The sequence below is a fragment of the Lonchura striata genome, chromosome 17, assembly GCF_050655825.1.
Source record: "Lonchura striata isolate lonStrDom1 chromosome 17, ASM5065582v1, whole genome shotgun sequence".
In the NCBI taxonomy this organism is placed as follows: Eukaryota; Metazoa; Chordata; class Aves; order Passeriformes; family Estrildidae; genus Lonchura; species Lonchura striata.
In genome coordinates, this window is record NC_140719.1 from 5,885,137 (window position 1) to 5,956,128 (window position 70,992).

Consider the following 70,992-nt stretch of genomic DNA (forward strand, 5'->3'; position numbering starts at 1 on the left):
ACACACTGCAGGTACCAACCCAGGAACTCCGTGGTGTGACCTCCCTGTGCAGTGTGCCTGTGAGTTGTTCTCTCTGCTAACAGCCCATCAACCTCCCACCAAAAACAGGGAAATCTCTAAACCTGTGCCTGGGATGATTTTTGGACAGCTGATTCCCCACCACCACCTTGTGCTACTTTAAATTCTGGAAGCATCTGTGCCCTTTTACCTTCTGAGCCTCGAAGCGCACATCAGGTCCTGCGAGCTCTTCATCCCAAAGCTGTTCCCACCCAAATCCAGGGGACCTTTGCTTTTGGCCCTCAGGAGGCCAGGGGGCTGAGCTCAGCCCTCCAGCACGTCTCCCCTGCTGTGTCAGCTCAGCAAGGACGGCTGTGGGATCCTTCCACATGATAAGCACCCACTGGGGAGAACCTCAGCCAATGAGCCCAGGCTCTCAATGTGTTTGTGACAGTGTATTTGCATTTTGTAGAGAGATTTAAAAGCAAGGAATGCATTGGTGCATCCAGTTTTTGGACACCTACTCAGCCCTAGTCATGGTAACACTGGTATTCACTCTGTATTTGAAGGAATGGCAAAATTTGACAGATACAACCAGGGAGCATTCACATTTTCTCTAAAAAAGAAGTTATTCAATGACTGGAAGAAAAGCTTTAAGCAGTTGGTGTTTGCCAGAGGCCCAGCTCCAACAATATTGCCATCTCATTTACAGTATTTTAAACAATCCTCATGATTTTTTTCTTTTTTAAACAACGTCACTAACCGCTGTACAATTAAAACCTAGAGCATTAAAACATGACCTGGGAAGTGGGGGAGGTTGGGATGGGGCTCATGGTTTTGTTGTTGGGGATTTTTTGGTTGGTCAGTTGGTTGCTTGTTTTTTTTACAAATAATTACAAATACAATTCCAAGAAGATATATTACATTTTATATACAGAACACACCATTTCTATCAGGGTAGGGTATTAAGCCTGGCTTTTATTTTTACATGGCAACCCTGAGATGTCTTGTCGTCTTCCCTTGCACAGAAACTATACAAGTTCATTAACTCCTTCTAGAAAAAAATGGATTGCTATGTCTTAATAGCATCATCACCCTGTATAAATACTCAGAAAGGAAAAAGTTTAGTCTCTTCCCTAACTCAAATGTTCTTAGGATTTTTTTTCCCTGTTTCCCTGCTTAGTGGGAACAGATAATGGTGACTTTTTCAGTGTGCAACTCATTCCTCCTACTTGCCTTTTGGTAGAACAATTACTTCCCTTTTTTTTTTTTTTTTTGTTCTCCTTTTCAAATAAGTTTCTGTCAGGAATGAAGATGATGCCTTTTCAAAGATCTGTTTCCTGAAATTCCACTGTTAATTCATGAGCTACTTCTCAAACTAAAGGATGAAGACACAAGTGTTGGGTTGGCTGGAAACCAAGTAGCTTCTGACTCCTCATCCACTTCTGCTCTCTCCACCCCACCACCTCTTCATAAAAAAAGTTTCAATTCAGCATAATCCAGTTTCTAACAACAGTGAATTCTATGGATCTTTATGGAGAACACTGAATGCATTTCACCACACTACCTGAAATTCAGGTGTACTACACTGTCTTCTGCTCACCTGCAAGCTACAGCACGCCTTGCACCAGAGAGTATCTGAAGAGCAAATTCCTCTGCATGGAGCCTTGGCACGGATCCTGACACCCCTTCCACAAGCCCTGTAACTTTTTGAGAAGCAAACTTTGGAATAGCTGGATGACTTCTAAGCTTTATAATTATGCATGGGAGTCGTCAGCGTGAGTTGTCCATTCGGGGCCACCTCATTGCCATCATCCTCCAGCAGCCCCGACACGTCAGCGTTGGGAATGCTGTCGTGGTAGCTGCTGAAACTGATGTTGTCCTCTTTGAGTTCAATGGTCCAAAAGGGAGCATTAAGTTTTCTGTTCTGATACTCACGGTACATGTAGACAGCACCCACAAAGCCCATTAGTAGGACCACAACAATGATGATCACTGTCAAAATAATGATGTTAAACTGAGTCCATGAAACATCTGCGAAAGCAGAGGTGCTGTTGTCAGAGGAGCTTATAGGAAATATTGTCTGTAGAGTTGTTGGTGACAAAGTACTGTTTAGCACTGCCGTGGAAAAGAATGTGGCCTTGGTGGTATTTGGAGCAGAAGTTGTAAACTCCGTTGGTTCTGGGCCAAGAGTGGCTTCTACAAAACAAAAAATGATCAATAAAAAAATCTGCTGAGCTGAAAATCAAACACAAACGTAAGAGATTTGACATTCATATCACAGTTATTAGGGCAATTAAGGCTACACTGCTAAACTAGTATTTTTTCAATGCAGTTTAGAAGATGTCTGCCCAGGGTTGTGTGCCCAGGGGTTTTTTAATATAATTCTGTGTGCTAAGTGCCCATGAACTACAGGACTCCTCTGAAAAGTCTGGTGCTAAGGGACAGGTGCAGCAGTCATGATTCAGGGTTCAATACAGGAGCTCATGATGACAGCAAGTCCCAGTCCAGCTCCAGTTCAGACCAGGAAAATGGGGCTTTACCAAGCTCAGCAAGTTTAGACTCTGAACCAACGTGTCCCTTGGTGTCTGTGTGGGCTGCACACTCAGACACAGCAACTCCAGGAGCTTAAACCCTTCACAACCACTGCACCAGATGTAGGACTTTGTTCACGGTATTATTATTTCTACTTGTACAAACAAGAAGATCAAAACTGAAAAAATGAACCACAATTACTCAGCCATCGCAGCATTTTGCAGCAGGTTCAGTGTTTGCACCACTTTAGGTAAAAGGGCAAAGTAACCTCAGTTCTGCTTTTGAATTAAATCATACACAAGCCACATGGCGATCCCCAGTCTGCACAGCCAGAAGCAGGAGGTCACCAAATCACAATAAAGAAAGACTGCGGATGTTCTTCAGAAGCTTTTGAACACAGCAGAGGCCAGTTGGGATCCTGGTTTAGTTTCAGCTGCTGGCCTAGGTGCACACAGGAAGGATCAGAACATGGGAACTACCAGGCTGTTCTGTTTTTTCCTTGGCATTAAATAGCCAAAAACCTGCCTTGCTTCCAGCAGCCATGGATAACTCCCTTCTCAGTTCAGGAGTCAGGTTAACCTTGAGATCTCAGAAGTGGGATGTGAATTCATTACACCTGCATCAAACCTGCTGAGCTACAAACCTCAGAGAGCACCACAAATATGCAATATTAAGCTCATAAATGTAGCTAATAAAGCACTTCCTCACATGAATAACCTGATCTATTTTGGATTCTCAAGTCCAGGCAACAGGAACACTCCACAAGCTGAAGCCTCAATCAGCCAGAATGTTCTCTGCACCTATTGCTCCACAGGACTCTCTACATCCTCTTTCCCACTCTCTTCCTGCCAACAGAAAAGCAACTTCATTTTAAATCCACGTACAGCTGCAGCAATTACAGCTGATGGTGCCATGCTGTATAGATCCAGCTTCCAGCTCTCCTGAACATCTACTAATTATGATTGAGGAGGATAGTCACTTCCGAAGGACTAATTTTGCACTAAGTTGCATCTCCAATGGCAACAGGAGCTGGAAATATTCAGCACATGTCCTGCCACGGGCCCTCAGGGGAACTCCCACAAGTTAACTTTGGGCTGTCACATTCCCAGCTCAGGCAACCGAGAAAGAAATTCCTCTGGAAGGAGCATCACACACCTGACTGAGGTTCCTGCTCAGAGTCCCCTCCCTGCAGCAGCTCCTCTGCCTCAGGTTGATAAGGACACTCAGGATGCTGAATGCCAGAAGGCATTTCTCTATGGCATGACAGGCAAAATTTTGCAATAGGAAGCAACATGACAGAAGCAAGAAGTTCCTGGAAAACTTTGGCTTTGGGAAAAGGGCATGAGGAATTCACTCATCCTTTCCAAATTCCTTCACCAACACTTAATCCCTGGCAAAGCTGTAAGTAGGGAAAAAACAAAACCGAGACAATGGCTGATTCACCAGCAAGGAAACAGCACTTTTCTGGGCTTTATGTGTGAGTCAGCATCAGCTCAGGGCTGGCACGGAGGCCTGGGGTGAAGACATTTCCTGGCACTCCCAGGAACGTCCCGGTGAAGTGCCGGGCTCTGGCCCCGGCGCCGCTTCCGGGCCGTGACACGGCGCTGCCTGTTCCGCTCCCGGGGCCGTGCCAGCTCTCCAGATGTCCCAGAGCAGCTCCTTGAGAGCAGCAGCTGCTCCCTCAATGGGCTGCTTTGGCAGCTCTGACGGGAGCCTCAGATCCAGCTGCTTGACTGAAGCGCCGGCTCTGCAGAGCTGCTGCTGCCTCCTGCAGTGGAGGAGCTCTGGCAGGAGGCCCCGCGCCCGGTCCCGGCGAGGCCGCGGTGCTTGGCAGAGCCACACTGCGCCAGTGTGAGCCCCTGCTGTGCCTCCCCATGGCAGCAGGAGCACCACCTGCTCTGGGGCTGAAAACACTCGCTCTGCTCCGTTGAATATCCTCTCTATCTGCCTTGAAAGCACCAGAGTCCTGGTCAGGTTTAAGACCCTGGATGGCCCCAGTGGATACATGAGCTTTGCCCAGGCTGTACAGAACCTGCTGGCTCATTTCACCTGGGACCACTGAAACAGAGACTGGGTGATGATTTCACTCCAAGAGACACTCAAATGCAGAGGTGATTTATGAAAATCTTAACCTAAACCAAGTTAATGCTCAATAACCTCAGCATGTCAGTTTTTCGGCTTTTTTTTTTTTTTTGTTTAAGGAACTGGAAAAAAGCTGGACATCTTTTTAATTGCTTAATAAAAAAGGCAAAACATAAATGTCAGGGACTGAAAAAAACTCAAGGAGCATGTCCCAGCCCCCTTGAATGAGGAAAGGCTTTCCCCACATCAGGAACTGGAGAACTGGCTATAACAAAGTCATTAAAATAAAACTGAATGGTGAAAACTGCAAGTACCCAAGCAAAGCCACGTGTACAGATCTTAACGGAGCAAGGTCACGTGGATCCATGCACAAAGCCAGAGCTGTGCAGGGGGAGGTAATGGATGAGCTGATGTAAAAGTGCCATTTCCAGTCCTGTTACAGCTAATAAGCATCCAACTTTTTTGTACTGATCATGTCCCTGAGCAGGGAAGGACTCTGTGATTACACACCCAGTGAGCAGCACCAGAGTGAAAGCCACATTAGCTCCTGATGGAAGATCTGAATTGAATCTCTGTCTATGACAAGGACAAATTTGTCCCCAAATACTTCTCTGAACTATGGGTTTTTCATCTAATACATCACACTGGTAATGTTTCCATGCATGGTGTGGGACATCCACCATGAAATCCAACCTCCAGATAACCACTGAAGGAGCAACTCTACAAGCATTTCCTCTCATTCTACATTAAATACACTACAAATGGATTGAGTTTTTTCCAGCTTATTCACTAGCAGTGCCTGCCAGCATCTGGAATCAGGGTGGTTACAGAGGTAACTCTAAACCACCCTTCAAGGCCCGTAGGCACCAATGGCTGCATGCTGGAATCATCTGCCCAGGGAGGTAGTGGAGTCACTGTCCCTGGATGTGTTTAAAAAAGCCTGGATGTAGCACTCAGTGCCATGGTTTAATTGATGAGGAGGTGCTAGGTCATAGGCTGGACTAGATTATCTTACAGGTCTTTTCCAACCCAGTTCATTCCAGGATTCTGTTACAAAGATCTGGTTTTCTTCTCTGCACCAGAGGCCAGATGAACCTAAAGTAACATGAACAATTAACAGCATTCCCTCTCCAACCTTTTTCCAGCTGCACAGAGAGCCTTGCCAGTGACTTGAGCAGCATTTTTTACCTTTCCTGGTGCAGTTGGTGCCCTCGGAGTCCCTGGTGTAGCCCTCCTCACACAGCTCACAGTGGGTGCCCGTGGTGTGGTAGAGGCAGCCGATGCACTCGCCGCTGTCCGGCCGGCACACGCTGGGGGACAGCGCCGGGTCCACGTTCCCGTTGCACTCACACCTCACGCAGATGCTGTCCGAGTTGTAGTAGCCCTTGTCACACTGGTTGCAGTTGAGGCCAGTGTACCCTGGCTTGCACTTGTCACACCTCGGGACACTCTGGCCAGGCACTGGAGAACACAGAAAACAAAGCAGGGATGTGCCACGGTCCCTTGTAGAGACACCTGGGATTTGTTCTGTGGGGTTTGTTCTATGGGAACTGAACACAAGGCACCCTGACAAAAATCAGCAGCCACAAGTATTGACCAATCTCAAATTCTGAGCTGAAAACACAACTTTTGAACTGCAGCATTTTCTCTGTTAGTAAAGAAAAAACAGTTTTGGGGAGTTCTGATGCCTTGCACCAACCTCACAGAGCAAACTCAGCATGTTGCTAAGGAAATAGATTATTATTCCTGAACACTTCCATCTCAAACAGGCAATTTCAGAGAACAGCTGGAATTATATCAGGGATGCTTGCAATCCAAAGGAACTTTTGGGCCTATACAAAGCCAGAAGCAGCTTGCTTGCAAAATGGATTAGGGAAATATCAAAAAAAGTCTTACACATGACTATTACAACTCTAACTTCTCTCAGTTACCTTGGGGAATCTCTGCATGGAGTCCCATGGAGATGTTTGGAAGCAGACTCCGAAGTATGGAGGGCTACATGGCACTGCTGAGCTCCCCCTGCCCCCCTCCTGCCTGCCACGAGCTCAGCAGCTTTCTGCAAAATTTTGCAGGTTCTTCAGAGCAGACTGCAGCAACACACTGGGAGCTGGAAGTAGACTTTAAGATCCCTTCCAAGCCAAACCATTTTGTGATTCTGATCCCTCCCCTGCACAGCTGCTCTCACAAGAGGCAACATAAGCACCAGGGACCCATCACAGCAGGTGCTGCTTCCAGTGCCTACAAACAGGAGCTCCACAGGCTATAAAACACCTTGCTGGGCTGAGACACTCTGAGGGGCAATTTAAAAGAGAAGAGCAACCTTCATTATGAGGAATTAGACCAAAACAAAGCCTCACGTAAGTGGCAGGTGCCAGTGGATGCCACAATGGAGCAGGGGCAGTGCTGGCAGCCGTGGGCAGGATGGGTGCTCCGATAGAAACCCTCCTTGCAGAGCTCACAGTGCTTCCCCTCCGTGTTCTCCTGGCAGTCCAGGCAGGTGCCTGAGGAACAGAGAGGAGAACAAGCAAACATTCAGCAGCAGGAACTGGAGCAGAACATTTGGAGCAAGAATCCGTGTGGAACACACTCAATTATCAGAGCTCACAGGTGGTTTTGGATGCCCTCTGGCCAAAACATGATCCTGGCCTCTTATGACCTTCTGATGCTCATCCCCTCGCTGCACATGTACACAGATAATGTGAAAAAGCAGGTGGCCCCAGCAGAGGCCCCACAGCTCACCACTCAAAGGTCACTGCAGGTAAACACAAGTTATCAGTGTTAAAATTGAAAGCAGTTTCAGTTTGCATTTGTACCAGTGAGATAGAACACTGATGCTTTGAGTCCCCTGATCTCATGAGGGGGTGCCTGAGGTTTATTCCTTTGGTTTTTTGGGTGAGCCTCCTCCTGTCCACCTGGTGGACAGGGATGAGAACATGCCACTGTCCTGCTTTGGGGGCAGGCAGCTCCATCCTACCAGCACAGCTCCAGCTCCTCCACCCCCGGACAAGGCAGCAGCAGTCACTGACCTTCCCAGAGAAGCAGAGAAGTGGGGGCTCGTGAGCCAGCTGCCCTTCCTGGGGAAGCCCCTGAATCACAAACTCAATCTGCCGTGAATTCACAGACGCCTCTCCTAATGGCCTCCAAATTGCATTTTGATACTACTGTGACCCAGAAGAAAAATCTCCTTAGTTACAAAAGCACAGCCTCTATATAAAGCCCATCCATCACCAGGAACATGCTGTAATTCAGCTGGCTCCTCAGTGAGGTGGCAGGGAGCTGAGGGAAGATTTGATTAAATCCCATGTACCAGACTCTGCAAAGGCAACAGCCCTTTCTATAAACTGGGGTAGCCCAGAGTAGTGGGAGAGCACAGACAGATCCACTGAGCTGCTCCAGCAGTGCTGCTGGGGGATGGGGAAGTCTCATATCAACATCAACCACAGGGAAAAAATCCTGATTGAGGTTTGTGCTGACCGTTATAAAGACCACGGCAAATTTTCTTATTAATATCAGAACAGTTTGGCTCCCTCACAAGCCCAACACGGCTGCTGCTCCTCAATTCCCACAGTGATGACTCCACAGCCAAGCATCCCCAGGCAGCCTGGCATGTCCTTGCAGCCAGCCCTGATGCCAAGGGCAGGAAGCAAACCCAGGAAGTGGCTGATTCACCCACCCAGCAGGGCCCTGCCAGCACCCCTTGCTCAGCGTCACCTCCCACACGCTCTTTGCTCTTCCCTCAGCAGCCTGTCAGGCACGAGCCAGTGGTTTTTGTGGGAGAGATGGCAGGTTTAGAGGGGGATGTTATCTGCTATGCTTGGTTTCTCCAGCTGCAAACCTGGATCAGCTGTTTCAGTGGGATGGATGTCTTGGGCAGGGAAGTTCATCTGCCTGGTCACAGCAAGGCTCCCCAGGTACTAACAGGGGCAAAAATCTGGAATCACACCTGTGTTGCCTTGGTCATTTCAGGACCAATGTCTTTCCCATCAGCAGAAATCACCCACATCCATCTCCAGCAGCCCTGCAAATGGCTGTGTTTCCTTGAGTCAGCAGGTTGCTCAGCCAGGCAGAGCACACACGGGCATGCAATCAGGTATCACTGTGGAGAGCCTTAATAATTAATAGCAATTCTCATGCTGATAATGCCCTCAGGATGGATCAGACCTCACAGGACCCCACCTGGGAAACACCAGCCCACCTCAGTGCACAGACTCACCACGGAGCACAAGGGTCGTGGCAGAGGAAGTGCTGTCAGCTGGGGAGCTCCTGCTGCCCAAGTTATTTATTTATGCCCAGTAATTTTAAATATTCCTCCTGGCCAGAGCGATGCCAAGCAGGAGCTGGCTGCAGAGCCAGCAGAGGGAGCCCAAAGTATAGCAGTAATGGGAAAAAACTTTGAAAATTGGAAAAGCTACACAGAATTGATGTAAAGCTGGGGAGGTCACACAGAGTGCAGTCTCTAGAGCAGGCATCAGATCTAATTTTTAATCAACTTCGTTCTCTGTTCTGGTTTTGTTTGGTTCCCTCAGCCACAGCAGCATAAAGTTTTTGTCAAATCAACAATAGGGCATTAAGCAAAATGAGGGGTTTTCATTGCAATGCTGTGGGCAGCACTGGACAATCCCAGCAGAAAGAGCAGCCCCATCCCAGGAGCAAGGTCTGTGCTGGGTTTTCTTTGATAAATTGAGAGCAGGAAGAACACTGAAGGAGAAAAAAGGAAGAGCAGATTATCCTCCTCCTTCACAAAACCCACACACCCAGCTCCAAATCAGTAAGACAGCTGATGTGTGCACAGCTTTAGTGACAGCCTTGTATCCCTCAGTACTGGCAGGACATAAGCACACAGAATTCAGTATAGGAGTGAATGCAGTAATTCGTGCTCAAGAGAGGCAGGAATTCACCCCCAGGGAATGCAGACCCAGTGCCCACGGACCAGGGCATTCCTCTGCTGCAAACACACAGCCCATGAGAGAGCACACAGGTACAAATCACCCAGAAATACCCGATTTCATGAGCTCTGCCTCTCTGCCAACAAATTCCACAACATTACTTATAATTATTACTCCTGGACGAATATTACAGAAGTGCCCTTCAGCCTGTAAGTTTTGAGGAGCATTTGGAATTTGAAGTGAGTGCTGTGGCTGAAGGGGGGTTGTGCAGGCAGTCCCATGACAGAGCTCCTCCAGGATCCCTCCTCCTAGGTGAGATGGCAAAGCAGTTAAGCTCCCCCTGCCCTCCCAGAATCTGTTCAAGCACAGGTACCTCAACATTTGCACTCTATCAACATCTGAGTGAGAGACAGTCAAAGAAATAATCCAGGAAAATGAACAAGGCCAATTTATGAAAAATGGGCAGTATTAATTAGATGCTGCCAGTTTTTAGCAGCTCTAATCCTGTTATCTGTGGCAGCAAGTCCCCTTACGTCAGTGCCAGCACAGTATGTTTCCAGGTAAACAGCAGCTAAACAAAAGGTCTTTAAAAGCCCATGTTGTGTGTTTGTGTAAGTGCAAAGAACAATAGAGCCCCAGTTTTTGATACAGGCTGCTGAATTAGGGCTCTGCACTGCAGCCTGGGCTAAAGCACACAGCCTTCACTGCCTTCCCTCAAAGGAGACCAACCCCAACCTTCCATTTCCATTTCAGCTTTAAGGTAAAGATTTTGGGTACACAAGGCAAAAAGGTGTAGATGAAGGGGATAGGAGCAGAGTGTGAACAGAGACAGAGATGGCAAGTGAAGCCTGCAGCCCGTGGTGACAAGAGGACATCATCACCTGTGGAGTTGTCGCAGGTGTGGGAGTGGTTGTTGCACTGGCAGGGCTCACACGTGGTCTCATTGAACCTGTAGTAGCCCTCACTGCACCGGTCACACTTCAGGTCCGTGACACCAACTTTGCACTGGCACCTCCCAGAGCTGCAGAGGGAAAAACAAACAGTGAGATCTGGCTGTGCTGGGAGGCATCCAAGGTACAAACCTGCAGGCAGGATTTTGGAGTCCCTGTCTTCCTTTCTGCCAGCAGCAGGACATGAAACCCAGGGAGAAACACTTCCAAAAAGTGATGTAGAGTTCAAGAAAAGACGAGTGTCTGCCAAGCCAGTTGCCCTGACAGCAATTTCCAGCTGGGCACCAGAAATCATTGGTCATTCCAGAAAGCCTTGGCCCACAGCCATTCCCTTGCATCAACCCCAGCAGATGCTCCCGCAGCCCCTCTGGAGTCCCTGTCCCCCCTGCACCAGCCCTGGGTCCTGCAGGGACCCATGGACACACCCATGGTCACTGTGCCTGGACAATCTCAGAGCACCCACGTGGGTCATCCTCTCCCTTCCACATCAGCGCTGAGCAGCACCTCCCAGATTTTTGTGTGAGTAGACAATTCCCTTCTCACCAGCTGCCCTCCTGGCTCCCCTGGGAGCCAGGGCAGCAGCTCACGTGTCCTGCTTGGCTCCAGCCAGGGCAGGTGTCAGCCATCTGCACTCCCTCCTCTTCTCCTCCATGGTCCCATTTATCCCTTCCCCATCTCCATGGACACTTGGGCCAGGCCCCTCTCTCCTGGTGAATTCTAGGCAGTAAAGCAGGGGAAGACAAGAGAGGCTTCTCCCCTCCCCAGCAGAGGTTTCCACTCCAGCTGACCTAGACAGGAGCTGTTTACTTGGGCACTGCAGGGAGGGTGGAGCACTGCGCTGTGAACACAGAGGGCATTGCTGGTGGCTGCCATGAGCAAACAAATACCAGGAGCTATAAAAAGCAAAGGTTACTCTCATTCCTTTGGCTTTCCATGCTACTCTCTCCACACAGAGGCTTCCAACACTTTGCTTTCATAACAGACTTTATACACAGGCAGCATTTAGCTCAGCTCCCAGAGGAATCACAGGAATGGATCAATTCCCACCCAGCCCTGGGCACAGCCACTGCTGGAGGTGCCTCATCCCACCTGCACACTGGGAACAGCCAAGCCAAGGGACAGAGAGCACCCCGTGCCTCTGCACAACCCCGACAGCCCTGGGGAGACCTGCAGGAACCCCAGCCCTGCCTGCTGCAGGGAACCAGGGCAGCAACCCAAATAAACAGCATTCAGTCCCCTCCAGGTGATGGATTTATCTGCAGAGGAGGTGACACACACAGACCCACAGACAGCCCTTACAGGCTGCATCACCCTCTGAGCTCTCCCCTGGGTAACCTCCACCCTGTTCAAACACCTTTTAAACACCTTTGAAATACCTTTTAAAGTCACCATTTCAGGGCTCACTGTGCCTGCACAAAGCTCATCCATTGTTCCCCCTCTCCTCCTGGAAAGACTGAGCAAGGCACAATTTGCTCCTAAAAGACTCCAGAAAAATCTGCTGTTCAAAACTAATAGATATTTGATGCACTGTTGATGTGTTGTTTTTAACTAAAATGCAGTAGATTGTGATGTTTGGGGCAAGACATTGCTTCTGTTAGAAATTCGCATAATCCAGTATTTCTGTTGTTTGTTTGTTTGCCAAAGGAAAAGGAACTACTCGCCGAAATATGGACCTCAGCCCAAGGGGCTACACAACTAAATAGTTGCAGAATCTGAAATCTCAAGCATATTTAATGGTCTGATTACAAGAAGAAGAAAGAAATATGATGTTTCCTTGCTCTCCAGACCATTATCTGGAAGTGCAGCAGGCAGATGCAAAATTCAAAGGCACACTGGTAAGCAGCTCAGAATGTTTGGCTGGTAAGCAGCTCAGAATGTTTGACTTTTAAAGAGCTTTTCACAAGACCCAACATTAATCCAAACGTTGTCACAGTGTTTAAAATAAGCGCAAACAAAAAGCAGCTTTTTATTATTTGCTCCTGACTGCTACCGCTATTCCTGTAAGAGGGCAGGGACAGGCAGGGAAAAGCACGTGCTGTGGGGAGGAAAATCTGATGTTTAGCCTGAAAACACATCTTTTGGGGATGCAGCATATGAGCAGGGTTTTGTAGGACCAAGAATTTGAGCTACATCATATTCACCCTCCCTGGCTTCCTCCTGGAGTTCAGAGAGTTCTGTCTGACTCCCTCATGTCCCTGATCCACCCTTTTTCTCAATGACACCCTCCTATTCCTCCCTGCTTCCACACAGACTCCCATTTTATTTTTTTCAAGGAGGTTTATTTCCCCAATGACCCTGCTGGAGCTCAATTCAGCATTTTGGGGCACAGTCCCTTGATTTTACTCACTAGCTTAGAAATAACAGGAAAGAAAGCTTAAAAAAAGAAAGAAAGAAAAAAAAAAAAGACTGTTTGGAAAGTTTGGTTTGAATGCCTCTTGAACAGACCTTTTCTCAACATGTTACACATGGCACAGAGCCAAGTCCTGCATGTGCAAGAATTAAATCACTCAGCAAATATAAAGCTTTGCCTGTGGTCATTGCTTCCACAGAATAAAGCCCCCTTACAACACTCCTTTTTATAGCTCCAGCCCAGCAAAGTCTGTCAGACACTTTTTAAAGCAAAGGTCAATGATATAAATGCATTGAAACCACAAGAAAAAAAAAAATCCTGTTAACAGACCAATTGTGCCCATAAAAATCCAGAAATTCGAAAGAAAAGACCCACAGTTTAAAACTTGCACAGTGAGAACTGAACTGAGTTTTGAGTATCAGCCAAGAATTTCTTTTTGGGGGGAAGTGGGGAGAATGAGGGGGATGGGAAGAAGGAAACGTTTTGATGCAGCAACATCAATACTCAACTCCACTTCAGATGATGATTAACCCCTCTGAAGCCAGCCAGTGTTCAGCTCTCAAAGAATTGATACAAATATGTATTGTGATAAAACCAGGCTTCCAGTTACCAAAGTCTCCTGCCAGCATTGGTTTCTACCAGATTTTTATGAATGCACTCACTCTGGAGACCGTGTAGGTGGTGTGTATCACCATCACATCATCCATCAAGTTTACAGATGTTTCCCACTGATTAAAGCCATCACCAGCACATGAAGCACTGGCAAAAGGAGCAGGCAGTGACTGCTGGCCAGGGCAGCCACAGCCAGCATGGAATGATGTGACCCTCTGGGGACAAGGGCCACATTTGGCCAGGATTGGGACCCCCCCAAGGCAGGAGCTGGATCACCTGAGCACCCTCATCCCTCAGGGTGCATGTTCTGCCTCAGGAGACAGCCTGGGGCTGGACTGGGACACAGCCACCCCAGGCAGCAGCATTCCCACAGCCATGGGGCAGGGCAGTGTAAATAAAACACTGGGGCAGGGGACAGCCTACACCCCAAATTATGTCTGCAAAAAGCCAGCCTGGTTTCATTTCCAGTCCCCACAGCTCCCTTCCTCTCCTCTCAAGGGGAAAGAGCCACAGGATCCTTCACTTGCAAAGAGATTTGTGTCACTGGTGGTAACCAAATGTTCCCTGAGGTGGGATTTTACACGGGACTGCAGCTTTACAGGTACAGAAGCCAAGGGGACACAGCAGAGACACCCCAGCACTCCCCTGGTAAAGAGGAGGAGTGCAGACAGTTCTGCCCCCACCTGGAAGTGTCTCAGGAGCAGGGCACAGGGACCAGAGAAGCCCCTGAAGGCACAGAGTATCCTGCAGAGGGTCTCCTGCCACATCTGTGGCTGGGGAAGGACACGGAGAGGGGCTGGGCTTGGGAGCTCGGGCAAGGTCCTCACTGCGCACTGCTCAGCACAGACTGCACAGGAGCTCAAGGCCTCATCACAAGGGATAAAAAGCATTCAAGTGTCTGTGATCTGAGACAGACCACAATGTGCAGCCACATCTGCAAGGGGTCTCCTCCTCCACAGAAACATCTTGATTTTAGCAGGGACATGACAAGCACAAGATGGATGGGAGGATGAAGGACCATGGCCTTAGGGGCTGTTGGGAGACAAGCTGTGCACAGTTAATGGTCTAACAGAAAACCCTCAGCAAGCTCCATTCATTCCTCTCTTCCTTTTTTTTTTTTTTTTTCTGGTGTGGTTTTTTTGTTTTGGTTTTTTTTTTTTTTTCCTAAGGAGAAGGAAGGGAGAAATTAATTTTGAATATATTCCCAGACACCAAAAAAGCCTGGATGCCCCAGTCAGAGCCCAGGGACTCTCTGGCCATGTCAGACCCAGCCAAAACAGCACAACACAAGCTCTTGTGCCTCTCAAAACATATGAGATTGGTAAGATTTTAGGGCAGAGGCAGAAAAGGAGGGAGCTTCCATGGGTCTTAAACCATGCCCTGCAGGTGAGCCATGCAAAACCTACAACAAGAGTTTTTCCAAATCCATTTACTGTCTCCCCTTGAAGCACAGAGCACAGGCCCACACCCTGCCCAGCTCAGCGTCTCCCTGAGCAGCCCCAGGAGAGATGGGCAGGGACACACTGCCCAAGAGACAGCAAAGTGAGGGCTACACCAGCCCTTCCCTGGACATCTCCAGGTGGCATCTCCAGCTTCACCTGTCCCCTTGGGAAGCCCCAGTGACAGCAATGCCATCAGTTGTCCCAGCAGGGCACGGGGTGTCCCTGGAACAGACGATTCCCAGCAGCGACAGAGCTCCCTGGGAACAGGGGAAATCGTGTTCAGCCACGAGCATCTTTAAAACAAACCCCATGAAAAGGCTTTGCCACACTTTGATGGGATTAGACAAAAGGATTCTGCACAAGATTAGGAGGATTCAGAAGAGATGTCTCCAAAAATGGTGTGTTCCTCCAGCGAGCTGGGCTCCTTTAGTGCTGATTTTCTGTGATGTCTGACAGCAGCCAGGGGATAAATCTCTCTTACACCTTCCTGGGCAATGTGGAAAAGTTCACATTTGAAAGCTAAATGCTCCAAGACACTTTGGTGGGAAAGCAGTGTTGTTAAAACTCAGAATCACAGAATCATTTAGGTGGAAAAGGCCCCCATGATCACTGAGCCCAGCCTCTGAGTGATCATCATCAGAGCACTGAGTGCCATGTCCAGTCTGCTGAGCACCTTCAGGAATGGGGACTCCCCCACCTCCCTGGGCAGCCCCTTCAATGCTTCACAACCCTTCCCATGAAAAAATCCAACCTGGTGCCGCTTGAGGCCACATCCTCTCATCCTCAGGACACCAAGAACCCTCACAACCCACATGCTGACTTTTCTGTCAGTCACTTATGGAATATCAGCACGTGGGGAAGGGGAGAGCAGGAAAAAGCCCCACACTGGGTTCCTCCTCCCCACTCCCTCAGCTCAACCCAAAGCTGCTGGTGGCCAAGGTGGCTCTGTGGGAGAGTCAGTGGGGCCAGGGCCAAGCCCTGCACCAGCCACCCGCTCTGAGCCCCTTTGTGGAGGGCACAAGAAGCAGAGCTTTATGGGGCCAACACTGGCCCATTGTGTGCCACATTCCTCACTCTGTGCTGGGGCACGGCAGCTGTTTTGTAGGGCAGCCCTCGACAGAGCAGGGACACTTCACAGCTCTGAAAGGCCACTCTGTAAATGTCAAAGGGCCACCTTGTCTGGCCACCACCGCCTCCGCAGCCCCAGCGCCCCGCCAGGGAAAGCCAGGAGTCTCCAGGCTGCCTCTGGAAAGGCAGGAATCCCCAGGCTGGGCTCTGGAAAGGCAGGAGTCTCCAGGAGGGCTCTGGAAAGGCAGGAGTCTCCAAGAGGGCTCTGGAAAGCCAGGAATCTCCAGGCTGGCTCTGGAAAGCCAGGAATTCCAGGCTGGCTCTGGAAAGCCAGGAGTCTCCAAGCTGTGCTGTCCCCTCCAGGTGCCCTTGAAGGCAGGGGAGGGGGCAATGGAAAGTCCACATGGCCCTGGAGAGGGGCCTTGGATGGGTTCCTGCACAGTTCCATGGGCAGAAGCCTCACTCACAGCAAAGTGCCAGCCTCAGCTGGTGGGTGCTGGTTCCCAGAGCAGCCTCTGGGGATGGTGTGCAGGAATGGGCCAGGGACCCTGGGTGCAGAGGAGGACACATCAGTGGGGTGCCAGGGAGATGGGGCTGGTCTGCACTGAACACCTCTGTTTTGCCCAAAGGGGTCCCTCCACCCCCCAGGCCTCTGCTCAGGCAGCAGAGGAGGACTCAGGGCACAAGCAGTGCCTGAAGTTCACGCTGGGCACTGCCCCCCAACCAGAATTTAGCCACAAAAGCTGAAGCAGTTGAGCCCATATTTCTTTTTGAGGGCAGCCAGTGTTTGCCAGAGCAGCAAAGTTTGCAGCAGACAATGCAGGAACAGCAATGCCTGATGGAAAACCCACAAAATAACAGGATTTCTGAGAAGCCATAATTACCATAGGGGAGATGATAACAATCCACCTTTCCCTGCTGCTGTGTCCAGTCACTCATTCATTTCCCATTCCTGTCTGCAACTGAATAAAAATGGGTTCAGGTACCTTTACCTTCTTGTGGAGGCAGAGGGGAGGAGAGCTAATCAGATGTAAAGGATGTGAGAGATTTAGATAATTAAACCATGCAGAAAAATAGGCTTTAACAGGGTATTCTTCTGCTTTTCTGACGTCCACATGTAATAATTTCCGCTACAAAACAAGATCTGTTCTCTGCAGAGCGATGCTGACAAGGCATTACTGGGAGATAATGAGCCACCAGTTGTGCTCATCCGATCTATAAAAGGGAGAGCAGTCTTTTTAAAGAGAAAAAGGGGGTTTGTCTGGTTTTGAGGGGGATGTAAAGCACAAGTCCTTGAGGATTTCAGCTCCCAAGGTCACATCTCCAAAGGGGAGCAGGGCCTGATGTGGTTTACTGGACTGCTAAAATACAGCAGAATGGAAAGACAGATCCCACGCAAAAGAGAGACATTTCAGAAGTGTGATGACACTCTGCAGACAGAAAATGAAGACTTTATCTATGCAAAACAAGAATTCCATCACTTCCCCCAAACAACCTCCAGGGTCTGGGATGGCCAGCAGCCCTGCAGGCTGGTAAAGCTCCACAAAAACTTTGAATTTCAATGGACCTGCATTTCCTGACCCCTGAAAAAACCCCACCAAGTCCTGCCTCACAGGAGGTGCGAGGTGTGTCCACACTGTGCCCCACCAGGCTGCCCCCCACAGTTTCTCTGCACCTTCCCACATCCCACCAGCTCCTCAATCCCAGTGTGTGGCTCTCCCTGCCCATTTTCCCCAGCTCCCTCAGAACCCCCAGCCCTTATTCAAAGGTCTCAACAGAGCACTTTGTCCAGTGCTGCTGCCCTTACCCTCAGCAGCCAGGCTCTTACAAATCCCCACGAGCTGGGGTCACAGGATCAGCCTCTGCACACAGAACCCCACCCCAAAGGCAGCACACAGGGATGGCCACTGCCCTCCCTGCCTGGCCTCGCAGCATCCCTGCTCCAGGGGACAGCCATGTCCACATGCTCCCAGGGACACTGCCTCCACTCTTTTTAACACAAACACAAAGCCTGAGGTCCCCTTGAGGGGGCAAAGCATCTCTGAATTAACACCCGGGCACTTACATGTGTGTGTTATTTTTTTCTCCCTTTTTTTTCACTGGAAATGAGTGACAGGAGCTCTCTCTCACATGACTTATGCCAAGCCTGCAGCACAAGCCATGCAGGAATTAGGATCACAGGGCTGTCTGCAGCCAGCAATAAGGAAAGGCTGCTGGACCAGCAAAGAAGCAGAGCACTGCACCCTTGGCCATGGGGTTTCAGCCCACAGCAACCAAAGGAGAGCAGAGATCACCTTCAAGCTGTCTGCTGGAGCTTCTGCTTCCCACTGACCTTCTACTTATGGGGAAACTGAGGCACAGGCAGAGGGAGCAACTTAAACTGATCCACAGATCCCAATTTAACAGGCATCTGTTTGCACTAGAGACAATGGTGCATGATTAGTTTAGAGTTTTTTAAGGGAACTGGAAAAACCTAACCCAGTTTAGATGGTTAGCCTGGGTTTAGGTAAACCATGTGGCAAAGCCGTGTCATGGGAGGTTTAGGCTGGATACCAGGAAAAGTTCCTTCCCCCAGAGGGTGTTGAGCACTGGAAAAGGCTCCCCAGGGAATGATCCCAGCCCTAAGGCTGCCAGAGCTCCAGGAATGCTTGGACAACACTCTCAGGCACAGGGTGGGATTGCTGGGGTGTCTGCGCAGGGTCAGCAGTCAGACTGGATGATCCCTGTGGGTCCCTTCCACCTCAAAATATTCTCTGATTCTGTGATCCCTAAAACCCCCAGCAGCCACAGCTCTCCTTGTGTTCCCTGGCACAGGTACTGCTGCATCACCTTTCTCCCCTAGGACCAGGACAAGTTTAAAAAACAAAACCCCCCAGGGAAGCAGGAAATTGAGGGCTGAACCCTTCTGCCAGGCAGCAGCATCTCTTAGCAGCATCTCTGCTTCTCCCCCGTTCACATCCCAAACCCACAGGAGCACCCACGCAGGACCAGCTGCTCGTGGGCTAAACACACTGCCCCCACAGCTCCAGGAAAGGAAGAGCTGCACACACCCAAGTGCTGGGCTAGGAAAAGTTGGGATAAACACCTCAAAGGAGGTAAATCCAGGTCAGCCCTCCTGCAGACGAGCTGGGTCACACTGGGCAGTGTCTGCAGTCCCACGTGGGGATGGGCAGTGCTGCCAGCAAGGTAAAAATAAACAAACCAAAAACTGCAGAGTCATCTGCCATCTCCTGCTCCCCAGGAAGGGGATGCTGCCTCATCCAGGCTGGCCTGGTGCTGCCTGCAGTCCTGATCCTTCAAAGCCCGCAGCCAGAGGCCAGGTTTACATGGAGAATTATCTCAGTGTGTGTTTAAAGCTGTGCCTGCACAGCTCCTCACTCCAGGGCACCAGGGCTGCAGAACTAAAGGCTCCTGAAACCAAACCTCCCTCGCTCACCCTGTTCACCCCAGGTCTGTGTGCTGCCTCACGCTCCCTGGCTCAGCTGGGGACACGGGTGGCACTTTGGGCAAAGCTGCACGGGGTGCAGAGGGCCAGAAGCACCGTGAGGAGCCCCAGTGCTCCCACTGCTGCCCTGGCTACCACCAACCCCAGCCTGCTCCTGCTGCCTCTGCCCTGGCTCCCTGCCCAGCCTCAGGGAGCCAGAGATGAGAGTTGAGGCACAGGACTGCTCACATGAAGGAAAAAAGGGAAAAGAATCTCACAGGGGTGCAAGGCTGGGAGATGTGGGCTGGCCAGCCTGGGCATGGTGACTTTCTCCAGCAGCAGTGATCCCTTTCACTCCCTCCAGCAGGCTGGGAAGTTCTGGTTTCCTCAGAGGACACACAGCACAGCCTTCAACTCAAGGGGCCCAAAAGATGGTGAGAGATGGTGGGGACAGCTCTTGGCTGGGACCACATCCCCGTGGGCTGAGGCCACTGCCAGGCACCCTCCCCACTTGTCACTGTCCCCAGAGCTGAGCAGCAGGGACACAGCCCTTCCAGCCCAGCCCGTGCTGACATGAGTCACCATCCTCATTCTCCACCACTCTGACCTTGACCATGGCCCTTGAAACTTCAGCCTCTTTTTCCACCCTTCCTCTATGGACTGTGAACACTTCCAGGCCACAGCTATCTTTAGCAAGCATCTGCACCACATCCAACCCAAAGAAATGTGCTTTTTTCTGAAGTTTCTAGGCGTTAACCACAGCAGGGACAATTCCCTCCCTCTCCCCAAGATGCGTCAGCTCTCTCTGAGCAGCCCAAGACTCTATCCAGCCCCTCAGCAAGCTCCAGCCTGAGCCACACACAGCTTTTCATCTAACAAAAAACCCACTCAAACCAGAGCACAGAAATGCTCTGCCATCCCACAGGGGGATCTGTGTGGATCTTCCTAGATAATCAAATTTAAACCACCACCAAAACAGACCTTTGATTAGCAGCCATGGAGCCCATTCATAGCGACAGCATGTCAGGTCAATGTTCACTCCCAAAATCAACTCTGTGCCTCAGGAAAGAGATTTTTTTTAATTTTTGTTTGATGGTCTGCATTTGAGGTCTAGTTAACAAACAGGGAACTTGGGTTGCCATCTGGCCAGCTGAGAAATAATACTGATAATCATCATATGGTGGTGCTTTAAAAGGCACTTTTACAAGAGCCTGGGCGAGCTGACTGAAACCTAAAAGGGATCTTTGTGTGCCCCGAGGGCTCAGCCTTTGGGCACTCTGCCCTCCAATCAGCCACTCTTAAAAAGGGTCAGAGTCCAAAATCTCTGCTGCTGTTTCACCCAGAGCCCCACTGGAACAGCCATGGCTTTCCTCTGAAGCCTCACACAGGAATTCGTTTGTGCAAGTCGAGTTGGGCTTGTGCTTTATTAAATAAATAAATAGTACAACTTGCAGGATTTTCCATGTCAACAAAACAGTAGCTGGTTGCTGGTATTGGGCAATGCCTGCGTGCCTCATCCCTGAGCAGAGATTGCCTGAGGGACACCACTGCTCCTGCAGGGACTGCTCAGCAGCCACCCAGGCTCCAGCATGAGAGCCAAAAATCCCTTCCTGGACTCACACACGCATTTCCCTGCAATGGGCTCTCCCTCCCATCAGATCCCACTGCAGGGATGCCCCACACCCCAGTGCCCGCCCCCAGCCACGCCAGCTGCAGACAGGCAGGAGCTGTGCCCAGCCCTGGTGCCCACTTTGACACAACAGGAGCAAGGGGAGCACCTGCCCTGCTGGCCTTGGTGTCCCACTGCATTTTCCCACACGCATCACTACGCACCAGGCTGCCCATCTCACAGCCCTTCTGATGCCCCCAGCCCTACAACACAGACAGATGACCTATTTTTCTCTTTTTAAACACCCAGAGGTCATCTCTGTCTGCAGCAAACCCCTCTGAGCCGGGAAGGGAAACAGAGTGATCTCTGTTAGCAACATCCCCCCTCCCCAAATCTCCCTCCACATCTTGCCCTGTGCTGTCTCTGAATGGCTGAGAATGAGCATCTCCCACATCCCTCCAGGCTGTGAAATGGTGCAGAGGACAGGCTGGGGAGGTCCCTGCTGTTTCTGCTCCACGCAGATGGCTCCAACTCCCTCATTCTCCTTCACAGCTCAGAGCATCTCACCTGAAGCTCCCAAGGGCGTTCCTTGGCTCACCCCATACAGTGAAACATGGGGACACACCAGACATGTCCATGCTTCACCCACTGCCCAGTAACTCAAGAGCTAGGACAAGAAAGCTCCCTTCCAGTTAACCAAGTTGCTGCAGCAGCACTTTCCCTCCTCTCCCAGTTCCCAAAGATAAGATTTGCCCCATCTGCCTTTCTGTCCAGTTCATCTTTCCAATCTTTCCAATCTGACCAAAATCACACTTTCAATTCTGTGGCAAACCCTGATGCTTCCAGGCACATCTTCCCATACCTAAAACAGCCACTTAAAAAAAAAAAAAAAAGTGATAAAACTTCATATTTTCCACCCTCAAGAATCACCTCCTTTAGTAAGAAGGTCACTTTCCTCAACTGGAGTGCTACTTTTAAGTTCTGAATTATCAGAGCTTATGCAAGCAGAAAAATGCAGCAATGAAATAAAAAGGAAGGACATCAACAGAGGGTTTGGGCGTTTGGGAGATAATGTATAAAATAATTACAGGCAGCATGTCCCTGCAGAGCATTTTGACTGTGACTCAGCCCCTATCCTGGCAGGGAACTGCAGGTGTTCAACATACACTGAGCCCAGGCCCAGCCCTAGAAGACAATAAGGCAGCAGGAGCCTGGGAAGGGTGGAAGTTGCTGCAGGGTGGTTGCTGAGGTCTCCGCCAAGGAGAAGCTTTGGAACTTGCTGTTGCCATGAGCACATGTTGGAGAGCTCGGTGTGATCTTGCAGGAATAGAGACCCTTCAGCCTCAGCCACCATCTCTAAGGGCTGGCAGATCACTGCTTGGAAAACCATTGCGTGTCAGCTTTTACAAGGCAAGATGGGAGGGTGGGTGAGGTGAAATGAAGAGGAACACATTCATTATACACGAGCTCCAAGCATCAGCTCTGGTGACTGTAAACACCAGGCAAGGCAGGAGCCGACTCTGCTGTCGGGGCCACTTCCACCCCAATGCTCAGCAAGGGCAGAGCAAAAAGCTTTGCCTGCCTCCGGCATAAAACCCATCCCTTTGGAAAATAAACCCCTCCAAAGCCCCTGTGCTCCTCCCCGGCCTCTGCTCCCCTCCCAGCTCAGGCGTGAGGGCAGCCCTGCCCAACAGGGACTAACAGATGCACAAGGTATTAGGAGAGGTTCTGCTTCTGTGTGACTCTGGAACACAACTCAGCTCCCTTGGGTGCTGCCAGGGCTTTTGCCACAACCGTGGGTATTTTTATAATTCAGCTCTTGAAAGAGGAATAATAATCTTCATGAATTTTTATCAGACCACCTTCCCTCCTGCTTATTTTTTTTTTCCCTTTCAAACAGCAGCACAGATGACAAAACCCCCTCTTGCCCGAAACCCAAACCACGCCGAATGCCAGCGCCTCGCGCAGAGCCCGCGGCGTTACTCACTGGTCACACTGCGGACTGGTGGCTCCAGCAGGGCTGCAGCTGCAGGGCTGGCACTGCTGCCCACCCTGCTGCGGGAAGAAGCCGTGGGCGCAGCCGTGGCAGCGCGGCCCCGCGTAGCCGGCCAGGCAGCGGCACTGCCCCGTCGTGCGGTTGCATCCGGCGCTGCCCACCGAGCTGCAGTTGCACAGGTCTCCTGCAAGGGAAAGGGAAACAGAGGCACGGAATCACACAGCTGCAGGAGGGCTCGGGTTGGAAGAGCCTTAAAGCCCATCTCATTCCAAGCTCCCTGCTGCGGGCTGGGACAGCTTCCAGGCTGCGCCAAGCACCGACCTGGCCTTGGGACGCTTCCAGGGATGCAGCCACCACAGCTTCTCTGGGCACCCCTGGCATACCCCCTGTCACATTCTGCTCAGGCCATGCCTTCCCCCATTCCCCGGGACCCCTGTGACTCTGATCAAGATAAGCCTGGTCTCCTCCTTCATGCCCCAACGGGGTTGGTGTAGAGCCAGAGAATCCCACCCTGTCCAGAGCCCAGATAAACCCCTGACCCTTCCTGGTCACCCTCTTTCCCTGGCTCTTCCCCTCTGATCTCATGGAATAAAGAAGCTGGACAACCACATGGGGGTGAGAGCCTCTTTTGAATCTTTGCCCATCTCCTGATGTTCCTCCCCTCAAGGCCTCATATCTCTGGGCTAGCCTGATCATTTAGGGGCTGAGAGAGGGGGAAACATCAACACCCATCATCACTTTAAGGATGATTTTTGCTTTAAAATGTTGAGATGATGGACAAAAACCACAATGGGAGCACCCTGGGGTCTGAAATACCACAGCTCATGCTTGAAATCTCTCCAACAAACAGCTACAAGATTATGGGTATGACTACCTAAAATACATCTATATGTAGCTGTACACAATGTCTTTGTGTAAATACACACACCTAACCACCCTCATGGTTGTGTGATTCCAGGAGCTGACAAGCAGTAACTGTGTAAAATCAGGATAAAATCAGCAACAGGTTGCAAAATCATTAATTCTAAGAGGCTCCATTCCACAGCACTGGAACGCCCTGATTTACCACAGACCATACACTGACATGATGAACTGGCAGCAGCATCTCCCACTCCTGAAGAAGGGATACAAAATCCCCTGAAAAGCTGCCCTCAGAGGAGCACCAAGTGCATGAAAACTACACTTTAAAAACTGTGGCAGAGCTGGAGGCAGGACAGAGACCTCCACCACCTAAAACAGACCATCCTCAGTCCTGTGGTAGGAGGGGATGGCTCTGGGGACACTTATTTCCAGGGGTGCTGGATGGCATGCACTGAGCAGCTGCTTTCTTTGGAGAGAAGCAGATCTTTTGATCAAGTGATGAATTCCCAGTCCTCCCCACATGTTATTTCTTGTAATACTTTTAAGCCCCAAATGCACTGAAGAGAACAACTTCTGCCTGGCAATTTGTTTCTGCCAAGAGCTTTATCTCTGCTCTTTCATTGCAAAATGTTTAGTGCCTTAATAATTTAAAGTCTTTTCCTGCCAAGACTGAATTATAAACAAGGTTTATTTGCAGAAATAGTGCATAAAGCACCAGGGGCTTTACACAACTGCTGGTGTTTGTTATGGCCTGAGAAGAGCCAGTATTCGGGGCACTTTAGGGAGAGGGGAGAGGCCAGGTCCCCATCCAAAGAAAACTTGACTTAAAGCTCTTTTCCTTGTCATCCATGTTCTTCTAACACACAAAGAAATGTGAGTTATCTAGCTTTATTACTCCACAAGATCCCCAGAGAAGCCAAGTTGTCCCTATACACCTGTGAAATTGCACCTAAATTTTCTTGAATCCAAACTATCACATAGGACAAACACCTCAAGATCTGCAATTATCCACTTCAACAGCTACTTCACATAATGAACTAAATTCCCAGCTCAATTATCCAAGCAGAACCATATTGATTTGGGCACTTGGGCTTCTCCTTCCCACCAGAGCAGAAACCACCAAAAATTGTTGAGCAAGAGCACTCTGGAGTTTGTCAAACACGCATCAAAACAAATCTCCCTTTCAGAACTCAACATGTGGTGCCATTGGACCTGCCAGACTTGATTGAGGAAATAAAGCAAGCACTGTGTCCATTCTAATGGCATGGGAGGCACTGGCAGGGCAGGTACCACTCAGAGGGATGAGCAGCTCCGTGTGGAGACCACCCCTGTGCTCCAGGAGCATCAAAGCCAGAGGCACCACCTGAGACCATCCTGAACTCCAGATGGATGGCTGGATGGAGAGGGCAGGAGTGGGGCAGTGCTTGAGGATGGCCCCCATCAGCACGATGGAGCTCTGCCCCATCACTTATGTTCCAGCAGGATGGCAGCACTTTGAACCTGAATCTGACATTGCTTTCCATCCAGCGCTCCTGCCCATCAAATTGCCCCAGTTCAGGTCAGGCTCTGCCTTAGCTGCCAAATTCAACAGCAGCACAGACACCACTGCAATGCCAGTGCCCCAGGAGACAGAGAAATGCTGCAATAATCCAAAATAACACTGGCAAAAGCACTTTGTGCTTGGGAGGCTGGTGGAGCCTGGTTCAGCTAGTGATGAGGACAGGAGCTGGGCCTGTCTGCTGCAAAATCACCCCAAATGCACGGTAAGGCACAACACGACAGAGCTAGAAGTTGTCTCCCAAAAGGGTCAATTCCTGAAGACCTTACATCCCCCAACAACACCAGAGATCTTTGGGAAGGGATGGTGGTCCCAGGTAGGGGAAGAGCATCCCACATGGCCCCTACCCACCCCAAATGCAGCCAGCCCAGCTCACACGTGGATGCAGCCCCAAAACGCCCGGGAGCTGTGTGGGCTGGGCTGTGGAGGAGATTCAGACAGCAGCACTGAAATCTGGACTCCATCGAGGGCAAGGGCTACACAAGGATGTAGCAGGCTATGAAAACATGAGGCTAATTTAAAGGACACTTTGCTGTCCCCACAGCAGCCGGGTGGCAGAAGGCACGAACGGCCCTCAGCCAGAACAGGAGCTGATAACCAACACCCGCCCTGGGCTCCGGGAACACAGCAAAGAGGATGAGCACTACAGAAGAAAATTAGGGAACATTGTCCTGGCTTCTGGCCAGAGCCTGGGCTTTAGGAGCCTTTATTCAGTTTTCTCAGGCTGATGTTTTGCTTTTGAAGATAACCTTCAAAAATACCTCACTGAGAGTTTTTGTGAAGGCAAAGGAATGGAGAGAGGGGATGACCCCAGGGCTGTCCCACTCCAGACTGCACAGTCACGGCTGGAGGGTTGTGTTGAGGTTGGGATAACACCATCAGCAAGCAAGCAAAGACCAAAGATGAGGCACTGGTCCAAGCTCTGACTCTTCTCAGTTTGCTATCCTGACTCATCCTTGCTCTGCCTCAGTTTCCCCATCTGAGGGTGTTCCCCTGCACCCCAGGGCCTCCAAGCCCTGCTCGTCTCTGCCTGTTCCCCATTGCTAAACCAGCAAGGTTCCCTTCTTTTCCCACAAAGAACTTCACTACAGCTCAAAGCCCACGGTTATCACAGATAAAACCCACCACCTTTGCTCATGAAGGGACTGACAGGTTTTCATTAATTAACAGCCTAATGACGTTTTGGGGTCCAAGAATAGACGCACCATAAAAAAACAAACACATTGTTCCATTCAGGAACAATATTTCACCTTCACTGGTTGTTGCTTAGAGGAAGGTGGACTGGAAGGGAAAGTTCCTCGTTTGGGAAGCAAGGGGCACGCTGCTGTGTGGAAACAGATTTAATAACCAATTTCAGTTAGCCCCGACCCAAAATCTATTCATGTTTAGTATACAAAAGCCATAAGTTACCAATAAAGTGGAGAATAGATCTTTTATGTTGTATTGGATCCACACCATGGCTGTAAATAGCACTGACACAACCAAGAACCTCCAGGTCTGAGGGTACCCTGTGACTCCTCAGTGGCCACCTCAAACCTGCCAGCTACCCCATCCACCCCAATAAAGATCTCAGCCCCCAAATCCCATCCCAATGCAAATCCCAATTCTGCAAATCCTAGCAACATCCCAGCCTGTGCCAGATCCATCAAGACTCCACGTCCCTTCCTCTCCCATCCCCTCCTAGTACTTTAACAGGGCTTGTTCTGATGTAAAAATCCTTCCTCAAATTATTTTTTTTCACATCCTTTCAGCTTTGTGGTGTTTTAAGTTTTCACACATATTATAAGCATGATTCCTCCTCCTTTCCAAGCCACTTAATGAATGAATAATTTAGAAAACAGGTGAAATATTTACAAAGGGTAAAGAAGCCAACACTGTGAAAGGCACGAAGGTCTCTGTGAAACCACATTAGCTGGGGACATCCTGAACCAGTGCAAATCCTGAATGAACTCACCTTCCCCCTGGGAGCCACTCTGGAAAACCCAAGATGCACATTTTTGGTTATAAGAACATGCAGCTGTCAGAGCAAGCTGTGGAGGCCCACAGATGCTATTTATTGTCCTGCTGCAAAAGCATCCCCAAGGAGACAGACATTTTCTGTTCTCCAGATTAATGAAGGGAAAAAAACCAGAACATTTCTAACCTGGAGGTACTGTTGGGTTTTGGGAGCCAGAGGTGCAGCCCCAGTTTGGCACCTGCAGCTCTGAAGCCAACACAGCCCAGTAAAAAGCTCAGCTCCCAGATACTTCCCAGATATCCCACTGGATTTAATCCACTGCCCCAACAGATCCCATCCCTGGAAAGGCTTTGTTTTCATATTAATTTAGCAGTTTTCCCTCTTCCCCAGACTTCATTCCCTACCTTCTCTTCCATTTCCCCTTCTCAATCCCTCTGCAGGCACCACTCCTGACAAGACAGAAATAAAGGGATCAGGCAGCAGGTTTAAAAATCTATCCAAAGTCATTTCCTTTCCCCTTGTAATTAAATTGTGGAGCTCATTCTCAGGGGATGTTCTGGCTGCCAGAAATACCTATGGCTCCAAAGCAGGACTGGAAAAGCTCACAGAGGACAGGTCCAATGGTGGCTGTTAAACACAGGGATCTGGAGGAAGCATCCTGATGGGAAAGGCCCTGAAACTCTGTCCAGAAAAGTCAGGATCATGACTTGTCATCTTGGCATCTTCTGGCCTTTCTTGGGTGGGTGAAGCTTTGCTCTGAGCCAGCCTGGCAGATCTATTTTCTCCTTGTTTGCACTGCAGCAGCTCCAGATCTTCCCCCAAACACACCACACTCCCTTAAAGAATTAGACACTGCTCTTTGCAGTGGGAATTTCTCCTCATTACAGCCAAAGGCACAGCTGTGCTGCACCATGGCTCTGTCTTTCCTCATGCCTCAACAGGCTTTTTCCCTTCCCCCTGAGAAGACATTTCATCCCCTCAGTGCAATGCCCTGGTGTGCCAAACCTGCCCCAGCCATGGGACGAGGGTCAGGACAGTGCAGTTCCAGCATGGGATAATGACAGCAGGCATGAGCCAGCTGTTAAAAGGGAAGGTCCCATCCTACCCAGCCCTTGTAAAAGAATTCCCTGAGCTCCAGCCCATCTCTTCCACGTCTCTGAGGCACGCTGTCAGCGTGGTCCAGTCCACCCTGCAACTTGGATTCAGCTCCATCACTCCTCACTTGGATGCAACTCCAGTGATGCTCTGAGTGCAGGAGTTGTTATCCCAGTGCAAGGATGCTTTGGCCTCCAACCTTTCCCCACGGCTGCAGCAGATCTGAAAGGGCACAGCCTGGCTGAGCTCTCCCACAGGGAGCTGGGGAACATCTGCCATGGGCTAAGAGTTCCTGCAAGAACAGGCTGGAGAGGAGCTGATGCATTGTAACTTCCCAAAAAGAGGAGTTCTCCCAAGTCCCAGGACTCATTCCCATCCAGACAGCACTCAGCACAAAATAAGAGTCAAACTCTTGTGTCACGAAGGTGCATTGAAGTGCTCAGACCTGTAATTTACTCTCACTTGAGGCTAAAATGCAAAGCCAAAGTGGTAGGAAGAGTATCTCTGCCTATCCCCAGAAAATTTATATATAGGAGTGTCTTCTGTTATTTTGCATTCACTTTATTACTGAGTACACCACGTTCTGGGCACTTGGAGCCTCCATCAAGCTCCAGGCTCTGCAGAGTCAGGTGCTGATGGTGAAGAGAATTTTGTTCACATGAATGCTGTTAAGAGAATTACACTTGTGTTGTTCCATAAAAGGCTTTTACAGGTCAACACTTTATGGAACACTTGTGTTGTTCCATAAAAGGATTTTAGAGGTCAACAAGGGGGAAAAGACAACAATTTCTCAATTCATGTACATTACTTGTAATGTCATTAGAAGATTAAACACCTCTGTTGAGGAACATTGTATCAGATTAATCTCTCACTTATCACTTGGAAAGAAGCACAAAGCCAAGGCCCCAACGTTGGGGTCACCAGCAGCTGCACAAGAACTTTTTATCAGCCTGGAGCAGGCAGGTTTGGGGCTTCAGCCAAACTCCAGCTCAGCCTCAACTGTGTCAGCCCCCTGCTTTTTCAAAGGGATGGAGACCACTCCCCACCAGAGCTCACAGCCCTGCCTCCCCAGCTGTGAGCAAACCAGGAGCCTCAGACCCTCCCCAAAGGCTGCTCACTCCCTGGGACTGCTTATTTCTATTCCTTCCCTGCACCTGCAATGCAACCTGCAGGCACCTGGTTTCTGAGCAGTTCCTGAAAGCTCCTCCACACCGAGCAATTTTGTTGCTTTTTCCTCCTTTTTGATGCTAAACAAGTCAGCAACCTGTGCAGAGAGCTTTGAACCCGCTCATTCCCCAGTAAACCTGCATCAAAAGTCAGACTCACAGGTGGAAAGCTGTCTTGGGATACTAAAGGATAAAGCCCTGTAAACATCAGAGGGGGGAAAAAAGAAAAATATGGATTCTGATTAACTTGGTACTCCTGCACTGGGAGATGCCCAGCTCACAGCTCTGCTGGAACACAACACCTGAGGAGCTCCCATGGATGGGACAAGGAGATGTCAGGGGAAGCAGGAGGGGTCCTGGAGTCATTAAGATCCAGGTAATAGGGCAGAAAAGCTGTGCAGGGGGGATTACACAGCTGCAGCTGAGGAATTATTCATTTCTATATAACAATAAGTTTCCACAGGCAGACAAACCCTCCGGGGTCTCTTATGAAGCAGACTGTGCACAAAGAGGAATGTGGCCCTAAAATGTTTATGATATAAGAAACTACAGTAACTTCAAACAGACCAAATACATACTTGAGGATTAAAATCTCCACAGTTAGAAAAAAAATGGATCTAAGCCTTTTAATTAATTTAGAAATAGTTTTGTTTGCATTCTACTTTAGATGATTAAATTTTCCCACTAATATTTCCACAAACGTCTGCAACCATATAAATATTCCATGTTTCTGTTTGAAAATCTCTGTATTTTTTACCACCCAGTGTGTGACACAGCCAGCCCAACTCAGGGTTTAGAGATAAACAGGGTGAAAACTAACTTTGGCAAACACCTCCCCACCAGCACACAGAACCCTGGCAGCTCATACCCTCCTGACAGATACACTTGCGTGGCACCTCTCAGGAAACTGAATTGTTTTGTCAGCAAAATGCTTTCACTGGAAGAACAAGACACTTGACACGGGATGGGGCTGGGAATTTATGAGCAGATTCCAATTTTAGTGTCTATCGACCACGGCCCAGCAGAGAAAGGGATTATCAAGAGCTGCATGAATAATATGAACTACAATCATCTGCTGAAGGCTCTGCCTGCTCCAGTTCCTGCAAAAAGTAATTAAACTCACAAACTTTGCTCGGTGCTTTGGGGAGTTGCAACTAATGAATGAACACGTTAATTTATGGGAGATTTAAGGCTCTTCAGAGAAAACCCTGAGCAGGAACCATCCTTCCAACTGTTTGTGTTTGGGCTGTAAAGTTGTGCTGTGTGAATAACCAGCAAGAAAACAGAGATGAGCTGGGGGATGAGCTCGGGTCACACCCCTTGATCACATCCTACCCTGCCCAGCAGGATTCCCAGAGATTCCTCTGGGCACGACCAGGGAGAACAGGGTCAAACCTTTTGTTTGAGTAACAGCTGGGTTTGCTGCTCATACTTTTTGCTGAGAAGCAAAACTTTCTGTTCCTGCTGCTGCTGGCAGATCCCAGGCAAGAGCAGGTGCAGCACACAGCCCTGCCTTCCCACACTGCCAGGGATGCAGCAGAGCAGGGACAGGAATGATCTGCCCAGAGACAGGAGCTGCACGTTTGTCTGACACAATTAAGCTACTTCAAACCAAAATCCATTGCTGCAAGGCATGCAGCCTTCTCCCCTCCAGACCTTGCCTGCAGATACAACAGATTCTCCTCTCCCAAGTCACTGCAATCAACTCCTCATGCTCCCAGTGCCACCTTCAGCTTTGGCAGGAATGGATGTGACCTCCAGCCTCCTCCTTCTAGAGCCAGCCTGGGGCTGGGCACCCACGGAATACCCAACCCGAGAGCTCTGTGGGTGCTGCTGAGCTGGGTTTGTCATCCCCAGCCATGGCTCACACTGCCTGGGAGAAGAAAAGGAAACGGCCGAGTCCAGGCTGCTGGAAAGCCATGTTTTGCTTAGTACAGAAATCACAGAGTAGGTGGTGACACATCTGCTTCAGTGCCACCAGCTGCTGAAGGGAGGGGAGTGGTGACAGCCTCCCTGCACCCATGCAGGTATATCATGTACGAGCTGCAGGGCTGGGGTCCCTTGGGAGGTTCCCCAGGGAGGTAGCAAGCACACACATGGCTGATCTCACTGCAAAAAACAGAGCTTTTTTTGTTGCGAAGTGATAATTCAATTTCTTTACACCACCAGGTCCTCACTGGTGTATGGAGGGAGCTGCAGCTTTGCCTACTGCCCTTGGGCAGAGCTACCAAAGCTCAGCCCAACCTGGGATGAATGTGGCAAGAAGTTATTTTTCCTTTCTCCCTCATTTACAGCGCTCTTACACCAGAGGGAAGACAGAACAAAAGCAAGGAGAGGCCAACAGCAAACAGCACAACCCATAATTCAATATAAAAATGGTTGGAAGTGCATGCTCCCCCAGCAGAGGAGTGCTCTGCATCTCCTGGAAGCAGCAGCTGCTCCTTGAGGGCTGCCACAGCTCCCCACCCTGCCCTGGGGCACACACAGCCTCTGGGGCTGCTCCTCACCTTGAGGGGCTGCACAAGCATCAGGCCCAGGTTCTTCTCCAAGCATGCAGGAGTGATTTTTGAACGGCTCTAATCATTCCCCAGGCCAAGAGATGCACTCAAAGGGAGACTCTGGACACCCACAAGAGGAAGAAGATGGAGCAAGGAGGGGATCACACTGCTGTGAGATGAAATGCTCTTCACTCATCATTCATAGCTTGGCACACAGACAGCAAGAGGCATTTTTACAATTTTTTAACCATTTTTCTTAATGAGAAAGAGAAGGAAGACTTGCTTTGGAGGGTTTCAGGCTATTTTATGTCTAAGCCTGTGGTGAAAATCTGGAATGAAAACTTTCATCAGTAATTCCAGCAGATGCCCAGGGCAGTTCCTTTCAAGATTCAGCTCCTCCAGCCTAGCAGCAAAGGGACAGACCCGTTAACAAAGGCACCTTTTATCCACAGTGTTAATAAACACTAACTGAAAGTGTTAATAAAAAGAAGCTTTCCAGAGCCTGAGCTACAACCCCAGCTCTTTGCATTTTCAAGCTTGGAGATGAAGCAAAGCCCCAACAAATCCCAGGATTCATTCCCAATACACATTCCTAATTCTTCTCTACTCTAAACAAACATATTTAAATGCAGACTTTTATTCATCACAAACTGCAAAGTATCTTTGTTCCTCTCTCACTCACTTTAAAGGCCATGCAGGGGAGGGGAGACAAGAGAAGAAAACTCTTTGACAGCCTGCAGCCAGCAAGTCCTGCTCCTCTCATTGCTCCCAAGCTTGGTTCCAAGTTTAATAAAGGTGTTTTGTCTCCTTGCTTAATAAGTGGAATTACCATAGCAGAAAGCCCAGCGGGGGAAAGGGATAGCACAGAGCATGAGTAATCACAACTGGTTTTGGGCAGGTTTTGCCATTTGGGTCCTGTTTCAGGGTTATGATGACATAGTGCTGTGGGCTGGTTTGGAGTTACCATAACTCCTGCCAGACAAGGAGTTGTAAGTTATAACGTGCTGCGAGCAGGGAGAGCTGCTGGGACAGAGCAAGGAAAATGTCATCCGAGCTGGGAAGAGAAGTTTCCTGTTCCTTACGTTTTATTCCCTTATTTTATAATGCAGCCTTGCACTTGTCCTGCTACACTTGCACAGGACACAGTGATGCCAGCTCACAGCGAGTGACTTAAATTCCCACGTTCAGAGCTTGTTTCACACCTTTGTTCTCACCCAGCACCTGCCAAACTGGGTCGTAGATACCGCAGCCAGACAAAATTTGTTGGCAAATCCATGGAGGAGAAGCCAAGCTTTCAAAGAGGGAACTGATATGGGTCAGGACACGTCATGGAAAAAGACACCTGGATGGAGAAAGTCATCACTTATCACTGGAAACAGGGGACTGCAGCAGATCCAGTATCATCTGCTGAGTGTGAGCAGCCAGCATGGTGCAGCTCAGCTCCACAACTTCCTCCAGCACTGCAGCCATGGCATGAATTTAAAGGGCATATATCCCCCTCTGCACAGAGAGCAGGGGCAGGGCTTTGAGGGCAGCTGCCAGCCCATGCCTCCCCCTCACCTCTGCTTGGAGCCCCAAGCCCTGCAGCACATGGATGACTCCAGCCAGGGCAGAACATCAGCTTTTCATTCCCCTCTGCTTAGTCACTGTGGATGGACACTGCAGCTCCATCCTGTCCCAGCTCCTGCCTCGGACACGAGGTATTTATTACCTGTATTTCTTTCCAGCAATAGTTCTCCTACCAAAGGGAAATGTTTCCATTAAACAGCACGAGTTCAGCAACCACAAACAAACAGTAACTTAAAGCCTATTCTCTGAAACCTCCACAATACATACCAGGTCATTCAGAGAAGTACAACAGACAACAGCCCTGTCCCACAGAACACCCAAATCCTCTGTAAATAGGCAAAAGCCTTAAAAGCATGACAGGAAGGAGGGAGGCAGCCAGCCACAAGGGTTTCAGGCTCCCTGTGCAGCCCTCCCCATCTCACCACAGCTCAGGCACTATGCTGAGACCAAGTCTGAGCCAAGATGCTGAAATCAAAGTAGTGATTTGCAGAAGCAGAGCTGAGCCCTCCAGCATCACCAAGGTGGAATTACCCTCAGCAACAGCAGCACACTCAGGCTGGGGCTAGCAAAACCAAGCCTGATCCCAAGCCAAAGAAAAACAAAACCACAGAGCTTCCTCTGCAGCCAATGGGTCAGCTAGGAGAGGTTTGTTGACATTTCTATCTTGACCATTTCCTCATTTTTGAGGGCTTCATAATGACTGTTTTGGCATTGCAGGAGAAGCAGGGCCTCCTCTTCCCCCAGCTCTGCTGTCAGAAAGAAACAAGGTGAAAGGAGGATCTGAGTCCCTTTACCTGCGAAGAGGCATCCAAAATCCTACCAAACCCAGGGAGCTGCCAGTACCTGACACAGCCCTGAGACTCTATTTTGACAGGGCCAATACTGCACCCACTGAAAATATAAATACATCACCTGGAACTACAGTTATACAGGTGGGAAAGATGCCAGCTCTGAGGCAAAGTTCATGTACAAAGCTCATGTACATCCTGACAGTGGACACAGGGGATCCTCTCAGAGGGACCACAAAACCATGGGTGGTGAAGCAGAGAGGAGAGCATCAACTCTCTAGTCCCTGAACTTGAACTCACCATCCACACACTTCCTGGAAAGCTTTTAAGGGGTCTGTGAACCAAAAATCAGGGAGAGCCACTGCTTCAGCATCCCCTGACACCAAAATGAGGTGCTGGGGGCAAGGCTCTCTCCTGTCATTCCATCCATCCCTAACAGCTCGCTGCCTTCCACAGGGAAGTCAGTACCACTCCTGTAACTGACTGTCCCTTCAGAGACTGGTCCATTTGGTGTTTATCTTTCATTTTAAATGGATTAGACATGTACAAAAGCTTCCCTTGGAAAGGAACAAGCAAGATGTGAAAAGGATGGGAAGATCCAACTGCCAGGCGTCAACACTAATCCACGTCAAAGGGCACACTGTCAACAACTCACTGTAAACTTCCAGGAGGAAAAAAAAACCTCTCAGAAAAAAATAGTTAAGACCAGATAAATGTTTGTCATTCATTATCTGGAGTCAAACTTGGATTTCTCAACAACTCAGCCAAAGGAAAGCGAGCACATTAATAAGAGAACATCTTTTCCAGGGAGTGCAGCCTGCCCTTGAAGGGAGAAAGGCTGGAGGCAGGTGAGTGTTTGCTTTTCTCCAATAATAGGTATTTAGTTTTCTACGTCACTTCACTTTATCATAGCCTGAAACCTGGCCGAGCACCCAGCTCCACCTCCCCATCTGCTCCCTGTGCCAGCTGGCCCAGGGGATGCTGAGCGAGCCACAGTGATGCCACACAGCCCAACAGCTCCCCAGACCCAAACTGGGGCACCCCCAGCCCTGCCCTGGAACGGGGGAGCATTGCTGGAAAACCCCACAGGGCAGATCTCAGCCTGGCATGGATGCTCACAGGGACGGGAGTGCTGGGAGCACTGATGTTCAAGTCAAGCTGGAAAACATGGCAAATTCCCCCCCAGATCCTTCTTCAGGTACTGGGACTGGGCAAAACCCCGCTGGCCATGGCAGGGAAGGGCAGAGCACAAAGCTGGAGAGGCTCCAGCAAAGGAGCTGTGCTGGCAGCAAGTCAGCAAACACCCAGCCCAGGCAGGAGCCAACAGGTCAGTGTGCTCCATTCCAACTCCAACCACCTTCCAGCTTGGACAAACCACTGGAGCACATCCTCCTTGGGATCTCCTGGAGTTCCTAACTGCACCCAGGCCAGCTCCCCACAGGCCAGGCTGCAGTTTGGGGTGGGAAGGGGGGCATGGCAACACCTCCTCCCGCCCCGCAGGCGCTGCCAGCTGGGGCATTGTGCAAGCTCCCTGTCCCCTCCCAGCCAGGAACGCTCCAAACCTGGGACAGGGTGAAGGCGTGGGTGCCCCTGCCCCATTAGTCACCCATCTGCCATCGAGATGTGTTTTGGGAAGGCAGCTGGCTTTGTAGGGAAAAAAATCCTGAAATCCTGCCTGCTCCCTCAGAGCCCAACATGGTGCATTCACCCTGGTTTTTTCCCCCAAATAACTGCTCAAGAGAGCATGCCTATTTTGGGGCAGAGGAAAAACACCCTAAAACCCAGTCTATAATGTTTGCTTTGGGATAAAAAGCAAGAGCTTTAGCTAGCAGGAAGAAAAAGTAATATATACATATATATATATTAATAGAAGGGAGGAAAATGGAATCATTGAAGTTTTCATAGCCCAAGGAGCTTTGAAAAATTTGGAGGGAAGGAACAGAACATCAAGTTTAAACTGTTTTCAATGGAAAAGCCCATTAAAGGAAATGGGATCTTTTGCAGAAAGAGATATATTTTGCTGATTTTGACAAAAAGGACTGTTCAGAGGAGGGGAAGAAAAGCTTTCATTTAAAGGTTTTGAGCATTGCTTTTGCACCTTTACAGCACTGCTCATGAAAGCATCCTCACAAACCTGTTACTGCTGGAACACAGCATGCCCAGGGAGAAGGTAGATGTGACCACGTGCAGGGTAAAGGCAGGGCTTTGGAGACAACCCTTGCCTGTGCCATGAAAATGAGCAGTTAATACAAAAGAAAAAAATATGTATTGAAAAAATCATCAGCTTCCTTCCCTTCCACTAGGCCCTGGGAAGGGGAAATGCTGATCCTCCAGCTCACAGATGGTTCTCCTGGAACAAGCTCCTGGTTTCCACCCTGTCAGCCACATCTAGTGCTGGGGGTGGATTTTGGAGGAGGGATGAAGGACATCAGCCTCCCTCCTGCACATCTGTACCAGCAGCACTGCACATGCCATGGGATGAAACATCAGCTTTGCCCACAGATCCCTCCCCAGCCATGACCACATCTCACACTGCAGGAGAGGAAGCTGTGGGTCAAGCACACACATCCCTGGCAATTAAAGTCATCTTCTTAATAGCAACCAGTCCCAGCCATCCTGTGACAGGGCACAGAAAATATGAATTACACCCTTGCCATTTTAGTCAGGTTTTCTTCTCATTCAGGTGTTGCTGGACCCGAGTCCCATTGGGTGAGAGTCACAATCTCATTCAGCAACTACACAGAAGGCTTAAGCATCACCTAAAAGGTTGTTTTTCCACCTTGTAAAATCTCAAAATTTCCCACAAATGCACACTGAGGGATGAATTTAGTGTAATGTCACAAAGTGCTCAAATTAATAGCAATAAAGTGTAAGTGCTCCATGTGGCAGGCAGAGCCCTGCTGGGGAAAACGACCTGTGAAAGCTGAAAAACCAGCCCACAATAAGACCACTGGGAGGAAAAAAAAAAGGCAACAAAACAAACAGTCCATTTCAATCTCCTTTTCATAAAGAGCCAATATGAACCCAGGAACACATCAGAGAATAATCATTTAGCACAGATCAAACAGGAGAACTAGCATATTAAAAATACACGCAGCATTAATCAGCTACACAGAGTTATGTGCCATCATTTCCATAAATAATACAGGATCAAAGCAGCCCAACCAGCACTATCAGTTAATACAGTCAGCCAGTCAGTCAAAATAGAGTAAAGCTGCCTGAAAACTGTGGCTGTATCATTTGCCAGGAATAAAGCAGATTCATCTGAGAAGTGGCATGACCAGTTAAACGGGTAAAGGTTACCAGCAGCCTCCCATTAGAGAGAGGTGATGCCACAAAGGAGAAAAAAAAAAGAAAGAATGAAAGGTTAACGCAGCTTCAACAAATTATTTTTAAAATACCCAAACAACTTGGGGAATATCAATATATCTTGTTTAATGGTAACCCCAAGGAGGGCCAAGGTGTGGGGGACAGGTGGAAGGACTGACCCTGCTGGGAGCATCCCCAGTGGCTGGAGCAGGGGTGAGCCATGGGGTGCAGCCCACCAGAGCCCCTTCTCAGGGTTGGGGCAGTGCCAAGGGGCTCCCCTTTGCCCAGGAAAAATCTCCCTGCTGCAGAAACCATCCTGCCTGCCCAGGGTGAAGGCTCAGCACCAAGAGCCTTTAAACACCCACCCATCCATGCATAGAAAATGCCTGTGTCATTAGGCCTTTTGCTGAAAGGCTGCAGAGCCATTTAGCAGCCCGATTTTTAAAACAGGCATGTGGAGCAGAGCTATAAATAGCAGGGATGCTTGCCTTGTCATGTTTCTGGGGGCTTATTTATAAGAACAGGGGGCAACTGAATTAAAAATGGTTTAAAAAGAAGTGTCTTGGCTTCTCTGCTTTAAAGCCAAGTTGCCAGAAGGAAAAAAACCTTTAGCGTTTTTGCTTTTTTCTTTTTCCAGGCAAAAAGCAAACGCCCATTGCTCATGCTTAGACTCTGAATCGGTTACATTTACAAGGCAAATTTTAATTCATACAGCAGGTGTTCAGAAATATATATTAAAAGAAAAAAATCCTTCTTTAAGCAGCACAAGACCAAACTAAGGATTTGGATTAGTTCATGCAGCTCATTCAGTGAAATAGGAGCTGTGTGTGTGAATGAGGAGCAGAGACCTCCAAAATCTTTTCCAGAGTCAGGGCAGGGGGGAAAAGCCCTGAAGGGCTGGAGCAGAGCTGCTGCCAAATCTGGGGCAGCCTGCACAGCATCCCGACCCTGCTGCACCCTGGGGACAGAGGGCAGGGGGAATTTTGCACGGGAAGATCCAGATGAGCACCGGGCAGGGGAGGAATTGAGCCTCCAACAAAAGAGCCGCTTTGGGCAGCTCAATCGGTCCGCAGGCAATTACAGTGTCCGGAGGGTCTATTCTTGCCAGGCAGCTAGGCGAAATCCCGGGAAACCAGGCGGATGGAGCAGCCCCCTCCCTGCTCCCGGCCTTTATTCAATCGCTGGAGACAACAGGAGGAGCCAGGCAAGCTGCTGCCGGCCCCGCAGCTGGGATGCAGGAGCTGGAGCGTTTTCCTGCATCCCTCCATGCAGGGATGCGGGACTGAGTGACCCTAGCAGGAGAGGCGACAGCCTGCCCTGCTCCATCGGGAAGTTTCCCATTGAATAGGGGGGGAAATGTTCTGCCAGACAAATGAGGTTCAATTATTCCAAGTCTAGAATGTCTTGTTGGAAATGCTTCCAGACTGACAAGCTTTAATCCAATAAAAGACCCTTCCAGACAAGCCCTGCTGTGATTTTGGGAGCATTTCCCCCTGGCAGGGACCCAGCAGCCCCCAGCTCCTCACTGGGGATGGGTTTAGCCCCAGGCACAACAATCTCACAGGGCAGCCTCAAGGCACAGGACACTCACTGAGCTCATTGGAAGCTTGAGCAGAAGCAAAGCAAGAACAACCACTCCATTTCAGTCTGATACAACCCAAAAGTCAAAAAAAAAAAAAAAAAAAAAGGCAAATAATTTCCTGTGAACCAGAAATCTGGGTTTTAGCCAGTTTAATGAGACTCAATTGCAAGTGGTTCTGTTCTCCTGGGGTGCTGGAGACACACGACTCCCCAAGGCAGGGCAGATGGCTGGATTGCAATCTAGCCTTTAGCTCATAAAATATATTAATATCCCCAACCAATTATAAAGTGCCAGACTGTGCCCCTCTGGGCCCACTCCCACCTAGCGATGCCTCACTGCACAAGGCAGTCCTGTTGAGCTCAGACATGCAGCACCTGCCAGGGCAACACAGCCTGTAGCTTTCCAGGGCTTTTAAAACAAGTCCGAGACCTTGCTCCATCATCATCCAAGAGCCCAGTGAAGTCTCAGGTGCAATCAAGGTGCTGTACAAAAATCCAGCTCCTCACCATCATTCCTTTGTTTTATTTTTTTAGGTGCTTGTCAGTGGTAAAGCAGAAGGAGCCTTCCCTTCCAGCCAGACGGCTGTAAAAGGATCCTGCCTTCAGCACCCGGCCTTGGCACAGGTTTATTCCCAAAGCTGGCAGATGCCTCACACCACCACGAAGAGCTCGGCTGCTTCTTGGAAGCACCAGCGAGCACCTCAGATCAGCAGCAGCGCTCCCTGACAGTCAGCTGGCATTAGCTCCACAAATGTCACCAGCACACTGAGCCTCAGCCCCGCATATTTATAGGGCTCTCGTCAGGAAACCTCTGGAGTCTTCAGCAGAACTTCACATCCAGGACCTCAGCTCCTCGGGAACAGCTTGCTCTGTGCTCCTGTGCCCACAGCTGTGGGGCATGGGATGTCCTGGATGTCCCCGTCCTCATGCTGCTCACCATCAGTGCCACACACGCAGTGCCCACCATCGCTGCCACCCAAATGGGCAGATCCCAGGATGCTGCAGCCACCTGCAAGGCCACACTGGAGCATCACAAGGACCACAGTGCCCTCAGGGATGGGGTCACACACCCCGAGGTCACACCTGGGCGTAGCCCACGACACCATCACTCCTTGACCACAGCAGTCCTGTCCCCTGTGGCACAGCCAGGCAGGGTCAGGGTGCCTTGGGGAGAACAGGCAGCATCAGGAAGATGCTCCAAGGGCAGGACCAGTTGCTGTCCAGGAAGCCCATGCCATGCTTGCCCGCACATTTCCCAGCTGTCTGAACAGGCACAACCTTTGCACCCTGTGCAAATCCCAGTCTGTGTCACAAGAGTGTTTTTGGTCGCACCCCAGCACTCCCACCTGTCCCAGCCACCCTCACAGGGCCTGCAGCAAAGGGGCTGGGACATCTGCCACCACACAGCCTCAGACAAACCTCTTGTTTCAGTGCTCCAGTTTGCCTCCCCACAGGCTGGTGCTTGGGTATGACCAACAGCAACCAGGTAAATAGCATCACCTCACAGAGGTGGTGCCATTTTTCAAGTGGCACCTCAGTGATGATATGTCTGAATCTCAGCTACCATTTAAAATAAAAACAAAAAGCAAAATCTCAGCAGAGAGAAGCTAACAAACAAGACCCACGATGTTCTACAGATCCTCCCAGAAATATCCTGATTTTCATGAGCATTGCTATGTCCCAGAATCACAATCTTGAGTCAGGACAGTAGGATGCATCTGATTCAAGAATGATTCAGATGGGAGCGTGGAGGCAGGCAGGAAGGCAAGGGAGTGACATTTTCTGCTCTGGGCAACATGTCTTTATTTAAAGCTCAAAGATACAAACTTGATGGAAAAAAGGAACTCTCTGCCCTGGCTGCTCCTGTGCTGATCCTGAGGAACAAGACCATCTTCCTTATCCTCAGCTTTCACATCCATGCCTTCATTTCCATTTCTTTAAATAAATTTAAATCCTACTAGCACCTTGAACACAAGTTATCTCTGTAACCACATGGAACACAATCCTGAGCCCTCAAACAAGGAAGGCTTAAGCTGCCTTCCCAAGTAATGAGCAGGAGGAAAGCTCCAGCTCACCCTCCCTGGCTGCTCCTGCTTGTTCCCCACAGGGTCAGAGGCAGAGCAGGGGCATTCAGGCAGGTGGACCCATACACAGTGGGAAGACTTCTTCCAAAAGATCTAATGGCTGGATGAGAGGAGAAATCACTTAGAGGTGCAAAAGGGATGATGGCACAAGATCCTGAAACTACCTTCAACAACTCAGCTGTTTCTGTCCTACCAGGATTTGAGAGCTCCCAACCACTCGAGGGGCACAGCCCCAGCGTGGCAGGGTCTGGCTGCTGATGGCTCCATGGCCTGGAAGAGTCTTTCCTCTACAACAATGCTGTAAGTGCTGTGGGGACCCCCCAGACCTGCCCTCACCACACCTCCTGCCAGAAGGGGATGCACAGACCTTTCTCCACATGCCCTGCACAACAAAAGCAAAACCCTCCATCTCTCCAGCTGGATGAAGCCAGCTCCCCTCCTCAACCTGTCACCTCCCCTGTGCCCAGACAATTACTCAGGTCATCCCAACGCCCCCAGGGATTTGCCAGGCTCCTCTTCACAAGCTAAACCCATCAGCTAATCCCACACAAAGCTGCAGCCACCACCCATGCAGGGGCTCTGGCTGCACCTCCTCCATCTGAGCAGCAGCACCCCAGCCAGAGGTGGCCCCACGCCAGCAGCTGGGGACCCATCAGTCACTGACTCAGCTTTCACACATTTCCATGTGACACCTTCCCGTGGTTAATGCTCCAAGCCACCTGCATTTCCGGCCCTGTGGCTGCAGCAGAAATTGTTCACTGTCCCCTCCTAGGTGGTGCAGAGGTGAGGAGTCAGACCCAATGTCACCTCTGGGAGCTGGTGAGGCATGATAAAACACCGGGGAGGAGAGAAGACACCAATACCCCGGGTTTGGGTGCAGCTCTCCTGCTGAGCCAGCACAGCATGGCTGTGAAAGGACATTTGGGTTTTTCAGCCCACCTACCTGCTGTGCATGGGGCAGGAAGAGAGACAGAACAAAATGTCCTTCAAGAAACCCATATTACTCAACTAAGAACCATGTGGAATTGAGGATTTTTGTTCCGTAGGCAGGGAAAGTCCAACCAGGACCATGCTGGCCACAGCAGCTGCATGTCTGCTCCAAAACAAGCATCCACCCGATGAGCAGCCATTCCCAAGCCAGCAAAGCTCAGCTCCTGCTTAAAATGAGACTGTTGGGGATTAAAGGAGGAGGCAGACTCTCAACACTGGGTGCTGAAGGCTTTGGTGATAAGGCGGGGGATACCTCTAAGCTTGTCTCCACAAACATAAGGATTAGCAATTTACTTCCCTTAGAAACAAAATCCAGGATTTTAACATGATCACAGGCTTGGAAAGAAAAATAAACATCATGAAACTCGAAAAAGGAGGAGGACAAGAACAGAGCAAACAGGCAGCTCGAGGAAAACTGAAGCGCTTCCTAAATCGGAATGAGAAATGCACCAAAGTCAGAACTGAAATCTTGGTAGCTTTGAACACCACTGGCCCTGATGCCTCTCACACCAACCTCTTATCAGTGATAATGCTGTGAACATTAAGGGAAGCCTTCCTAATAATGTGCATGAGAAAAGGCCCATTTGTTTAATGCAACAGAGCACATAACGCATTAATTACCTACTGAGTTGGAAAAGTGATGTTGAAAACATGCTCGAGTTAAAGCAAACTGAGGGTTTCAGCTAAGCCCATTATGTCCACTGGCTTTGCTGTGGCTTTGGTGCTTAACAGCCTTTGAGAGCAAACCTCTGCACAGCTCACAGCAGATGGGACAGCACAGAAAACCCCACAAAACCCACAGAGAGCATGGCTGTACCATGCACCCCAGGCTCCCCCATCACACAGAGGATGCTGCCAAGCCCAGCATCTCCTCCTGATGCTGTCTCATCCACCCTCAGGTGCCCTAAAACCTGCCCAGCTCTGGAGCACAGCAGCACTCCCCCCTTCAGCCAGGGCTAATCTCAACCTGTCACGCTCAGGACTAACAACCTGGCCTCCTGGAGAACACAATCTGCCCATGTGCTCCTGCCCTGGCCATCACCACAGTGTAAGGCACCAGAGAGCAATTTTGTGATTAAGTGGCTGTAGCCATTAATAATTAGCACGTTAAAACTCCAAAGGGTGATGTTGGGCTCTTCAATACAGCCTCAGCACACGCAGGGGTGGTGGGGGGGAGTGCTCATCCTCAGTGCTCCCTTTTCCCGAGTGAGAACTGAAGCACAGGGGTGAGGGCAGCCCATGGGAGCACAGGGATTAGACACAGAATTGCCCAGATTTCCATCTCTGAAACTGCAATGGCAGAAGACATAGAGGAGGTTATGTAAGCATCCTCCATGGAATCTGGGAGCATCCCAAAGCCACTGCTAAACCAGCCACCTCATGCACTTGTCACTGCGTTGCAGGAGATGCTCTTGATGAAGCCTTTGGAGCTCAGGGTGGGAGACCCAGTGCCATGGATACTAATGGATACCAATGGAAATAAACACAGCACAGAGGTCAGAGAGGGAAATATGCTGGAGGAAGTTCAGGATGTGAATGTGGATCCCCTGGTTAGCACCCAGAGGGTCGCACTGTGCTGCACTGAGCTGCTCAGTCCATTCTGTACGATCAGGCACAAAGAAGAAACTGCTTTTGCTTTAAGAACATTCAACTTATCCTGCCTTTATCAGCAATTCCCAATCTTAAGCCATTCTGTTTCTTCTAGAAAAAGCAAAGAGAGAAACCTAAACAGAAAAAAGCAAATTAAAGTCTCAAAAACAAGCAATTCCAGATCTTCAGTCGATTTTATTTCAGATCAAATGAAAAAAGTTGATTAATCCCCTTGTTCAGACTGCTAACACTACCAGAACAGACTGCATCCGTTTCACATCAGAGGAAGCTTAACGTACTTAAGCCAAACATCTTCCAGGCAAAGAGAAAAAAATAAATATAAAACAGGAAAGAATCAGTGATATAGTATTTGCATGTGTTTGAAGATACAGCTTTGGAACTGCAGAGTGAAGCCAAGTTCTCCAGTAAAATAAGTGGACAAAGCTCCATCCTTGGAGTCCAGCACAGTTATGCCTAGTTAATCTATAGGTAAACTGAAATCTCAGCTTTGAAGAACATCAGTGTTTCACCACCCAGCAAGTGACCAGTGCTGTCAGTGTGTACTACATCCAGAAGGAGCCTCACCTGAGAGCACAGCCCTCACATCCACCTTCACCTCTCCCCTCCTTACACCTTCCATTGATAATTCCATGTATTCCTGTTGCCATAGCACCTTGCTCAGCTCTGATCACCACAGGGGCAGGATGCGGCCTCGCACAGGATGCACTGAGACTCATCATTTCCAGCACAGATGAAGTTGGGGCTCATTTCTGTCCTTGCACACTCATCAGATACCATGTGAGCACCCCAGCACCCTCTGAGCTGCAAACACACCTCCTGACACTGGTAAGAACACAGGCTCTGGTGACCCCAAGTCATCACTAATCCCGCTCTCTCTCTGCTGCCAGCACGCCGAGGTAGGACACCAGGCACGCTTGATGGTTGCGGAGCAACTCGACCTACAAAGTCCCATCGGGGGATGCCCGAGGGCAGCACCCACACTGCTGGACACCGCCTGGATGCAAGGTGATGGGAAGGACCTGTCTGCATCTCCTCCACCGGGAGCACGGTGCATGCCAGGGACCACTGCCTGAAGGACGCTCCGGGGAGCCTGGGCCAGCACCTGCCCCCAAAGCACCGGTAGCAGCCCCGGTAACAGCCCCGGCAAGGCACAGCCGCCCCTCCAGCCCGCACCCGGCCCCGCGGGGAGGCCGGGCCGGGCGATGCTCGGGGGGTCCCGCGGCGCGGAGCTCGCTCCGCCCGCCCCGCACGGGGGTCGCCGCAGCCGGAGGGGCCCGGGCAGCCGCCGCCCGGCCCCGGCCGCGCCTTTGTCCGCCCAGCGGAGGATGGGGCGCAGCCCCGTCCCGCTCCCCGGTGACACCGCCTCGCCGCGGGCCGCTCACCTGCGGGGCCGCTGTCCGCAGCCGCCTCCTCCTCCTCCTCCTGCTGCTGCTGCTCCTCTTCCTCCTCCTCCGCCACCGCCGCCTCCTCCTCCTCCTCCGGCGGCGGCGCCGGGCTGCCCCGTGCGGGCGCGGCGGTGCCGCGGGGCCGTGCGGGCGGCAGCGTGCCCAGGCTGCTCTCAGCGGGGCCGCCGCTGCCGCTGCCGGGCTCGGCGGGCGGCGCGGCGCCGGCGGGCAGCGCGGCGGTGGCGGCGGCCAGGAGGGCGGCGAGGCACAGCAGGGCGAGCGCGGTGCTCGGCCGGCGCCTCATGGTGCGGCGCGGGGCTCCGCCATGCACTCGCTCATGGACGCGGGCGCTCGCACACGCACCGAGCGCGGCCGGGAGCGGCGCCGGGCGGCGGCGGCTCCTCCCGCCGCCTCAGCCAGCCATGCCGCGCCCGCGCCCTGCGCCCCTCCGGCGGCTCCCGCCGCGCCGCGCCCCGGCTGACAGCGCCGCGCCCGCCCCGCCCCGCGCCGCCGCGCCCAATCAGCGCCGCGCCCGCCCTACCTGACGGCGCGGCGCAGCCAATCAGCGCCGGGCGGGGGCGGGCCGGGGGGCGGCGCGCGGCGGGGAGGGGGCGGCATTGTGCGGCCGTGAGGGGCGCCGGGCCGGAGCTGCCGTGCCCCCGGCAGCGCCGCGGGCGGACGCCGGCTGCCTTTCTCAGGGGGGCGTGCCTGCTCGATTTGTCAGGATACGGGGTTTTAAAGGTTTTAACTTTCTGTCGTGTTTAGAATTTTTATTAGAAAAATTAAATTTCCCCCCATCCTCCCCAGTTTTGGGAAACAACGAGGAAGGCGCCGGGGAATGGCATCGGGGCACAAAGCGGTCCTCGGGAAGGAGTGCTGCTCCTTGCGGGGCTCTGGAGGGGCTGGCAGGTCGGGGGTGCAGCCGCCTGCATCGGCGTGCCCTGCCCGCCTCCTTTAAAAGGAGGTGTGAGGTGTGAGGCTTTGTGCCGCTCCTCTCCCGGGGATGGAGAGGAGCTCTCCCCACCAGCAGGGCTGCCACAAGGACAATGACACCTGGGCTCCCCAGGCTCCACACCGGCACTGACCTTGGCCAAGCCCCCCCGGTCCCGGAGCAGCGACCGGGGAGGAAGCACGGTGACACGGATATTCATTATCCGCGGAGCCCGGCTGGGCGATCGCCGCTCCGCGGCTGCTGGACCAGGGGGAATGCGCTGCCAGCCCCGCGCGGTGCGAGAACGCCGCTCCGATCAACACAAAGGCACGTGGAAGCAAGGCTGGGATGTGCTGGAGGAGCTGGGTGGGCCGGGCAGAGCCGCGGGGCAGCAGCGGCAGCATCCCTACACATCCCCCCGCGGGAAGGGACCGAGCACCGGGAGCTTGGTGGCTCTCGGCTGCCCCGCCCTGCCCGCAGGTGTGTGCCACTGCCAGGTGAGTGCATCATCTCTTGTTCCTGCAGAAGCCAATGGATGCTGACAAGTGTCCTTTGGGATGGGACAGCCCTACTGACCAAGCGTCCTTTGGGATGGGACAGCCCCACCTTCACCCACCACATGGTCTAGGCTGCCAATCCTTCTCTAGCACAATATTTAGGAGTTGCCTCCACTGCCCAGCATAGCTGCTGTGGGATAATTGTTCTGCAATCACTCACTGCTCTTCCCCCATACCCATGCCCTTCTCAGAAATAAACAGGACTTTATTCCTGCATACTAATAGAATTATTATTCCCCAGTAGCTCTGCTGCACCATTTCCCCCCACAGAGACAAACCTTTCTGAGATCTGCTTTCCATAATTGCCACTAGCCCATCGCTCCCCACGGGAGCAGAGTGTCCCTCTGATCAGGGGGAACACAGCTGGCAGGGAGGCAGGAGGGTTTGCTGAGCCACTGTCTCCTCCAGCAGTTCACACAAGGTTGTTGTCTATGGGAACAGGAAGAAGAAACCGAGCAGAGGAAAGACTAAGGAAAGAGTTGCCTGGAACAAAGAAATTCCTTAGTTTGAAATAGAAGTTGCACAGCCTCAGGAGCCAAAGGAGGGATGCTGTGCCCACCTCTCAGCTCAGGGCTGCTCCCCACAAGGACCAGCACAGGATGCCAGATCTGCTCATCTGATTCCCAAACTATTACATTCTCATCTCTGCTTGGGAGGAGCAGGTTAAGCATGTCAGTCCTTCATCTCTTTATCCTCTGCTGTCACCCCAACAAAGGAGGGAGACAAGAAGATCCTGGCAGTGTCAGAGGTTCTTGGGCATCTTTAACCGAGCAGGACACATGAAAAAGGACTGACCACCCCTTTTGGAGGTGGGATCACAATGCAAAAACAGAGAGTCTATCTGCCCAGCTGGCTGATTTCAGTGCTGAATTATTATGAGAATCAGTACAAAAAGCCACCGCAATAAATTTTACTGCCTCTGCCAAAGTGTGGGCACACACAACCCAGAGCCTTCATGGTAATGCCACATCCCAGTGGCAGCAGGGGCAGAAAACATGAGGCATAAATTCCCACTTAGGTGAAAACCACTGGCAGCTCCCCCAGCTGCCAGGAGAAGGCTGGGTTGAAGGCTGGAGTCAACACTGGAGAAAGGCTGTGGGAAATGCTGGGTGAAGGGGATGGAGGATGCTGGATGAAGGGGATGGAGAATGTTGGATCGAGGGGATGCTGGATGAAGGGGATGGAGGATGCTGGATGAAGGGGGATGCTGGATGAAGGGGGATGCTGGATGAAGGGGATGGAGGATGCTGGTTGAAGGGGATGGAGGATGCCGGGTGAAAGGGCTGGAGGATGCTGGTGCAAGGACCGGGGGATGGCACGTCCCCGGCCCGGCGCAGGGACAGTTCCGCAGGACCTGCCGCTCCCCCTGTTGATGTCACACAGAGTTGCAAGTGCTCCACAGCCCAGAGCACCGGACCCAAACCATCCCCGGCTGAACCCAAAACCCAAGCCCCCAAAAAACCGATGGCTGCTTTCAAGGGCGTTCAGCTGGAGCTGCCAAAGGCACAGAGCAAACCTGGCTGGCACCACGCCACCAAAATGTTCACGCTTCCCTTCTTTTTGTGTTCTCATTTTGCAGTGAGAAGGGGAGTAATGCATATGTGAGCAGGAGGGATCCCCAGGGAGCAAGCCACAGAACCCAGGTCGCATGTAGGCAGCCCAGCCTCCATGCCTGCTTTTTCCATACGTTTTAAGGGAATATATATCCTCCCAAGAATTGTTCCTATTTCATCAAATCAGCAAGATTTTCTTCCCCAGTGGAAAGTTTCTATCAGATATTTAGCAACCAGCTCTTTCTCTGACCTATTTGCAAGCCCCAAGCCACTCTCCACCACCCACTGCTTGAAAGCTTTGATAATTCAATGAGATGTTAATTCTGACATCCAGCATAACTCTCAATACAAAACCTTCTCTCTCTCTCTTTTTTTTTTTTTTTAATTATCATTAATTGCAATCCAGGAGTAATGAATCCTCTGCACAGACTTTGCCTTCCAAGCACCCAGCAGCACTTTGCTGCACAACTCCCATTAAGTCAATGTGTATTAAGTAGGTTTTGACAGTTCTGTGTGCTCTGAGGTGGGCAAAGCCAGGAAAAGACAAGGCAGCACAGCTCTGCCATGGGGACTGAGGCACAAGGCTGACTCCAGCCTGGTCAACACATGGAGGTGTCAGCACACATGTGCTTAAAACACACTGCAAAAGGGCACCGTCACTTTTAAGAATGTCAGGATCATCTGTTAGGGCAAAATCCTGCTCTAAATGCAGAGGGTTGTTAGTGAGATCCCATGTGCCTTTTCAGGACACATGGCCTGTGAGACTGAGCCACACACAATGCTGGGATCTTTTCCACCTTCATTTAGGAGCCTGCCTCGGTGGGGTTTTGCAGGGCTTGCCCCTGAGCAGGGTACCTCTCGCTTTGCAGAGCCCTGATTCAGGGGAGATCAATATATTCTTTAGGCTGCACGTCTTCCAAGAATATTTTCATTGTTCCACATGCATATTTATCATTTATTTAAATCATCAAATAAAGACTGATTGGAAGTTGAAATCCCCAGGAGCATCTCTACAAACCTGGTCATGAGACACAAGAACTGACTTAAAGCATGAGCAGAAGCCTTGGCTTTATTTTCCCTTCTGGAGCCAAGTAAACAGCCTGTGTGTTGGAAAACAAACAATTTTTACAAATCTTTCTGTTTTCATGACCAGGCCAACATTAGCAACAAGAAGGTGATAGTGAGAATGCAGAACTCCCTGTCTTCATCTCTTCCTTTATCTATTTTAAAAATAAAACACCTTCTCTGTGGTTGCTTTGGAGCAGCAGCCTTGCCTGAGCTGAGCGCACGCATTGCCTACATTTATCCTCTGATTTGAATATAAATGAAAGCAAGTGAGTTAAAAAGGGAGCCTGGGGAGTTGTCTCTGCAGGCCTACAGCTGCTGGTGGCAGGGCTGGGTGGGCAGAGGCAGGAGCCTCACCTCAGTGTGCAGGAGGAGCATCCACAGCATCACCCAAAGGTGACAAATTCCTCCTTCACTGGGTCCCACTCGCTCACACACTGTGCTCACGGGGAATTTGCCCTTGCACATGTCTCTGAAATAATGCTGTTGCTTTAAAGGTGAGCCCAGGAGAGCCCTGTCACTGCAGTCAGCTGAGCCCTGAGCATCCCTCCCTCCAGCTCCCTGCAAATCCACCCAGGAGGGGCTTGGATCTGGGTGTGGATCCAAGAAGGGACACACCTTTACCTGGCCATGAGCCCCCACAGCCTCTGCAGCCTCACACACCTTTTTATCTGCACAAAGCACTGCAGGGAAGCAGGGAACAGTTTCTGCCCTTTGTTGGAAAGGATGGACACAGCATTCCCTACAGTCCTTGTTGCAACTTCCCAGACAGCAGCAGAAGTCCCAGCCCTGGTGAACAGGGCTGCAAACGCTGTGTGCTGCAGCCAGCACCACTCCTACATGAACATAAACAAACCTGGCATTGGCACAGGTCTGCTGCCACCTCAGATCAATGCCATCAGCTGCCAGACCACCCTCTCCTGCCAGGGGAACATCAGCAGGACATGGTGGGGGTGTGTGGACCACTAACAAGGTCCCAATTCTACACAGACTTAAAGAGCAGCTTAATTCTAGGCAAGTCAAGGTCACACAAATTTAAAGCTAAGCTCTTTTTTATATCAAAAGTGTCCTACAAATGCAAAACATGGAATAAATTGGCTAATGTATATGTTTATTGCTGTTCTCTGAGAGGTTGGATCAGAAAGGCTGAGCAGGGAGGGTCAGGCTCTGCACTATTGACTCAGAGTGCTTGGAAAGTACAATTTCTCTTCCACAGGAAATTGTGGTGCTTTCAGATGTGTTTTCATCTCCAAATCCTCCTGTCCATCCCAAATTTGCTGGAGAAGGCTTTCAGAAGTGCCGATGAGGAAGGATTCCCTTTTTTGTGCCATGGAAAGGTGCTGTGGGTGCCCAGCACTGCCAGGGTACAGCCAGGAACCAGCAGCTCACACACGTGGAAGATTAAAATGGCATCAATTTGAGTGGTAACATCAAAACTAAATGGAACAATTTATTGAAATTAAATGCTTTGGAAGAAAAAATTATCCTCTGAAGGTCAAAATGAATGGTTCAGATTTTTCTTCCCATCAATAGTTTCCTACATGTTCCCACAAAATGGGTTGATTTCAGCAAAGCTGTGCTTGCCAATAAAGATCATTTCCACTGAAACCCTTTCCATCCTTCCTGCTGCCAAAAGAGCTCTGCCTGCAGCTGAGCACCCCACAGATCTACAAGTGGGGCATGTTTCCAGTGCAGCCCCCAGCCCTCTCTCCCCAGCCCCTGGCTCTGGGAACACTGGGATTTGGAGGGGCATCCCTCCATGGCATGTGCTTTCTGCTCCCCTTTTAATTCCTGATTATTTCTGCAAATGTGTGTCACAAAACAGGCACAGCCCTGCCACTCGCTAGGAGGAGAGGAGCATCCCTTCAAAGAAGATTTAGAAAAGCAGTGTGGGAAGGGTTTCTGTAGTGCTCATCTACAGAAGAGAGCAGCAAATCCTCTCCTCTGATGGCAGATCGTGAAGGCAATCCTTGAGCGTGAAACACTGAGAGCTACCAGTGATTATACAATTCCTTTGAAAAGGGGCTTTTCTTCCAGATCCTTCTCACAAATCTCCTGCTATTACCCACCCTAAAGCTCTGTTAACACTTTCAATCTCTTGCTTCCTGCCACAGACAGACACTTCACCTTTCACTCACTTTCACTTTCACTGAAAGCACGTTGTTACCTGGGACTGAGGAGGGAAGGGATTAGGGATTGAGAGGCCTGTCCAAATGACACAGGCTGTTAGCTATCCCCACACTGCCTGGGGCAGGGGACTAACCACACCGAGCCAAGTGCTGGCCTCAGAGCCCAGGCTCCCTCCTAAAACACTCAAGGTGTTTGATTCTTTCCACAGTTTTGTTTCAGTGATTGTCCAGGAGGCTCCAGCAAGGCTGGGGCTCATCCTGACTCCTGATCAGTGCTGGAGCATCACACGAGCAGCAGGGCTGGACTTGGGAAATAAAGCCCAGCCAAGGACAGCGTTGGGGACAACACACCTGTCAGCGTTTGACCTTTTCAGCTGCCAAACCCTGTAACCCCAGAATAACTTAGGAAAGTGTCAGTGTGAAGGCAGGAAACAAGGTCCTTGATATTCCCTGGGGTGCAGGTGGGACATTGAGAGGCCATTTGGGCTCTAACACTGGACAATCCATCAGCCAACAAAGCAAAACCTTTTATTTCTGCTTCTCCACCAAGTGCTCGGGCCTGAGCTTCCCTGCTGCAATGAGAAGCCACAACCTGGCACCACCACATCCCAAAATCCCACTGCTCCCAGCTGCTGGGAGCAGGGTGGGTGTGAGGAGCCTGAGAGGAGGCAGGGGCTGGGCTGAGCCAGTGGGAACAGGGCCAGGAACAGAGCCAGGAACAGCAGCGAGGGGGGAGGAAGGAGCCTTCCCATTGTCCAGAACAAAGGACCAGATGTGCACCCAGGGTAGGGAAAATCCCACCCTCGCACAGTCAGAGCTGGTGGTTGCACTCCGAAGGGCCTCAAGGCTGTCATTTGGAGTGTGTTCTACACCAGCACAGCCCTTCTGGAACTCATGTCATTAATTCCTCCCATTTCCAGAGGGTTGTTCTGACTGACCACACCTGGCCAGATGCTCCACACCTGCAGGTATCTGGGTCAAGGGGGTTGCTCTTCCTTGTCTCTGATTTTTTGCTTAAAAGCCAATAAGTAGAATCAAACTCATTATGGATTTTTTCCCCCTTTATTTTCTTCACTTCATCCTTATTCCTGAGTTAACATTCTTCATTGGTCCTGCTCAGAAACCTGGTGGATAAACTACTGCATCTTTTGGGATGCCACCGCAGTGCTGAGTGTATCCACACAACCATTTCCACCCAATAATCTCCACATTAATCTCCAGCCATTCTGTGCTAACTTGTGCCTTATCTAACATAGGTATTTGAGAAAAGCTCTCAGTCTTCATTCTCTGACACTGAGACTGAAGAAAAGCACCCTTTTCCTTTGAATTTGTTCCAAAATGTTGGACCTGTTGTTTTGTTGGTTTTTTTTTTAACAATGAAGGTGATTCATTTCCAGTTTGATTTCATCTGGCTCTTGCTTCCAGCCATCCGTGGTTTCCCCCCCTGCTAAATTACATCCTGCAATGCCCCTTTTCTCCTCTGAAGGTATTTATACACTGTCATCAAGTCACCTCTCAACCTCTTTTTTTAATAATACAAACAGATGGAGGTCTTTAAGTTCTCTCCTCTGTAAAGCTGTTTCTCCAGTCTTTCAATCATTTTTGTAGCTCTTTTCAACACTCTCCAACATCCTCTCTTAAATGCAGACACCTGAAGTGGATGCAAAATTCCTGAATCAGTCTCTCCAGCCCCACAGAAAGGTAAAATCTTCTCCCAGCACCTACTCACTCTTTCCCCTCTCACACATTCAAGAATCTCATTCAGTCTTTTACCTAAAACACCACACGTTGCCAGGAACTTTTCACTGAGCTGGTGCTCCACTACAGCCCTGGCTTGACTCCTGAAACAGAACCAAACCAGCCAAAGCAGCCCCTTTGCTAAGACTGGAGCTCCTTCTTCCTTCCTAAGTGTTCCTCCCTGGACTGCTCCAATTTCTCATGCCACAACAGCATCTTTTGGACTTTTACTGTAAACGCCTGGTTTGCTAAACACTGGACACTGAACCTGGGAAAAGGGAGATTTTTCTTGCATCAGATGTTATAATGTGCCCATTTTCTCTTTTTGCCTGTTCCCTGTCATCACCACTCCTGGGTTTTGGTGCTTCAGGCTGGCAGACATCCACCCACGACTGGGCTCAAGTCTGAGGACCTTTGCAGAGCAGAGGATGGGCCCGGCTGGCCACAGCTGGCTCATACCCAGGTGCCACATGAGCTGTCACGGTGACCTTGTGACAGCTCTGGGGAGCAGGGCTGGCAGCCAGGGTAGCCCCATTTCCCTGGCCAGGTTTCAAAACACATCAGCACTGATACAAGGGACAGACTTTCAGCACAGGCACCCGGTGTGGCCAAACTCTTCTGAGCAATGTGGCTGCCAACATCACACCCAGAGCTCCTGAGAGCTCAAATATCTGAAATTACTCCCCTCACAGGCTTTTCCTCCCCTGGTTCAGCATTGCAGCTACTTTTCCATCTGGGAGCAGCTGCCTGTCAGCACCCTCTGGGGTGCAGCACAGTCACTTACAAGCAGTATTATGGGGAAGTTTTTAAAGGAATTTAAATAATAGGAATTTAAATAACATACTGGAAAAATAATTAAAATAAAAAGCTTCTGCTAGGAATTCCCCCTGTTTCACCAGCAAGTGATTTCTCTGTGGCAAACACCTCTTTTATGGGAGGAAGATCACCAGCCGGGATGGGGTTTTTCCACGGGGAAGTAGCTACATTTTTGGGAAGAAAAAAAAAAAAAAAAAAAAAAAAAAAAAAAAAAAAAAAAAGCCTGGGCCATCCTTGGTGAGGCTGAGGTGGGCAGGGGCAGGCAGAGTTGCAGCTGCCGGCCGCTGCATGTCAGTGTTGCTCCGCACAGCCCGTCCAGCTGTGCAACATCTGCCGCCCGCCGGGGCGGCTCCGCTGGCACCAAAGCACCGCGGGCTCGCAGGAGTGGGGCTCTGGCGCTCTGGGGACGATGTGACAGCACGTTCCGGACAGAGGGACAGTCCTCCTTGTGTGGCACGATGGGACAAAGGTTCCCAGCTGCTCCTGAGGGCTCCGGGGTCAGAATTGCATCCCCGGGCCAGGAAGGGGTGTCTGCCTGCAGCAGGAATATTCTCATCCCCTTCTGAGCCCCAAGCCACACACAGCACCCCTAAAATCCCAACCCAGCACCTGGCAGGGCTGCGAGCACGAAGGATTAGCTGCCATTCCCACTCTGGCTTCCACAGGTTCAGAGGTCAAAGGCAGCGTGATGCTGTGCTCTGGACACTGCCCTCACTCCCTGGCACGGTGCTGTGCTGGTGTATCACTGGTGTCACCCATGGAATGGCAGTGCCAGCGCTTGTGGTGGATAATTTTTGCCAGGGTCAGCAGTGTGGGGAGCTCAAGCCCCCTCACCAGTCTCATAGAGCTCCCTCTGAATTCAGTGGTAATGGATTCCATAATAATCAATTCAATAATAAATTCAATAATAATGCTCTTGACTCCTCCCCCATTCCCTCCCAGTCCTGCTGGAGAAGAAATCTGCAATATGGAGCCTGGATTTTCCATTGCCTTGGTAATATGTTGTATCCATGGCCTCAAAGAAATATCTGCTAAAGGTGTGAGGGAAAAGGTGAGAAGTGCTGTGGCCACTGGAGGAAACACTTTGTTCTGGGAACTCACAGATTTCTCACCTGCAGAATCAGATCTGGGATTAACCACACAGCTGCCAGGGTGGACCTGTGGTTTCAAGAAAAAGGAAACAAAAGATAATCATTTTACTCTGATTTAATGGAATGACAGTTTTGATGGTGCCCCATGCCAGGTGAGAAGGGGGCTGGATTTATACAGTGGAAATTCATCTGTCCAGAGGTGAACAAAGCTCTCGTTGACTTTGGGGGAAGAGGGAGGTGTAGAATTCAAAGGCTGCAGACTTGTTGGCTTCATGCCCCAGTCCTACAATCAGCCAGAAAAGCTTGTCCAGGTGTTGCACCAGGAGTGAAGTGAGGCAGTTCCCTCACCATTCAGAAGATCCAGTGCTGGCCTTGGGAAGAGAGTCCATCCTCCAGATCAGCAACATTTTTCTGTGCTTCATTTCCTGGCCTCCAAAACTGGAGAGGTGGTAGACTTTCCAGCCTTACAGTGAGGCCCAGAGGATTTATTTGTCAAAGCTCTCAGAGCTAGCATTTCCCTAATACCTGCCCCAAAGGGACACCACTGGGAATTGAGAGGAATGACCAGGAGCTACCAGCTAAATAGCACTGGGGCTTTTTCATATGCAAGTTTAGAGTTAGATGAGAGCTTGTTGCACAGCATCATTTGTTGCAGAGGAAGTCCAGCAGCTGGCATGGGCATGGCCTGAGAGTGTCCTGGCACCCATCACACTCTGAGTCACACAGACACTGCTGCAATAGGGTTAATCAGCACTTTTTAAACTTCAAAACCATTTGCTAGAGCTGTATCCACAAAACACTGCTGTGCTCCAGGGAGATGACAGGCCAAACCCTGGCTCACTCCAGCCTGAACCCTACAGGGAGCCATCACAAGCTGGAGCTGTGAAAGCAGCAGAAATTCATGACCCTGTTCTGGTCAGCCCAAGAGGCTCCATGACCCACGAGGGAGGCTCTGGGGCAGATTACTCACACCACAAGTATGAGCAAGGAAAGGATGAGCATGTAGGGCTGCACTGCTGAGCCAGAGCTGAGGCAGAGCCATGGAGATGCTGGAAGAACCCCCCAGCACAAGCAGACCCTGTGTATCCAGGTCTACATCACCCCAGAGCCTCAGCAGCAGTTGCATGGTGGGCAGGATGGAAAGAAACCAAATCCTGGGGTGGTCATCCTGCAAGGCTGCCTCACCCAGAGCTTCCACAGCTTGACTGCTTGAATCCTGCAAGCATCAGCTCTGCAGTTAGCAATGGCCTTGCAAACTGCCTGGTGGCTGCCAGAGAGCAAACAGGAGGTTCCACCGGAATGTTTTGGAAGCTCAGAACCATATTTTGGCTGCAGCTTGGCTCCCTGTGCTCCCTGAGCTGGGTCTGGCCTTCCCCTCCCCAGCTTTGTACTACAGGGATGCTTCTGTGCAGCCAAGAGATTTGCTCAGTGGCTGCAACATAAACTTGGGAACTATTCCCCCAGCCAGGGAGTTATATAAAGTGCATTCCCCACGATGCATGATTTCTCTCTGCAGGGAATATCCATGGTGATGATGCCCACAGGCTCTCGTCTGTTCCGCCTGCAAGCAGCAGAAATTCAGCTCTTGGTGCAGGTGCTTGGAAAAGCCATTTCCACCACTTATTGGAAATGAAATGAAAACAGCAAAAGGTCGTGGCCATTTCACAGAAAAATCATGTCAGGGACAGAAAGAGAAACACATTGCTCCCACTGAGTCACAACATCCTCTTCCCAAATTTGTGGAATGAGTTATCTCGAGTTTCTCCAGTTTGAAACAATTCATAAGATCTAATTTTGGAATATAAAATAAACCACCATGAAAACAAAATGTTTTAAGTTATTAAAATCTATTTGAACAAGCAAAAAATATTCCTTCTAGCCTCTTGCAGAGGAATTTGAAAGTTTCCCATGTCTCTCCTGGCTGGAAGAGAGATCCTCACCAGATCTCAGATACTCGATTGCTCTGTCCACAGCAGGCAGAGAGAAGGTGGATGAGCAGAGCCAACAGTGTTGTGCTGAAAATCTCTGGCTCTGCTACCAAGATTTGACCCCCCAAAAAACAGATATAATGAAATTCCCTGGATATGGGAATCAGCACAGGCCACCTTTAGAATTATTTTATTCTTCAGAGCTCATGAGGCACCAAGACAGCACTGGTGCTGTCACTTCCCCAAGAACAGCAGCATCCTTCTCAAACCCTCAGGGCCAAGAGAAATCCCCCTTTCTGCAGGAACTCCCCTGAGCCCCTTGCAGTACATACATTCATTAATTCACCCAGAGCCACAGTCTAGCCACGCATTTCTGGGCAAACCCAACCTCCCCCATTGGCAGTCAGTGTTTCCAGCACTTTCCTCTGCCACAGACAGGATTGTTGTTTCCCAGCTCTTTGGAGATGTCTCCCTGTGGTTACCTTCTCCTCCTTTGCCCTCCACAGCAGCTCCCACCTCACTGTTCCGATCTCCATCCCCTGCAAAGAGCCCCACAGGGGACAAGCACCAGCCAAACAGATTTTTCCCTCAGAAGCAGGGATTTTTTGTATTAAATCCCCTGGAAAAAATAATTGAGTCTTCATAAATGCCATGGGAAGAAAAGCCCTGGTTCAAGATCTAAGCACAGTCAGGATGAATATGATGAGGGTTCCTGTGCCCAAAGGACCAGGGAAGGGAGAAAGGCAGGGGAACACAAAGGGAAATGCTTCATTAGCCCTTCCCAAGGCGATCTGCTCCCTTTAGAGGCCAGTGTCTCCTCCAAAAGGTTACAAGGCAGCAGCTTGCAGCCCAGTTCATTGCAGAGCTGTCCCTGCAGCCAGGGATGTTCCTGCCAGGGCCCCTCTCAGTGCTGGCTTTGAGCAGAGCCAGCTGCCATGGCAGAGCCTAGCTAAGGACCTGCCTGCCCTGCCAGCCTGTCCCTGTTCTCTGGAACCCCCCAGCTCTGAGATCTGCACCCTGGGCTCTAGGAATGGCTCTGAAACTCAGCACTTGAGGTTCATGGGGGATGTTTTCCTCCTTCCCTGTGATTCCCTGAAGCTTTCAGCCAGGCTGAGCATTTGGATGAGCACAGTGATAAGTTTTGGCATTGAAGAGGAGAGGGTTTTGTGGGAATTGAGATTTCTAGGGAATCAAACCCCCTGGACAGTGCCCTGGGGCTGCTAGTGGTCCCACTCCTTGTCCAGGATGTGGCAGCACAGCCTCTCTTGGCTGTGCCCAGTGGGCATCAAACAGCACACAGGCTTTTGTGCAGCTCCAGGCAGCTCATTCCTGCAGGGTCCTGTCTCAGAGCCCATTCCTTCTTTCTCTCTCAGACAGCTGTTTACATTTTTGTTTGTGTGAATAATCTCAAATATGAAGGCTTTGCTTTGCTTTTTACCCCATTAGATAATATTAATTACTGTAGGGAGCCAAATAGCTTGGAGAAAAGGGAGAAAAAAACCCCACTCTGGAAAAGCTGCAGGCCTTGCAAGTATTTCAAGGGCCATCTGCAACTCCTCCAAAACTGTACAGACAAATGAGAGCAGCAGTAGCACATATTTATTCAGTAGACATCATGGCAACATTCCTGCTCCTGCCTCAGCCATGAACCAGCACCAAAAATGTAAGGCTTGCTGTTCCTCAAGCCCTCCTCTCCCTGGGAATGCAGCAGAGATATTGGCAGGACTCAAGCTGGGGAAGGATTCACCTGGAGTTCTGGGTGCAGTGCCAGCTCTACCCCTCAGAGCTGCTGCACATCTTCTCCTATTGTTGCCTTCCCAACAATATTATGGGCTGGCTGGCCATTGGGAAGATGCTTGACTCAAGCAAACAAACAGTAACCTCAGGTGGGCAGGGATGCAAACACAAACCCAGATTTCCCACTGCCCCATGTACACAAATTCCCTCTGGGCATCTCTCATCAGAATTTAGATACCGTCCCCACTTTGCATCTGGACAGAAATATTTGTTAGGCATAAAGAGGAAAGACTGAAATCCACTTTAACATGTGTACCGAGACAAGCTGCTTAAGAACAATAACAAATAACAATAAGTTTATTAATAATTCATCCGTTTCAAGCAAACATCTCCAGGCAGGCATTCCTGCCTATTGTCTCTCTGATATTAAGCAGAGCTACTGAGGCCTGGCCCTGATTTTTCAGTTGGATACCAGCCAGCAAAGCTTCCAGGTGGATGATGCTGATTTACAGCCCATCTCCGTTTGCTGCCCTATTTGCACTGCTTTGTTCAGGGGGTTTTGTGTGAATTACCTTCCAGGGCAGTCATAGCTTTTGAAATATGGGAAGGAAACAGCAGCAGTTGGAGGAAACCTAAAGTGAAATTCAGTCACAAATCTTGTCTGTTAATTCCTGTTCCATCCCTTTCTTTCACCAGCATTTGCCTTGGGAAGTCGTGCCTCTCCCTGGCATGCTTTCCACCAGAGATATTATACTGCTATAAATGTCAGACATTTGAAGAACAATCCTATCTATTAGCATGCAAAAGAGTATTATTTTCTGCAAGTTATTAGGTTTAAAGGCATCTTTGTTCTTGGCAGATTGATGTCTGCAGCTCCAGATCGCAGTACCAGTTATGGGAGCACTCTAGAGAGACCAGGGTTCTCATCTAGCCCAAAACACAGTCTTCAACAAAAGGAGAAAATCGGGCAGGAAAATGGTGCAAATGTCTTCAATACACCTACTCTCTTTCAGTTTGAAGTCATTCCACCTTGTCTGGTCACCCCATGCCCTCTCTCTATCTTCCTTGTAGGCTGCCCTCAGATCCTGGAAGGCCACAATAAGGTGAGCCCCAATCCTTCTCTTTTCCAGGCTGAACAAACCCAATTCTCTCAGCCTTCCTCAGAGGAGAGGTGCTCCATCCCTGTAACCCCCTTGGTGGCTGCCAGCTCTGACCATGCTCCTTTTGGAACCAAATAACTGTGGGGAAGGCTACAAGGCTGTGTGTACAGATACACATGCAATGCCTGGAGATAGTGATTTACAAAAAACATCACGCTGGCACAGATGCCCCCACAGCAAAACACAGATTTAGGCAGAGCTCGGTATCAATGTGGGTGGCAGAGCTTGTTCCCGTGAGCATCAGGAGCAGAAAAGAGCAATAATCCCAGCACCTCCCCAGCAATGGGCTCTGATTTGGAGGGGCAGGGCTTGGGGGAAGCCAGCCCAGAGCAGGTGGCTCAAAACTGTGAACAACCCCCTCGACAAGCACTGCGGATTAGCCCAAACAACAGCTCATCAGCATGCAGCCCAGAGTCCACGGCTGCACGGGAGAGAATAGAGAACAACGAGAAGGACAGGAGATGAAAAGAAAGCAGAGATGGGAAGTGCTTGTAATAATATTGTTTCCTAATTACAGCACAGAGAGCAGATGCCATCTGCTTTGACGTGCCAAAAGCACAGCGAGGGAACTGCTCACACAGGGACACAGGGGCAGCACCTGTGGCACAGCAGTGCTGGGGACTGTCCCAGCATCTGACCTGGGGCTCCTGTCACCCCGGGTGAGCTATTGCTGCTGGTGCTTCTTTTGAGGCTACAAAATACCCTTCAAAGGCCTCTCCTGACCCTGGTCAAAGGTGCACCACTTTGCAAGGTGGCATCATCCTCCAAGAAACTGATCTGTAGGGTGGGGGACAGCACCTGCCCCACCTGGTGTGGAGAGAGTTTCTCCAGTAGCTCCATGCACTGGGAATGGGAATTCATCCCCCCCCCAGCCTCTGCAGAGCCATCCTCGCCCCACAGTGTGAACCTGCTGCTTTTCTTGCTACTTCTGAAACATTTATGACGCAGGTTCAGTGTCACTACCCACTGTGAGAAGCCAAAAGGGATTACTGCACGGCCCAGCAGCACAGCTGGCATTGTGGGGCAGATCCTGAGCCTGCCCCTGGCCCTCACCACTGCCCCACAGCAAACTGGGCACACGTGGGGCTAGTATGGACCTTCCCCAGCATGCCAGGATGCTCTGGGCCCTTTTCTCTGAATGGTGTGTTACAGGAAGATCTTCAGCTCCTGAAAATCTTCCCTCCAGCCTGGCCTGGCATCTGCAAGCCCCCCACGCCTGTCAGAGCTGCACACAGAAGTGCACAGGATGAGGCACACTAATGCATGTTTTGGTCCCAGGCCAAAATAAACGCTGGCTATAATCACCCTCCCGGGAAAGCCAAACAGAGGACCCCTTTGTTAGGGACAACTCGGCGCGTTACGCTTCATTTGGGCCAACAGCACTTCCAGCACGAGGCTTGGGGCACCATCTGCTTGATGTGGGCAAGGTGGGCTGAGGCCAGAAACCAGGGAAACAGGGAAATCTCAGGACAAGGAAATTTGGATGACGCCTCTTGAGTCAGCCTGGCCCATTAAGAGTCTAAAAATCTGGGAAGAAGAAGTCTGGCAGGTATGTTGGGCTCATTGTGGTCTCTGCTGGAGGTAAGGGTTTGTAATGGAACCGTGTCTTCTGTCCCACTCACCTTTTGAGCAGGTGTTATGAAAATATCCAGCTTCAGGATCTGCTGTCTCTGGCTAATTCCTATTTAGTTTCCTTCAAAACTAGAGATAGAGGAACAACAGCATTGGATGAAACCCTATGGCTCTTTGCTACACCCAGGGTAAACTTTAGTCATTTGTGGAAACTTTTTTATTGATGTGTAAATATGATTAAATGACCCAGGGGAGGGTCTGTCCTGACAAACCAGATCCCCTGACCACATCCCAGTACAGACTGGGATCCTCCCAGTACAAAGTGGCAGCTGCAGCCCAAAGCACCTGAGCCTGAGGGCAGCAAGGCATGTGCTGAGGTTCAGGTCAGTGCCAGGTATTCCTGCAAGGAGGAGGGGGTTGGACTGGATGGTTCTTATGGATCCCTTCCAATTGGAGATCACAGCTGATTCTGGGATGCTGTGATGACCTGCAAGCTCCTGCAACAGCTGCAGCCAGTCAGCAAATCAGTGGTGCCAGAGCCCTGAGCCTGTGTCCTGCCCTGCACAGGTGCTGATGGGCAGGGCTGGCCTCAGTGGACATCTTCTCCTGAAGGGAAGGGGCTGGGAGCAGTTTCAGGAGGCAGGAAGGGTTGCTCTCCCCCCGAGGTGTGCTGGCTGCAGGATCCCTCTGTGCTGTCCCAGGTAAGGCTGTGCAGCTGGGCTCTGTGTGCTGCAGGGGCTGGGTGTGTTTGTGGGCTGCAGGGGCTGTTGGGGTGAGAAAGCCTGCTCTCCCCAGTCCCAGGGACAAATATCTCCTCTGGTGGTACCACTGAGTGTGGGATGTTAGGAGGTGACAGTAGCATGTGACAACAGGCTGGTCCAGAGGGATTTGTCCCAGCAGCAGGTGGGCTGAGGCAGAGATGGCCCCGAGGCCCCAGGGTACTGCCTGGGTTGGCTGTGCTTTGCTGCCTTAAAGCCAAAAGAGTACTTGGGGTGTTTAATGTCTGTGAAGAGCCAGGAACAGCCTTTCTGTTGGTTCCCAGCAGCTGCAGCTGGTGGGCTTGTGCAGAGAGATCTCTGAGCTGTGCCTATCCAGCGTGTGCTGAAGCAGGGGAGCTGCTCCTGAGGCCAGCACGGATCCATGACACCCCATGTACCTGTCTGTGTGGGGTGTGCTGGACTCAGATTTCCTGGGAAAGCCTTATTGACTTTAAAATAAACACAAGGAAGGGGCACAAAGCGCAGAGGGACTGAGGGTGAAGGGTCTGCAGCTCCAGCTCTGCAAAGTTAATGTTGTTCCTCCCTGTATGGGTGAGGTTTCTGGTGTTATCAAAGTGGAAATCCAGGTACATTTCAGTCCTGTGGGGAAAAGCAGCGAGCAGTTTATTTTTCCTTTGACAGATCACTTATGATCTACAGCCATCTGGCAAAGCAATTCTTAACTTTTTTCCTCTTTTTTTATGAGGGCCAAGGGAGCCAGAGTTATTTGCAGCTGGGATGCCAATTGCTGCTGGCAGCTGCTGCTGATCTCGGGTCCTTCTCCCCTCTGCAGCCCTGGGAGGGAAGAGAGATTTCTGCAGCAGGCAGGGGGCTCTTATGTGCTTCTCAATGGTGTTTAGACTCCTAAATCACGGTGTTCAACACCAGAGTTGTGTCTCAAAAAGAATGCAGTGCTCATGTTTGGCCAGGGGAGAAGGAAAAGGAGAGGGGTAACTGCTGTTCTGTGTTGGATATGGCTGCACACAGCTCTGTTGGATGGAAGTGGTGCACAGTGAGGAAAACTGTAGCTCAAGGATGTGAATGGTGCCCATGAGGATGGGGCTGATGCCCCAAAACTGTGTCCCAGCAGCTTTTGGCTTCCCTGGGTGGGTTGGGCTCCCCGCTGGCTCTGGGGAATGATGAGTTTTGGTTTCTTTATGCTCGTAAAATGCTCTGCTAGCCTGGAAATGAAGCATTAGGGATGTGCAAATTATTAATTACTAATTAACTGGTAGATTGTTCACAGGATACAGCCAGGGACTGAGCAGTTCCAGCTCAGTAATCTGTGCAATCTGAGGGGTGGGTGCCTGAAGGAGCAGGAGGTGCACAAATGGGAAATACCTGGCAGAAAAAAAAAGCATAATTTTGGGAGTGTAAAGGGGGAACAGATGGTGCTGGGGGGAATGACAGCAAGGTGCCCTTCAGAAGGACAGCAGTCAGAAATGGGATCAAAGCCTCTGTCAGGGGCATTCTGACTTCTCTAGGGAAGGTCAGGGAACATTAAACAGAGACCCCTGGGCTGCAGGGGCTCCTCAGGGATGAGCAGAACCTGTGGGGTGATCAGAGGTGAATTGTCCCCAGCTGAGCTGAGTTAAGCTGAGGTGGGGTTTGGGTTTCAGCAGGTGTTTTGGGTGCTCACAGTGAGCTGTGTCCCTGGGAGCCCGTTCCAGCTATTGCCCAGAGGCTGGGAGGTTGTGCTGTGGAAACTGGAAACTTCTGGGACAGGCACTGGTGCCAGTGTGCTCCCTCATCCAGAAGGAAGGGGTTAATGGAGGGCTCAGGCTCCCAGGGCCCTGCTGGGGAGAGGGGCAGAGGTGCAGCCCAGTGGATGGAGCACTCCTGCCCAGGTGAGGGATTTGCTGCAGGGCTGTGGGGTGTTTGCTCCCCTGTGGCAATGTCCATCCTTGTTTCCCACCTCTGAGCCTGTGTCAGTGGTTTCTGGTGCCTCTGAGGGTGGCTATGGCTTCTGTGTCCCCTTCACTGCTCTGTACCTGTGCCTCTGCTCTCATTGATGTGAAAAGCTTCCCTAGTTTGCTTAATTGATAAAAAAACCTTGCTGCCAAAAGAGCTGGCAGAGAGTAAGTTAAATCATCACTAAATTGGTGGTGAAAATACAAGCTTTAGGTATTCCCAGACTACTTTTTCCCCTTGGCTGTGCTGGCACTGATGGCTGAGGGGCTGCCTGGTGAGGGGGCTGAGCAAAGCTTTACCAGGAGTTATTTTAAACCCCCTGGCACCTGGCCTGGTTGTTGGTAAGGGAGAATGAATCGCCCCAGACAGCAGCTGGCATGGCTCCAGTTTGACAGTAATCACCTTTCAGGTGGGATTTTGGCTCTGGTTTAACTGTGTCAGTCCTGAAAATATGTACAAGTGAAACACGGCTAGCTACTGCTTTAAAGTTTCTTGGCTGCCCTCTGAGGGCAGCAGCAGCTTGGTGCCTGAGGGATGTCCTCAGGGGCAGAACCAGCAGTGAAAGGTGCTGCAGTGGCGCAGAAAGGGTTAATCCCCTTGGCTTGAGGCTCACCTCGACCTGAGCCAGCAGACCCTCCAGTGGGAGCAGCTCCTTTGGTGGGAAAGTGATAAGGGGAGGCTCTCCCGGTGCAGCTAATGATCTGCAGTAATGAGAACTTGGCCTCCCTCTGCTCCCGGGCTGCTCCTGAGGCTGGGTGGTCCTGCCCCAGCAGGGGCTGTGTGCCAGAGCACTCAGCACCCTCCTGCTCACCCTGCCGTGGGGCTCCTGATGGGTGAGCTCAGCCCTCTGGACAGAGGGTGACACATGGGGGGGCCACATGCAGCTGGTGAGAAGCTGATGCCACCACTCCTGGGGCTGGCAGGGCCCCAGCAGCCCTTCCTGGGCTTGGTCTGGTTTGTTTTCCTTTGTGGAATGCCACTTTTCTGTTTTGTCAGTAAGACCCTGAATCTGCAGTGGGTGCAAATCTAGGGAAGGTCCCTGCAGACCAGGGAGCAGAAGTCCCTCCAGCACCTGCCCTCCTGTGCTGCAGCACCAACCCAGCCTGGAGGTGGTGGCAGTGCCCAAAAGCTGCCACGTCCCTGGCAGGGGCTGCAGTGAAGCAATTAGTGCTGTTGGGTTGTTTCACTTGTTCCCAGCTCAGGCTGACAGCTCCGTGCCAGGGTGTGAAGAGCCCTGCCCTGTCTCCTGCTCGGGTGAAAGAGCAGCGAGCCTGAGTGGTGCCTGGGGCACCCTGGAGCCCCTGAATGAGCTCAGTGAGGCTTGGAGAGCAAAGCTCCAGCTTAAATGGCTGCTGATATTGGGTTTGTTGATTGATGCTGGTGTTTGGGTCACCCACGGGTGATGCTCACAAAAGAACCATTTTTGTGCTGGCGGGATCTCTGTGTCCCAGCTGGTCCTGGCACCTCACAAGCATCATCTCTTCAGGCCTCTCACCTCTCCGTGTGATCACAGGGGACAGGGCTCATATCTGGGAAGCAGGACATGCCCCAAGGGGATCAGACCAAAGTCCCCAGCTGTAGCAGAAGGAGAGATGCTTTTTAAGGCCATTTTAAGGAAATCTCATATGAACTGACCTTCATGCCTAGCAAATGGCCAGTGGGTTTCTCTAACTTGCAAAATGTGTGTAGCATCCACCACGAGGCACGGGCAGGTTTTGTCTCTTGCACTGGAGATGGCAGCAGAGCACTTCGTGCTCCTGTGCATCTCAGCATTTAAATCTGATTTTTCTCCCTTTGTGCCTTAGGCTGTTTGCAAGTTGGAGTAATAATGGCTTTTTAAAGTGCTTGGTGTGATTGTGATAGGCTGGTCAAAATATGGACTGGCTCTTATGTCTTAACCATTCAGCAAATTGCTTTTCCATTGATTTTCTTGGGGTTGTTGTTTTTCTGAAACTCAGATTCTAAGAACAGATCTTGAAAGAGCTGTTAAATCATCTGGCCTTGCCTGCACAGGATATGCAGCTCCATCCTCTGGGCTCTGTCCTGAGCCGAGGTTCAATCAAAGCAGATTTCTCTGCCTGGGGGCTGTGTTGTTTTGGGGATGGTGACCCCAAGCCCTTGGAGGGTTTGCTTGTCTAAGTGTCCTATGCTAAACTGTGACTGTAAATCACAGAACCCTGGAGTGGTTTGGGTTGGAAGGGACCTTAAAGGTCTGCCACAAGCAGGGACACCTGCCACTAGACCAGGTTCTTCAGGGTCCTATGCCACCTAGCTGGGAACACCTCCAGGAATGGAATCAAATTAAATGTGGGATGTCTTTTGGTTTGGATCCAGTGTTTCTTGGTTGGAGCTCGCAGCACATGCTTGGGTGAAAAATCTTGGGGATTCCAGTGGTACCAATGAAGGGCGTGAAGGAAGGGATCAGGTGTGGGATGTGCAGGATCTTCTGAAGGTTGTCCAGCAATACCAAATACCATCCTTGTGTTCTTGGGGCACCAGAGAAATTGTAGGTTTCTAGAGAGAGTTGGAGGTGAGGCTGATCTCAGGAAACCCAACAGTCCAAGGTCTCAGTGTCTAAGACCCTCTGTGGAGATGTATTTAACTCACTTCAGGCAGTGCTGTGAATTTAGCTACCTTCCTAGATGACAGAGGGAATCTAACAATGTTACCGATCTTCCACCCTGGTGTGCTTTCCCCACTGAATGAAGAGAACAATATTTCTATTTAAAAACAAATTTTAATTTAAACCACGAGCTAGTTCAATAAAAGATGAAGTGTCTTTGTAATGGAAATGATAGAAGTGAAAACAAGTAATCTCTATTTATGGTACAGCTTTTGTTGCTAGTTTGAAAGGATCCAGTGTTCCACAGGACTTATTTGTGGAGGGACAAGAATAACTTTCTGGTTCAGTTCTTGGCTAAAGCAGAGTTTGTTTTGATTTGTTTAAAGAAAACAAACAAACACAAACTTTCAAATGATTTTTGGCTGGAGTTTTTACTGGAAATCCAATCCTCTTACGCATAGAATTTTTTTTTTAAATGCTTCTATGAAAACCAGCATTGAGTGGAAGGATGTAGATCTGAGCTGCAGAGATGGACAGCTCGGCACAGCTGGTGCTTTGGAGAGGTCTGAAAAGGTATTCATGTTTCTGGGTGTGTGCTGGAACCCAGGCCTGGTTCAGGGGTCCTGTGTGGTGGAAAAGCCTCTCCTCCAGTCCGAGCTTCCAAAGCAGTCTCTGTTGTTCAGTCTCAAGGCAGTTTATTGCAAGTTATCTAAAAGATTTTCTCCTTGGGCTGCTGTGGTTTGCTCACAGCTCAGGCAGAGGCACACACACACCCTGACATCCTCGCTGACCCCGACTGCTTCTTCTCTCCCCGCCAGGGCTGCTGCTGTCTTTTATATGGTACATTACGTGTGACATGGTTACAGTTTTCCCCAATGCCTATTACCTCTATTAAATGGTGATTTTCTATCTTTTATGTGATACATTACATGTTACATGGTTACAGTTTTTCCCAGTGCCTATTACCTATATTAAATGGTGCTTTTCTACTCTAAACCAATCTGTGAGTGCCAACATCACCAAGAACATGGAGGTAAGGAAGAAGAAAGAGGAGGAACAGGACTGGCTTACATTCCTCCATCTTAAAACTTCTGACCCCCATGTACAAAGTAAAACCCCCCTGTACAGGTGCTAAAACCCCCCTGTACAAGTATTGAAACCCCCCTGTACAATACTAAAAAATTTTCCCCTCTACTTTGTAACTACTTCTACTATAATATCTAAATTTTTGTGACTGCTTGTTCCACCTTCAAAGTTGGTAATTCATTCCATTGGCTCAAACCCAAAATTACAGCTGTTTCCAGCTGCCTACCGGGGTCTCAAATGCTTCTGACCTGGGCCTGGAACCTCCAAAAATGTCTGAGGGACATTTTGAGTTCCGACAGGTGTGATGTGGAGCTCTCGGTGCTGGGCAGGGCTGCGATGCCGGCTGGAGCCGCACCGCAAGAGGGCAACCGGCGGCCACAAATCCCGGATCCCTCCGGGGATGCGGGGCTGGGATGCGGGAGAAGGTCCCCGGCACCCCCGGGGCAGCCGTGGCAGCGAGCCCCGGGCTGCCGTGCCTGCGGCAGGTGGCTTTCTCAACGGGGAGAGATTTGGTGGCATTTGTTAAATGCTGTCCTTAATTTTTTTTTTAAGTGTTGTGCTTCTGAAAGGTGATGGAGCTGGGAAGGGTCTGGAGCACAAACCTTGAGAGAAGTGGCTGAGGCAGCTGGGTTTTTAGTGGGGAGGAAAGGAGGCTGAGCAGGGACCTTCTGGCTCAAACCTCCTTAGGGAGAGCAAGGTGGGGACCTGTCCCTTCTCCCAAATAACAAGCAATTAGACAAAATTATATGTTCTGACCTTAAGCTGGGGGAATTTCGATTGGGGTATTAGGGAAAACTGTTTCACTGACAAGGTGGTCAGGCATTGAAGAGGCTGCCCAGGGAAGGAGTGGAATTGCCAGCCTTGGTGGTATTCCAAAATCTTGGCTCTTAGGGACGTGATTTTACTGGTGGGCTAACAGTTGGAATTGATGAACTAAAGGTTTCTGCCAACCTAAATGGAAATATATGAAATTCCTGCTGTGTGTTTCTCTGTTTTGTGGCTCAAGGCAGAGGCTGCTGCTCCCAGCACAGGTCAGAGCTTTGGGACTCTGCCTTGTTAATTGTCTGCAGCCCCGATCCCATCCCAGAAATGGAAAACAGGGCTTTGCTCAAAGCCCTCCTTGGGAAGGGTGGCAAAACCACCCTGTACTGAGGCATGGAGACATGATTGGAGCATCCCAAGCTGCTTGATGCCATTTCTTGCTGTCCTGGTGGCATCTGCTGCTCCTTGGCACCTTGGTCCTCCTGCACTTGGAGGGCAGGGGATGTGACATGGATGCAGCAGAATGCTGAGTAGAAACTGAGCAGGGAAAGAAATCATTCCCAGCTCATCAGTGGCAATGTGAGTGGAAATGACCCTGTGGAACCAGACAATGGTTTTAAACTCTTCTGACATCACTCTGGAAATGGGTGGAGTAGGCTGAAAAATGCCTCAAAACTGATTTGAAATTGTTGTTTGTTTTTTTGGGTTTTTTGGGGGGGCAGTGGGGAGATAAGAGGAAAGTGCTGAGGGATGAGCAATCCCTGTGCAACAGCCAGAATCCTGCTGGGATGGGGATTCCCTCCTAGGAGGTGAAGGTTGCCCAGCAGCCCCTGCTCACGCCAGGGCTGCTGTGCTCAGTGCTCATGACCTGACTCAGAGCAAGGGCTTGTCTAAACAGCAGCAGGAGCTCAGTTAAAGCAGAGACACTGTCAATTCAAAAGTACCTAATGGCAGGAAAAACAACCCATGATGAGTTAAAGAACTGACTCGGGCCAGCAAAGGCCAGTCCTGAAATAGACCTCGAATGGGGCTCGTTGAAAATGCTTCCATCAGAACAGTTTCCTGATGGAGAATTTGGCATTTCTGCTCAAAGCAATCTTTCAAGAAAAGCATCTGCTTCTGTGGAAAAATTCATCTTGTTGGGTTGGAAAAATGGAGCATGTGAAAGCTGAAATCCTTCAGTGCAGCGACGTGTTGTGCCAGTTTCAGGCAGGCTCCACCTCTGTGTTGAGGTTCATTTCTCATTCCTGTGGTGCCCACTCATCCTCAAAGGAGGGAACCCCCCCCAGATTATTACATCTGCCCCTTCCCATCTGCCTGCTTTTCTTAGCTATGATTAAAGCCTCCCCCTCATTGTGGAGGACTGGAAGCTCAGCTTTTGGAGCAGTGTGTGGCTGCTCCCCTGGGACACCAAAGTTTCTCTGCTGCCTCCACTCCTGGTCCCTTCCTCCATGGACTTCTGGGAAACTCATCTCCATCCCATGCTGATGCTTCATACGTCCTGGGAAGTGGCTGTGACTGGCAGCCAGGAAAGACAACTCATTCTACTGGGCTTATTTTGTGACTTTTCTGAATTGTTTTGCAGCCAGGGGTTTATTTTCCAGGTGTTTCTGTATCTCCTTGTTGTCTTCTTGCTCATTTCCGTGTCTATCCCGAATTCTGATGGAAATCTAACACAGGAGATGGGCAAGTTGTCTGGCCAGGTCCATACAACAGGGTCAGGTTAGTCCCAGGACCTGTTTGTTGAGTCAGGATGAGTCACCCTGTGAAGCACTGTTGGACTTTATTGTGCCTTCCTCCAGCAGTGAGAACTTGCCCTTCAAAAAATAGTGTCTGAAACATGAATCTGACACAGAAGTGCTTCTACTAATTTTTTAAACATTGCCTTCCACACTTTAAGGTTGGAAAAATTACAGGACACTTGCAAAAACCGATACTTATGTTCACACTTCAGTGCCCAGACTTGAAAATGGGGAGGGAAGATGTCTTAAATACTGTGTTTTCCCAAGACCACAGCAGCAGCAGGCAGGCAGAGGCAGCTGAGGGAGAGCCTCAGGCTGGTGTCCATCACCTGGAGTGAGAGAATTGCTGTAAGTCCTTGCAGCTCCATGAATGCAAAAACCTTCTCAGAAAGGGGTTTTTGTGCATGGATGTGCAAGGCCAGGACATTGTCATGAGATGGGCTCACTGTTGATATGAGTGAGGGGCTGAGTTGAAATCCTGCTTGGACCCT

General features: G+C 50.4%; 1 protein-coding gene across 1 annotated transcript; it reads right to left on the reverse strand.

The window, feature by feature from the left end:
* Positions 1-437: 437 nt before the first annotated feature.
* MEGF9 (multiple EGF like domains 9) lies at positions 438-45,819 on the reverse strand. Its single transcript, XM_077787952.2, has 6 exons — positions 45,401-45,819; positions 22,943-23,135; positions 10,382-10,521; positions 6,972-7,115; positions 5,803-6,075; positions 438-2,196 (listed from the first exon to the last, which is right to left on the reverse strand). The coding sequence occupies exons 1-6, from the start codon at positions 45,705-45,707 to the stop codon at positions 1,742-1,744; spliced, it is 1,512 nt and encodes a 503-aa protein (XP_077644078.2). The 5' UTR covers positions 45,708-45,819; the 3' UTR covers positions 438-1,741.
* Positions 45,820-70,992: the final 25,173 nt, after the last annotated feature.

What these genes read in the sequence shown, in the direction of transcription:
- MEGF9 (XM_077787952.2), bottom strand. Translation starts at nt 45,707, where the DNA reads ATGAGGCGCCGGCCGAGCACCGCGCTCGCCCTGCTGTGCCTCGCCGCC. An exon ending in ACCAGTCCGCAGTGTGACCA is followed by an intron (nt 10,522 to 22,942) that starts GTGAGTAACGCC and finishes TTCCCTCTGCAG; the next exon opens with CTCTGGGAGGTGCCAGTGCA. An exon ending in CACCAACTGCACCAGGAAAG is followed by an intron (nt 2,197 to 5,802) that starts GTAAAAAATGCT and finishes TTTGTTTTGTAG; the next exon opens with AAGCCACTCTTGGCCCAGAA.